Source organism: Spea bombifrons, chromosome 3 (assembly GCF_027358695.1).
Source record: "Spea bombifrons isolate aSpeBom1 chromosome 3, aSpeBom1.2.pri, whole genome shotgun sequence".
NCBI classification, from domain to species: domain Eukaryota; kingdom Metazoa; phylum Chordata; class Amphibia; order Anura; family Pelobatidae; genus Spea; species Spea bombifrons.
Window position 1 is genome coordinate 94,466,625 of NC_071089.1, and position 72,089 is coordinate 94,538,713.

Sequence of the window (72,089 nt, forward strand, 5' to 3'; positions counted from 1 at the left end):
CAAATGTGTGGGGTCTGTCACATAATTATACATTGCTATTTTTTACAGCACTATTACCCGCTATGTGCAACCAATGACACTATCAATGTATATACTATGAAAAGGAAATTGACATTGTGGGTGTTCATAGATTTAGCACCCTTACCATTGAATCGTGGGAGCTAGTATAAGTAATTACATCTGTTACAATGATTTGGAATGGCACCAACATATCACCTGTTAACATTTACCTAATATTTGACTATCACCAGCAGGAAACCCATAAAACAAATACCATCCCACTCATTGCTTCCCTCTGCACAAAAATACACGATACCAAATAAATATAGCTACCCTCATGCTCCTATGTGGGAACGTTTTAGTATGCTAAGCAAATAAGCCTCAGCAGATTTATGATTTTATTTTTACCTCAAAATGTTTAATAACCTAAAAAACCAATACAGAAACCCTTTTAAGAGAGCAATCCATCACTGCCTACTATTGTGTCACCTGACAATTGAGTATTTCCAAGCACAATTTATGAATTGGGCAAAATGTTAAGTGATTAAGGATTTTTTTTCTGGGAAATATTTATATAGTATCAATGAAGTGTTTAGTTTCTACATTGTTGCATTCAGTAGAGTAGGTGGAACATCACCTTTAGTAAAGAATATCCTTCTTTGTCATTCACAGTTGCTGATAATCAGACTTAAACAGGTGGTGAATGCGCGGAGAGCTTCAGGGACAATGTAGCTACTAATAAAAAGACAGCTGTCTAGTTTACTCATTTGTTCCTAAACTATTATGACAGCAATGCAATTAAATGATATCCCAATCACCTAATCCTCACACCATCTGTACCATCACCACTCCGACAAAATATTACTACACCAGCAAGTCATGAAAATTCCTGAATGCTTACTATATGCCCAATGAATCTGGGGTGAGATAAACATGATTGACAGATGTACCAGGCAATCTCATTTCAGGAAAATGTACTATCCCGATATTAAATATATCAGTAATAGAACAAGATTTGAGTGACCTTAATTCATTTTCTAGCCATATCCAGTTTCAGATGAAATCAGACAAATATAGACTTAATTTTCTGGATATTATGATTTCAAAACAAGGCCAAATTTTAACTACAGATTTGTTTGCCAAACCAACGGCTAGAAACAACCTCCTCCGTTTTGATTCGGCTCACCCTTCCAGATTTCATAGGTCTTTACCTAAGAGCCAGTTTACTAGGTTGAAAAGAATAATACCAGATGGTGAAATACAAGGTTGGCTGAAATGAAAAATAAAGTTAGTGGCAGAGGCTATCCAAAAAGGTTATTAAATGAGAGTCTGAGAGAAATAGAAAAGCTTAAAAGACCCGATCTTTTAAATAAAGTAACAAAAAAGATAGACTGGTGTTTGTTACAACATATAGAACACATAGTAAAGACATTGAGAGGATCTTTCATAAACACTGGTGCATTTTGAGTGATGCCTATCATGAAATAGTAGAGTTTGATAGAATTCCCCTAATGGCTTATAAACATGGTAAAAACTTAAAGGATCAGTTTGTTCGTGCCGAGCTATTCCCTTTAAAAGACAATATCTCACATTGAGATCTGACATCTGAAATTCTATTGTATTGATCATGTTCCAAAATAAAAAGAGGTGATGATAGAGAAAAGATATTGGAAAAGAGAGAAACATGGTGGATCCTTGAGTTGGATACCCTCTTACCTAAGGGTTTAAATAAAGATTTTGATTTATTTTCTCTAATTTATGAATATAGATAATTAACTAATATATATTAAATGTATTTACCATTATAGTTCGTCTATTATAAGACCCATTGATATAGACCTTGGCCATAAAGTATTGGGACCATGTTTTTTGATCCATCTTATTCAGGATGCTAGAGTTGTCTTTATTAAAATATTAATGATCTAATATATCTTTATTTGTAACAGGTTATATATAACATGACAACAACATCTGGTCGAATTTGAACACCTGGATTAGCAGGTGTTCCTGTTTAAAAATATTGGTACATTTGTGAGTTAATAGCCATTTCAGAATATTCATACTAAGTTATCATTTACAGCGGCAGCTGCATCCACAGTATCAATTACTGTTATTAGTAATTTTTTTTAAAAACTTTATTGGTACTGTTTGGTGCGGAGTACTATTGTTTTTAACCATGTTTTTTTAATTTATATATATATTTTGCACATGTACATTTTTGCTGATTGCATTATGAGAATTTGATCTTCACATAAAATCATGGATAGAATATGGATACTTTATATTATAAATTGCTACTGTCACTTTACATTTTTCACTTTAGGGAATGTGCACATTTATTCAACTTATACTTGTATATTTATATGACACTTTATTTCACCGTTTATGGCTTGGGAAAGACCTCTAGTGGTCGAAAAGTTGCCACTGTTTTTGTGTAGACATTAAAACGCCTCACAACTAGAAGTGCTGATAATAGCAATAAGAGGCTTCAGTAATAGCAATAAGAGGGAAATCTGGTCAGATCTCTCCTAGAGGACTTGTGTACAGTTCTGGAGACCCCCATCTCCAGAAGGATATTGATATTCTGGAGATGGTTAAAAGGAGGGCAACTAAAAACTAAAATGATATGCAAAATACAATATATTTATTTTTTATAGGGATTTCACAAAGTACAGGAGAGAAGAATCTAAAACGATAGGGTCAGAGGCTTAGATGTTATGTAAGAAAGTTTCACCTTACTGAGAGGAACAGTGTCCCAGTAGTAGCAGTTGAGTCTAATACAGTAAGGGAATTTAAGCATGTATTAAAGCTTAAGTTTTTACATTAGAAAAATGGGCAGACTAGATTGTTTGAATGGTTCTTATCTGCTTTAAAAATTCTATGTCTGTGTTTAATACTACACATAATTTTTATGTTTTACAGCCCCATTACACACTCTACACTAAGTAATACTCTGTTTTTCTTTTTCTAAAATACTTAAGGTTGGTAGGGTGAGTAGGTTTTTTTTTGCTTTAACATTTTGTCACACGGTTTTGACGTATTTTTACCTAAGGTTTTTTTTTCTGTATCTTCGTAGACCCCTGAGATCTCTCTTGCAAATTGAGTTTACCCTTGTCTCTTCCAGCAATGGCTGGCTTCTGCTGACACATTAGATCAAGGTGTCATCATACAAGGTGTGGTCCGCCTTTAAGATAAGACTATGCAACAAAGGGTCACTCTACCCCTTGGAATGCTCATGGGATGCTTAGACTTAATGGTTTTTGGCCTCTATGTGAAGCATTTTCAAATGATTTACTTTCAGTTTCATATATAGCGGTGTACACTTGATAAGTGAGGATCTTGAGTGAAAAGGTCCTTAGAAAAGATTAACATTATGATGAGAGAGTTTCTGTCCTATTTTTACAGGTTTTCCATGAATTACCATTCCAGCAAATGTGTTTGGACATGATTGTGCACATTGACGATGATGTCTGTCAAATGTGTTTTTGGGTTTCTTTATTGCCAGTCTACTTCTCATGATGATACTGACTGCAATGTGTGCAAGCTGTTTTTCTTTTAATATCAAACATGCTTTGACAATATTCTTCACTTTCAAAGTCTGCTAGATAAACCAACTACACCTTAATATCTTACAGAGATTTTAAATAAATAAATTACATTTAATGAATTCCAAATATTTTTCTTCCTTGGAAAATGTATTAACAAACATTAGGAGAGAAACAAGCACAGAGAGACAGGTGTGTCTCTAACGTCAATTGTCTAGAATCAAGAAAACTAGAACAAGTGGTTGCACTCTCACATTACACAGACGCTGATTTAGTAGAAAAACACAAAATAGCTTATAGTATGCATAAAAAGCCCTAGGTCATAACAAAACATTTGGTCTAAGTTATACATTACGCAAATATTAATAATAAAATATTGAAATATATATATATATATATATATATATATATATATATATAATGAAATATATGAAACATTTATTCAATCAGTAGGCACAAGTCCCATAATTAATTATTGTGACTATTCTTGACAATCATGGTTGGACATCACATGTTTCCTGTAATAAGAAAAATGAATATAGAAGTATTTTGTTAAAGTTGATAGCTTTTACAAGCACTGGACAAGTTACATAAGCTTTTGGGACTTCAGATGTCTGGGATATTTCAATCCCACAATGTCTGTAGCGGTAATAATCTTAGTGACTCTCCCTTCCTATATTGATCCAACTTATTTTTATGTTGATCTTTTCTTCTGCTGCCTCCCAGCTGTTCCTGACCCTCCCAATGCCAGGTTGATCTCCTGGCGGTATGGACAGTTGCTGGCAACATTCTCTGGCTCAGGAAGAAGTTGTGATGGCTCTTTCCTTCTGTACTATTGCATTTTCATTTTCAAAAGGATTATACATACATATATATATATATATATATATATATATATATATATATATATATATACACATATATATACATATATATACACATATATATATATATACACACACATATATATATATATATATATATACACACATGTAGCCAAAAAAATATGTGCATACTGGCTTGTTGAAGATTTCATTCCAGAATCAAGGGGCTTTCCCACAGAGTATTGTCACAACGTTAGAACTACAGAATTGACTAAAATGTAATTGTAGACAGTAGAATTAAGCCTGGAACTAACTTAAATCATGAACAACCCCAGATCATTATTTGTCCCCCACCGAACCTTATAGTTACAGTCAGCCAGATGTTCCCCAACCATCTGTCAACTACAGAGTCATCCAACAAAGACCGATTTGTCTCTCCATAAAACACGTTTCCACTTCGCGAGAGTTCAGTGGAGGTGAGCTTTCTTACAGTTCAGTTGATTTTTATTATGGTCGTCTTCGGTTTGTGGCTGCTCAGCCACGGAGACCCATTTCTTGGTCTTAACAGTTATTGTGACATTGTTGCTTCCAGATGCAAACTGAACTCAGTAGAGACAGTTTCAGTACTTGGTTTTGTTCTGTGAACTTGTGTGGTACACTGCTCAACTAAAGTCATACTTTCTAAGCAGCAATTACAGGAAACCTGAGCAGCTCAAGAAGAACAGACATTTCGTGAAAGAAAGATGACATCCTAAGATAAGTCTGTCATTCTACTGCCAATGTTGTCAATGGATAGCTGTGTGCTTGATTTCATACACTTGACAGCAAGATCCATTAATTAGAAGAGGTGTCCACAAACTCTTTTCCATTGGTTCTGGATGGTGGATGGCTCTCCCAATAAACATTCTAATTTTGTGTGTATTTAGTGGATTTTAGGTAGTAGCTTGTTTAAATGTTATACAAAGACAGAGGTAAAGCAATCAGTTTAGTTATTAGCATTTCAGTTTGACACACACAAGAGCTACACAGACATTAATCTTATGGAGGGAAGTAGGAAAGCATGACACTTCTGACAGGTCTTTGGTGGCTAAATGTGGGTAATGAGGAATCAAGGATGACATATGAGTAGTAGACTAATGTTAGATTAGAATAGTCATCTTGGCTTTCATCCGGCTTTCAGTAGAAACGTCTAGGACCCAGATCCAAGGTTGGAATGGCTTCATTTGCACCATTATAGGCAAGGACCTATTTAGTCCTATTTAGTAGTAAGGGATTCTCGACCCACGCTGGTGGTCCTTGGCGGGGGGCCTGTGTTTTCTGGGTGGTTAAATACTTAAAAAAAGCTTGTTTTATGTAATGTGGAATGTGTAAATTGATGTTTTTCATAAGCCGTATCACGTTACAACATTTAATAAAATGGAGTCTTTAAAATCTAGCACCTGTCTGTTTATTTTATACATCTCTTTCACGTATTATCAGTGCAGAGGTCATGTATGTTACACAGAGTGTAGAATCTTTCACACTGAGCAACAGATCAAGTTATGCATTTTAAATACAAAACACAATTCATTTCTGCCTTATTAACTATCTTTTATAGCTCATTAATTTTTAGATTAAAAGTGGCATATGGAACATTCCCTCTGCAGAAAAGGATATCTAGCGGGAAATATTTGTCTTGGCATATTGCCCTTATTTTAAGTCTTGTTGATATACACTGCAAACAGAGTTGCTAGGAACAACATCATATAAATCATATATCAACAGCGTGATCTACACTCTAATTATGATTTTTTTTAGATATGTGTGTCACATACTACTAAGTTGTTATTGTAAGTATTATTAATTATATTTCAAATGCTGCATGGAGTTTAATACATGAGTCATCTTATGCACTATAAAGTTAGCATTGTGACCATTCTCATTTACCTTTTGCCCAGTATTCTATATGAGTAAAGGGAAAGCAGAAACAAAGCGGTAAAGGAAAAATGAACAAGAAAACAACTTCAAGTCACACCCAATACTTTTTTCTGTGGTCAGATAAGTAACTGTTTGGCCTGAATGTCTTTGTGCAATCTAATTTAGCGGTACAACATAAAATTGTGGGGTTCTCCTGCAAATTAAGAATTTTTTAACACAGGATATAAGGAGGAATAGCCCAGGGCCCAAGCTCACCTTCTTGGCCCATGTCAGCTGTTTCTTGAACCTCTCAACAGCAACCGTAGTCTGGAGTAGGGCTGCCACCAATCCCGGTTTGACTGGAACAATTCCAGAATAAGAGGTACGTTTCTTTATGTCCTGGAAACAGCCGGGGCCGGTGGCAGCAGTTTCCAAACAGTGGTGGGGTTCAGCAGGGCCATATAATGTTATATTACCCTGCAGTAGAAGTGGGACAGCATTGAAGACTAACTGAGGCTTCACACAGGGTAAGGGAGATTTGTTTGTGTTAGTGTCTGGGTGTGTGTGTATTAGTGTCAGTGCCTTGGTGTGCGTCAGTTCTTAGTTGTTTGTATATGTTAGTATGAGTGTCTGTATGTTAGAGTGAGTAAGTTTGTATGTCTCACTTGTCTCTCCTCTCAATTTCTCTATTCTGTCTTTTGTTCCTCCATTCTGTATTCTCTTCACCCTACCCCTCTTCCCTTATCTTCTTTCCATTTCCTCTTTTCTTTCGTGTCTAATTTCCATTTCCTCTGGTGTGTGTTCGTGGCAATTTTATGTAACCATGTGTGATATTCAAAAGAAGAAGTTTATTTGTAAATATATACACATACTCATTGTACACATTAATTTGTGTGATTTAAAGATAGAAAAAGCAAGGTGCCAATAAAGAAAATGATGTGATAACACTTTGTGCATGTTTGCTAATAAATAAGTACATACAATGCACATGACTGAGGTAGCGCCAATGTGACGCCCTCTTTTACCCCCCCCCACAATAAATACACAAACACAAAGTAAATAATATAATGCTTTATTATAGTCAACTATGGAAAAATAAGGCCACGGTGCAGTCCGCTTTACGCCTTCCACACCGTGACACAGATATAAATAACTTTATTCATAGTAAAATGAACTTTATTTGTAAACACCATATAACAATATAGCAATGCACGTGCCGCACCACCCGACTTACTTATGACACGTGCAAGCCTTAAAACTAACAATTGTAAACCAAATATAAAGGCTACAAATCGTAACCCTAAATTGTAAACAACCGAACCGGCTGGCACAGGCGTAAAACCGTAAAAATGTAGAGACCACCGGCGTCCCCTGCACGGCAGCCATTGTCACGGCTAGGATTCACCAAGGCACAAGCCCAAGGAGTGTCCTGCACTTAGGCCGAGGGCCTGTGCACCACGGGTCAAACCACACCTAAGGTGGTTAACCCTTGCGCTATGCCAGCTTGATAACCAACCGCCAAGAAACAGAAAAAAGAGGGGTGGGAGGGAGGGAAAGCTTTCCTGGTCAATCGAAAAAGTGACCTAAACGGGGTGGGCTCCCATATATATAGTGACCCCCACCTCTAAGCACAGTAAGGTGATGCACACCTATCAATCGTCAGCTCAGGGCCGTCAATCAACATTGACTGCCGGCCCCCCTAGCTGACTCAGCAAACTCACTAAAAACAGGAAAACGGGAGGGGGAGAGGGCTGCCTGTCGTCCCCTCAGTCATGCGCCCTTATTGCTCCATGCTCTCGCCTGGGGCTTTCTCGTCATCTAAAACAGATCTTACTCATGCCAGCTTGTGCACCAATAAGCCTTTAGGGGCCCCTAATGATGTCTGCCCCTAGAGATATCAACTAGGATGCCAGCAAACACAAAAAGCCATAAAGCACGATATGGTCATGTCTTTTACCAACACTAGAAAAAAACAAGATTACCAATGGTTTGAAAGGATTGTTTTTTTTTCTTTTCTCTAGGAAACACAGTGTTAGCTGATGATACAAACAAAAAAACCATATCACAGGTGGCAGGGGTTAGTATTTTCTTACATATAATAAATTATAAGAAAAAAAACTACAGTATTACAGAGTATGGTGAAATACAATTTAGTATAATGATAATGTGAAAACTGTGAAAATTAAAGAAAACTGCAACAGGAAATAAATAAACAGGGACTACTAAAAATAGAACCTGGTTTCCTAGGCACATACCTGTATATGTCTTTATAAGGATTACAGCGTCACGTGTAATGATTACGCATGATTATGCAAACAAAGACACCACAAACAGAAATCCAGGTAATGCAGTGTGTTTTATGTATATAACAGGACCAGCCAATAAGGGTAATATAGTCTAAGCAAGTAACCAGACGTATGGCTAAATAAAATACAGGTAAAAAGTATTTTGGCAGGGAGCCCGCTTGGAAGGATACGAAAGGCACACAGCCCGCTTGGAAGGGTACGAAAGGCACACAGCCCGCTTGAAAGGGTACGAAAGGCACACAGCCCGCTTGAAAGGGTACGAAAGGCACACAGCCCGCTTGGAAGGGTACGAAAGGCACACAGCCCGCTTGGTAGGGTACGAAAGGCACACAGCCCGCTTGGAAGGGTACGAAAGGCACACAGCCCGCTTGGAAGGGATACGAAAGGCACACAGCCCGCTTGGAAGGGATACGAAAGGCACACAGCCCGCTTGGTAGGGTACGAAAGGCACACAGCCCGCTTGGAAGGGTACGAAAGGCACACAGCCCGCTTGAAAGGGTACGAAAGGCACACAGCCCGCTTGAAAGGGTACGAAAGGCACACAGCCCGCTTGGAAGGGATACGAAAGGCACACAGCCCGCTTGGTAGGGTACGAAAGGCACACAGCCCGCTTGGAAGGGTACGAAAGGCACACAGCCCGCTTGGAAGGGATACGAAAGGCACACAGCCCGCTTGGAAGGGATACGAAAGACACACAGCCCGCTTGGAAGGGTACGAAAGGCACACAGCCCGCTTGGAAGGACACAAAGCATGGAGTCCACTTGGAAGGACACAAAGCAAGGAACCAGGAACAGTACAGGTGCAGAGCCACAGCAGGAAGGTCCATAGACTTCAATACAAAGGCCCTGACTGAAGGGCATGGCAGGGCAGGTTCATAAAGGCAGGGCAATCCAGATAACAAGGCCCAGCTGGATGTATTGCTAGGGCTCAACCCAGGTAACAAGGCACACCTGATCCTAGTAATTGAGTTCTGAGTGCTACAGAGGGCGGAGGGTGGCCACTAGTGGTAGCAGAGTTCTATACAACAGGTATGAAAAAGCGATGGTTCAGGCAGTGAAAAAGTGGTTCCTGACAGCACCTATAAATCTCTATTACCAAGATCCATGTTACAGAAGGTGGCTAATTCCTCATCAGATAAATGTAGCACTTTTTACTGCATTTTATTTATGGAATGTAGCCCTGTCTTTAACTCATGAAAGTCACATGATTCTAGAAATATGGACTTATCTTTTTCTGTAAATTAACAAAATTTTACCACAATATAATTTTTCTGTGCAACCTTGATCAAAACGCAGTATAATAATCTGGTCTTAATCTTTAAGCAAGGAAGAAAATGTAGCAACAACTAACACATGAAAAATGAAAGGCATGAGTTTTGCAATTAGTCTAGATCAGATATTTATCAGTTATTTTGTGAAATTGCCAGTTAGTGTTAACATCAAACATTATATATTTTGGGAGCCAGACTGAGGTCTGTGATGTTGCTAAAATGATAAAGGAAACAAAACCATACGCTTTCCAAATAACATTCTTTAAAATTAATTTAAATAGCTTTACAACTGTCATAGAATTTGATGGAAGACTCAGACCTTAATATGTCCTTGGGCTTGTCTTACATCAGGAAAAATAGGCAGACTAGATGGGCCACATTGGTTCTTATCTGCGGTCAAATTCTATGTTTCTATGTTTTAAATCCTCCAAGTGCTAATTTAAAAAACTTTTTCTTTTCAGATATGCACACAAAATAAAAAATATATGAATATGATAATTTTATCATCCCTAATCAGTGTTTATTACGTGAATATTTTGAAGCTTTTTTTTAGTGAATCATCTGTTTCAAGTTCAATAATTAATTCACAGGAAGTAAATTCACCAATGAAAAGAGCATTTCTTTATCACTTGTTAATACATGATGATGGAGTAAATGTATGCTTCATGCAGGAGACTCATTTTGGAACATTACTATTTGACGTCCATGAAGAAACAAGACACAACATTAAAAGGGTTTAGACATTTCTTGGTTAGATTGAGTAAATGTGGTCAAGGCCTAATTTATCACCAAGGTTTCAATGCTCTCCTACTTTATGGCTTTGGTTTTCAAAAAAGATTCAAATACTGGCTGGTTACTCGTATGAGTATGAAATTCATCAAATGAGAAATCTAAACCCCTTTAATTTAATTTGAGTGAAACCATCTATAATCAACTATAAAATGACTAGCCCAATTATAAAGCCTGTCATAAAGATCCTCAATACGTTCAGAAACTTGTTAACTTTGTCTAACTATATTACTACCACCACCCCTTTAGATGTGCTTCAATTAAACACAAGTGTCATTAATTTAAATGTTGTTGCCCAGCACTCTAAACTTGATGATTTTATTTTGATTGTTCATTTTGTTTCTCTTTCTTTGATTGTTTGGTTATGTATGGTACTTACAGATCAATATGATGCACTTTATTCATTGTACAATCATGTTATCTAATTGATTTGCAGAATTACATTCAGATTTACTGTATGTTATCCAATTCTTGAGGATCTGTATATTTGTTTATGATTGCTTTTATGTTTTTGCTATTTATAAAATAAAATGTTTAAAAAGAAAAAAAAACATTAGCCATTTTATTAGATAAAAAAAACAGACATTAGGAAGCTTCATTATAATGCCTACAACTCGCAAGTAGTTGACAAATATGGTCTCTGATGCAAAGTACAATCAAAGATGAGAAATATCTTGTACTTGGTACAGTACAATATTTGTTAAAAAGCCACATTCAGTTCCCACTGACACGAATGACATGTTATAATTGGTTATATTATTTTTCAAATAACCTTTATTAAGCAATTGTATTGTTCCCTTTATGAGTATTTCTCAAGGTCTTTAGATTTAAAATTGATGAAGCTTTAAATTCTAGAAAAGATTATACCAAATAAAAAAGTGTTTAGTCATCCCGAAAAACAGGAAGTTTTAAGATTTCCTTTTTCACGTACATTCGCATATTTTACTTCTGTTCACATTGGTTTGCTATTTTTCTCTGGCAGCTTGGAAGCAAGACAGCATTTTAACAAAACCAAAAGGTACGCAGATATATTATTTTAGCAAGAACCACCTGTGGCCACTGCATTGTTAGGAAGTGATCTTTAATATCTGGTATAAATTGCAAAAAGCCTAATGAATTTTAGAGTAAATGGGAACAACATAAAATTGATGCTTTTCTGTTTTTTTTATTATTATTATTATTTATTACAGTTTTGTTTTTTTAAACCAGGTTTTTAATTTTGGTTCAAATAATTAAGAACTATCTTTGAAAATTACCACAAGAGGGTGCATAAGCCAAGTAAGTGATTTTACTTATATTATAATATATATTACTATGCGCATTTTATTCAGTTTGTTGTCTTCCTGCTTCTAGATTCTGTCACTACCAAAGTGGTTATCCACAAAATGTGTCTGTTTAGCTATGTATCTTTATCCCCGAAAATGATAGACACAAACGCTTTGTTTTTGTTTCATACTAGTAAGGGTACAGTTTTAACTGTACACACTAACATTCATTGCCAGACATTTACACATACACACTCTAACACATACACACCCACAAAATTACAAAACACGCTCTTAATTACATATACATACACACTGAAATAATCTCACTCTATCCCACCTCAACAGCCTTTTTTATAGCTGCTCACACACAATGCCAGGAGACACTCTATTACTACGCGGGTCACATAATATCTCTTTTATACCCTGCTGCCTTTTCCCATCCGCCAGTGAGCTTGTCTAACTCTGAGTGGCCCTGTTTTAAAGAATAGTGGACTGGCCGAAACTATATATATATATATATATATATATAAATGCATATCAATGGTTTTATGTCAAGAGAGACCCTCCCACATCCTATTCACATGTATCCCCTACCCTATATTATTAAATATTATTGCAATTTATTGAGTTATATAGTGCTATAATTTTCCGTGGCCTTGTATAATATTATGGCACACTGCATGGGAGGGCAGTAGACAGTGAAAGAGAAATCCAATATGGAGCTGTTTACTTCATAGGCAGTCTCAACCAACTGACCCCCACCAATAATGGCATCTGGGTATGGTGTACCTCGTACTCTTGACAGCACACCAAAGAGCTAAGGATTCCTTGATTTAAAATAAGCGTTACATTTCACATTTGAATAAGTAACGCTTCAGTTGCTTTCAAAATAAATGCACACATAAAGAGTTGGAAAAAAGGGTTTTGTAAATTATTTTTGTAGTCTTGACCCACAAGGCTTCCAGCAAGGACTTTAAGTTGATGACAAAACAACATAAAGTGTGAGAAAAAAAAGACAGTAATAACCATTTGATTATATTTTAACAGATGGCGGAATCTTCCATAAACAACCAATCATCCTTAGGCAGTGACAACCTCCAATGCAAACAAGATGACAGTTACAAGTATCATGTGTACTCTGCGGTCTACCTTGTTGTGTTTTTCTTTGGGCTGCTTTTTAATGGAATAGCATTGTACATCTTTTGTAAGATCAACAAAAATAGAGGAGCATCTACAATTTGCTTGATGAACCTTGCATGTGCTGATCTGTTCTTCGTAATATTTCTGCCATTGAGAATATCTTACTTTCAGAAGGATGCCACCTGGATCTTTGGGGATGTCATGTGTCGGATAACCACATACTCTTTTTATGTCAGTATGTACTCCAGCATCATCTTCCTCGCTGTTCTAAGTTTCTTCCGATACTTCTCATTCAAGGCTCATACAGTTGTTAGAACACAGACAGTTGTTAACATTTGTATAGCTGTTTGGGTCTTTGCAGGTGTGAGCACGTCACCTTTTTTATTATCAGGTACCCACATCCGTGAAAATGTGACAAGGTGCTTTGAACCTTCAAGTGTGTCATCGTGGACTAGAATTATGTATATGAACTATTATGCTTTGATTGCTGGCTTCACAGTTCCTTTCTTGATCATTGTTGTATGTAATGGACTGCTTATTAGACACATATTAAAAATACCAATGGAGAAAAAACATATTCACAAACAAGTTGCTAAGATTACATTGGTTTTATTAGTTTGTAGTGTTTGTTTTTTGCCCTACCACATTCAGAGAACAGTGCATTTACATTACATGGTTCATCACCCAGATATCTGCAGCCTACATTACACTCTGCAGCGCACAGTTGTGGCAACACTCTGTTTAGCTGTATTCAATATTTGCCTTGATCCTTTGCTGTATGTATTCATAGGACATGGTTTCAAATCGTGGCTTTTGCTGTTATGTCGATCAAATGGTACTTTGCATGTTAAGCCATCATCATCTGAATCTGATGTGGTGAGGGAGGTTTTAGTAGATGGAATACAAATGGAAGAAAGTATAAAGGTGCAGCAGTGAAGGATTTGCTGGATTTCATTTGTAAAGTGCAAACATTAGTAAAATTTTAAAAACGCAAGTACATTTGCAGGACCTTCTTTTTTAAGTGTAAATATTTCAATTTTATGAGACCTGTTATACCCTATAATCTTCAATCAGTGACCTTTTCTAACGTGTCAATGAGCTCTTTTGATTTGTTTTATGTTTACAGCCAAGGACAAAAAATTCTTAGCAAGACTAGGTTTCATTACGTCACAATTAAGAGTGTTAGTGAAGTATAACTGTTATTCAGTTACAATGAAACTAGCGTTTTTGTGCAATTATTGTATTGTGTAACGAAGGGTACGTGTAAGGTATAGGGAATAGCTACTACAAGTCATTTTCTCTAGCCATTATCTTTTATTCTTCCCTCTCTACTAAATAAATAATGGCGGTGTTAAGGTTTCCCAGTCTATAACCACAACATTTTCCTGCCTAATTAACCAAAAAAGTAATGGAAAAATAAACATTGATATGTTTTCTTAAGATGATGTTGTACTGTTTAACAATGAAACATTTCTTAAATCATTTTTATTTTATTTTTTTTTATAATATTTATATTATTATTTTTTATGTTTTATTTTGTTATTAATATTACCAAGTCAACCAAGTGTTATGGTATCACATAGGATGTTAGTCTTTATAAAACAGAAGGTTGACAGAATGGGAGGAGGAGCTGGCTAGTTAAATGTCAGCGCCATATACAAACACACATTCTGACATCCAGTGGCGTCGCTACAGGGGGGCAAGGGGGGGCAATTGCCCCCCCTAGGTTATTCCTTGCCCCCCCGTTGCCCCCCCGCCGAATTTGTAACCCCTTGACTGCTAAGGACGGCATGGTGCCGTCGCTAGCAGTCCCAGTCAGGTGCTAACGACGGCACCATGCCGTCACTAGCACTATCTTACCTTGATGGAGGTCTGTGGACCTCCATCACCACCTACCCCGGCGATCTGCCCCTCAAACTGAAGGGCATCACCGGGGCCACCCGATCTGCCCGGTGACGTCTCGCGCAATGACGCGATGACGTCACCGCGCAACTTTATTAACAACTGACAATTGTCAGTTAAAGAGGTATGGGGGCATGCTGCTTAGATGCCTGTATCTCAGGCATCTAAGCAGCTACAGACCCCCAACATATACCATCGGAAAGGTAATCGCCTCGCCTTTCCAATGGTATATAGATTATAAAAAATATTAAGTTAAAAAAATAAAAACGTAAAAAAAATGATTTGGGTGTCTCTAAAGGCAGATAAAAAAGATCAAAATTGCCTTGAGACCCCCAAATTGAATTATTTAAACATAAAGTAGTTTAACTTTAAAAAAAAAAAAAAAAGTTTAAGTATTCTAGCTAAATGATCACTGTGGTAGCCAATGTTACCACAGCGATCATATAGCTATAAAAAGTCACATTCCCTTTTTAAAAATGGCCGATACTAATTTTTAATCCCATGATCCCTTTGATCATGGGGTTAAATTTAGCCAACGGTAGAGGGAGGCAATTTTTGAAATCCTGATGAACTGCAGATGAACTGCAAATATTATTAAAATCAGCCATTTAGCCTGTGCGGTACATTATTAAATATCATCCCTGGAGCGCCTTGCATTTTTACTGCAAAACTTATTTTTGCCGTAAAAGTGATTTTTTTTTTCTCCCTTTACCATCATTTCTTTGGGATTGTAAGGGGAAAGAATGGTGTGTGCTTCTGTGAGTGAATGTATGGAAAGTATGGTGTGTGCTTCTGCGAGTGAATGGAGATATGAAAGGCGTGTGAATGGTCAGTAATTGGGGTTGAAGCCTTGACGTGGCATTACTGCTCACGTAGTTAAATTATGGCACAAAAAGTACACATTTGCAAAAACGACATCCCTTGGCGCATCAAATGAGGGGCTGCATGTGTTTCTAGTACAAACCTGGAGTGCGCAAGACACAAATGAACATGTTGCTATGGTTAGAAAAAACATATTTTCTAGCCAAAAGCGACATATTCCATCATTATTTGTGCACTCAACTTTTGTCCTAGAAATACATGTAGCCCCTCATTTGAAGCTCCAAGGGGCGTAGTTTCTTAAAATGGATGAATTGTCTGAATGAGGGAGAGCATGAGTTAATATGTGGATGAATTGTCTGAATGAGGGAGAGCATGAGTTAATATGTGGATGAATTGTCTGAATGAGGGAGAGCATGAGTTAATATGTGGATGATTTGTCTGAATGAGGGAGAGCATGAGTTAATGTGATTGTGCGTAGCATAGATGTATAATTGTGGAAGGGCAAAGATGGCACTAGCAGGATGTTTGAGCCTTGGGGACCAAGATGGCACAGGCAGGGTGTATATGGGACAAAGATGGCAAATCGTATGTGTGTTATCTGGGTGTGCAACCTGTGATCTATCCCTGTAATTTAGGGGGTTTTAAATATACCCTTAATGCCGTGTTTTTATGTGAATTGATCTATACCTGCAAAGCTGGGTTTGTGTGTTCTTCTGTAGATCCATCTCTGCTATGCTATGTTTCCATACATTATTTATGTATACCTGCAAATACAGGGTTTGTATGTCTTGTTCAGTTGATTAATACCTGCAATGCTGTTTCCATGTATTTATTTGATCTATACCTGCAATGCTACATTTCATATATTATTATTGTATACCTGCAAATACAGGATTTGTATGTCTGATTCTGTTTATTTGATATATACCTTCAGTGCTGAGATCACAAGTGAATTTCAATTGATCTATACATACAAAGCTGGGTTTGTGTGTTAATGTGTTGATCTATACCTGCTATCGGCAGCAGGGTCTAATATTTATATATATATCGGCAGCAGGGACTAATATTAATATATTTGGGCAGCAGGGGCGTATATATATATATATCAGCAGCAGGATCTAATATTAGGCCCTGAAATCATTTAGTGCAAAAGTTAAGGTATTGTGTTGTTTAAAGGATTTCAAGGATTAGTCGTACTAAATTGTGGCTTCAGGCTTCCCATGTTGAATGATTATGGGAAGTATGTATGAATGAAGTATTGTATTGTCCAGTAACAAAAGTATCATTCCATAGCACATTACTTTTGGATATATATATATATATATATATATATATATATATATATATATATATATATATATATATATATGTGTGTGTGTGTGTGTTTTCAGTGGTATGATTTAATGGTGGAAATTATTAATGCCCCCCCAGTTTGACTGCGGTATCCTGTGTGCCCCCCCTATATATTGTTTCTAGAGTCGCCACTGCTGACATCATACACTAGCAGACATACCTTCAAACACCATATTCTAACACTCACACACCTTGCGAGAAGAGTAACTGTAGAGGTAGCTGGCATTCTACTACTAAGCCTCTAGCACCATACACACACTCACTCTAACAGTAAAAACCAATCCCCACGCCCAACTAGCAGGAAGTCTGCCCTGCCTTAGCATTAATAAATGTAATGTTATTCTTTCCTCTGAAGGGTTAATCACATACAACAATAGAACCTTTTAAAAAATGAAAATAATCTCTTAGTACTTTCTAATATCTCATATGACATTTAAGTGTTTACCGCAAAAAGTCTCTATTAGACAAAAGGCTTTGGGCATTCATCAGTACTAAGAATGATGTTTCGAATTTATTTACAAAAAACTAAATTCATCATACAAACATGCATAGCACCTTTTAAGAATAGCAAGGTGAAGTGGTCACTCACAGTAAAGCTTGGATCGTCAAGATTCTCCAAGATGCTCTGAGTTAACTCTTGGATTAGCGCCAATAAGCAAAACTCAGGAAACGGCTACAGGTTGCCAAACTGGCAATTGTCGCACTGTACTGAAATTTGCATTAAAATCTGAGGAATCTTGGGATGGTTGGTAGGAGCCCTTGGGTGCTCATGGTATTAAAGTAAGTACCAAACATTTATAATGCTATTAACTTACTGTAGAAATATGAAGTGATATCTCATATGACATATGTCCTGATGAAAGTCAGCAATGACTAAAATGTCGACTTGATTTTTGTTTGAATAAAGAAAAGTTGAAGACCTGGAGTGCTGACCATCCTTTGAGAGTGTTTTGTATGGAAACTGCTGGTTACTAGCACCAGGCTTGGAACATTTGGAATGGTGTGCAATGGACTTTGTGAGTAAATGTTTTAGCAGGCCGCCTTCTTTGCAGATCGGTTCGACGGCGGCCATTTTTTTTGGGAGGAGGCTTTCCTACCATGAACCACAGCTAGCCTCACTTGTGAGGCTTCCGTGGATGCTGCAAAGCTGCTGATCACGGTGAAAATGCAGCGGTAGCGGCAAAGCAGGGATACATGTACAGGCTTTGTCACAAATGCATTGCAGGGATTAATATATGAACAGTGACTGAATCACATAACACAAAAACAAAAGTTTCAGATTTTAGAAAAACTGTTCTAAAATGAAAATATATGTCATTGAGTTACTATCAGACTGGGGCCATTTAAATGGAGTCCAGGAGAAATGGGATTATTTAAAAGTTGAATTATTGAAGGCAACAGAAAATTGCGTTAGGCTGGTCAGTGAGAGCAAAAAATTAAATAAACCTCTGTGGAATTGGCCAAGTTCGCATTTAGTAAATACAAAAAAGTTAGATTAGGCAGAATGAGGCAAAGCAGAAGAGAGAATTTCCCTGTCAGCAAAAAAGGGAGATTTGTTTTATATATAAATGAGAAAAGGAAAGTAAAACAAGGAGTAGTTAGATTAAAAACGAAAGAAGGAATTTATGTAGAAGAGGATACAGGTCTAGCTGACTACTTCAATTAATATTTCTGTTCCGTTTTTACAGAGGAAAATGAAAGAAAATGACCTCAGTTGGGAAAAAAGACTACTGAGTCATTCGAGTTTATCGAGGAAAAGATTCTACTTCAACTGTAAAGACAAATAAGCCAATAGGGCCTGGTGGGATACAAACATAAGTTATTAACACAGCTAGGTGGTGTTCTAGCAAAACTTATTTAACCAATCATTTTTAGCGGGAGCAGTCCCAAAAGATCGGAAAATAGCGATGTTGCAACTACAGACCTGTAAGTCTTACATCAGTAGCAGGGAAATTGAGCATATCATATGTGTTTCAAGATATTCAATAACATGGGTTTACCTCAAGAACATCGTGCCCATCTAAAACTTTTGAGCTTTTTGATTGGGTGACTAAAATAATTTATCAAGGTGGTGCAGTAGACATTGCATATCTAGATTTCAGTAAGGCTTATAAATAAAATAAAACTTATAAATAAATTGTAGTCTTGATTGTGGGTTCCAATATTGTTAAATTAATTAGATGGTGACAGACAACAGAGGGTTGTAGTCAATGGAGTATATTTGGAGGAAGGTCATGGTGACATCACTACCCAATAATTTTTTCTTTTTTTAATTTAATTTAATTTATTAGATTTTTCACTCATTTTTTTGGAAGCAGCCTCTCCTCCTCCTGATCTGTCTGTGCCGATCATGCTGTCACCATAGTCCTGCATTACTGATTGCAATACATGGGATCAGCAGTGGGATCTCAGAGAAATGAGTAGTGTTGCTGGCTTCTGCCGACAGGGGAGAGTCTAGGCTGTCAACTGACAGATTAATCTCCTGTGTAGTGGCAGACATACAAAGTCAAGTAAAGGTACATCCTAATGGGCTTCTTGGCTCAGGTTTCAAGGACATACCGGCACATCTTAACGGGACTGAAAGGGCTAAAGTGGCGATACATTTCTTTTGACTCTTCACAAAATGATTAAGCAAGCATTACTTAAAATAAATGTAAGGTTTACAGAATAGTTTACTTAATTTTGAAGAAAGAAAACCTTACCTGCCAGCACTCACTTGAACCAGCTGCTTTGTCCCTGGTCTTCACTTCAAAAGCTGGTCTCTGATCCAGGGCTGAATTTACATAGGGGGGTTAAGGTACTGAACTTATAGGGACATGTCACACTAATGTTTTTTTCTAGGATTAAAAATCAACAATACTTCATAGTTGTAGGCTGTTGTATGAGTTGGGGTAGGGGGTCCAGGGAGGAATTGTTGGAAAAAGGGTTTTGAAGGGCACTTTATTTTTCCTGCTGGTAGCCACATATTGAAACACAAGTGCGGCTGCCCAGTGCCAAGTGTCATGCAACCGCACATTGTTTTTTTTAAAAGAATCCCATAATCAAGCACTAGTCCAACCATATAGGAACCTGTGTCTAAAAAGGTCAACAGCACATAAGTGAGCTGGCTTTTTCTTCTAAATGCTTAAGGAACAATTGTTAAAATCTTGCTTTTAATATAAGCATCCAAAAAATTGAATATACCGTATAAGGGAAAGCTAATATGATGAAATCTGTTTTAATACATTATTTAATAACAATAATTTCCTACAAAGTTTGTCTTTATGCACTTGCCTTGAAAGCAATGTTTTCATGGAAAAGGGCTGTGACTCAATAGTAGTCTGTCCCACTTTTAATCATCATCAGTCTTCCCATCTTTTCCAATGTTCTATTTAATATACACCCATACTGTTAATTTATTAAACATGTTTTGAAGTCCCATATTTATTCTAGATATAAGTTAATTATATGTACTCATTACAAAGATTTAGTTTGATAACTAAAATGAGCTGCAAAAAAGGGCTTTATTAGTTTGTAAACATTTTTAATATTAGTTAATGTTTAATTGTAGGACATGTTTGGAAGAAAAAATATTGACCCTACATGTAGGAAAATTATATATATTATATTCAGTCCTATTTTTTTGTGTGTTTACCCGTGCAAGCATTTAATTTAGTGTGGCTTTCTTTCGAAACTATATACCTATATATATATATATATATATATATATATATATATATATAATACTCATATACACAGAAAGAGAAAACCAACTTTATGTGCCAAGGATTTAATGTACTTTTGACTTTTGCAGACAAACTTGCCACTACACAGCTATTAGGGGACAAAGCTGGCACTGTGAAGCTGTTTGGGGACAGAGATGGCAGGGGCAAGCTGTTTGGGGACAAAGTTGGCACTAGGAAGCTATTTGTGGTCAAAATATCGCTGTTAAGCTGAGATAAGTTATTTGAGGATGAAGCTGGCACTGAGAAGCTGTTTGTGGACAAAAATAGTACTAGGAAGCTGTGGACAAAGATGGTACTGAATAGCCGTTTGGGCACAAACTTGGTAATGGGGAGCTGTTTTGGGACAAAGATGACAGATACAAGCAGTTTAGGGACAAAGATGACACTGTTAAGCTGCTTGGAGACAAAGATGGCAGAGACGAGCCATGCGTATTGTACAGAGAGGAGGAGGTGGAGACTGAAGAGGAAGGCGTGGGACCAAAAGAGGAAGGAGTTGGGATTCTAGAGAAAGCGGTGGATCATTTCTACAAAGCTCTATTATGTAAGCTTGGAGGTAGCAATGCTGATAGTAGTGCAGGATACAATAGTATGTCATACTTCCTGATGAGATGTTCAATCAGGATATACTATTAAGTCTTACATCCTGAAGGAGTTAAACTAATATTACACGTTAAATAAGAACATGATACAGCTCGGCACATGCATTTTCAAGTTTTCTTGGGCAACCTGTTGGTCCATTTGTTTTAGAGGCAACATCACCTGTGCAAACATTGAACTGTTAATAGTATTAATAATAATAATACTGTTTTCCATGTTTGTTTTGGCCAGTGTAATAGCTTTGAATTTATTTGATTTAAAATAAAGGGATCATGTAATCTCAGAAAAGCTGGCTTTAGCCTAAATCTATAAAACTGCTTAAAAATAAAGGAAAATGTGAAAAGGCACTAAGTAAAATAAGCATTCTTAATTGAATGCAGCTCAGTCAAGTTGATACACCCCTATCCACTTAAAAACATGCATATAGAAAGATATATGTTATATGGGCCACATATACATATAAAAATGTATATTTTTTACATAAAAATGGGGAACCTGTTTGATTTTTCAATAGCAATACCGTGTTCTGGTATTGTCATGTACCTACCTCGTTGCCACCGCACCTCAATAGCACGCACTAGGAGGGGAGGCACAGTCACGTCGCGTGGTGCTGACACGTTTTGCCACATGAGGCTTCTTCAAGTGCATGCCTCCTTAACTGATCTTTTATAGTATTAAGCATCTCCAATGATGATACTCACACCAGTATTCCTCACTAACCTTGAGATCCTGGAGAGGCTTAATCTGGAAACTCTGGCCAGGGTCCCGTGACAGTACTCCACACCAGTTCACTCACATTTGGCTGGGGGACACGGAGTCCTGGCGGGTTGCAGCGTGTCCTTGCAGCAGTCAGCCGGACCTTCCTAATACAGTGCATTGCTCTGGGCTTCCTTGCAGGGAGTAGAGAAACATGGCGCCAGTAGACCTTGGCACCAAACGAGAGGGCAGAGCCAAGCCCTAAAGCTCCAAAACAACCTCATTATGTGGCCTCTCATTATGGGAGTATTTAAGGAGCAGTGCTAGTGTCATCACACTGAATGGCACACCCACAAGCCCTATAAAGCCCCAGGTGTCCCTGTTACCTATGCTCAGATTTTCTGGTGCTACCTACCTGATACAGTATGTACCTACTGCTGTGCCTTTTGCCCACTGTCTGTCTTGATTGTTACCTGGATTGTTACCTGTTTATGCTATTGAACCTCTGCCTTCCTTAAACCTTGGAGCGCATAACTGGTTACTCTTTTGACCGCAACCTGCCTATTGACCCTTGGACTGTAACTGGACTTTTCTTGTTATTACATGAAGGGGTTCACCATTATCCTGCTCCATAACTCCCGCCCTAGCCTTCTATCCCAGACACACCTAACAGGGTTAAACCTGGACAGTCTCCAGGCATGCACATAAGGTGTTTTTTTCTCACTTATACACATTGTCTCATTTTTTAAACTTGACCTTGTGTATTTAAGAGGCCTTTTCCATTCCAGGTTTTAATTTGATAAATGGCCACATTCCTTGCTCATTACAAATAAAATCCTTAAAGAAAGAAAATGGCAAAAATGCTGACATTGTAAGGATAACATTTGATGAGAAGTAACCTCACCTTGCATTCAGTAATAGTTAACGGCTGGCACCAAACTCCATGAGGTGCTTTGAACAAAACAGTCATGCTTTCAAGATTAGGTTTAATCTTCTGTTGATAATTTCTTTAAAGTCGAAATATGTTTAAAGTCTTTTCAAAAAGGTTTCTTTTTTTCTAGCAGCTGTAGGCCCACTGTGACATACTCAATTACATTTAATCAGGTACAACTCAACCATGAACATTGGGAGGGGGCTAAGAAGATCCAACACTTTCAGCAGGCCTTCTGGCAGGGGAGGGAACATTATTAAAATAATGTGTGAGTGAGTTCTCTATCATTAAGTCCTCTTTTGCCTCTCACAGCTTTCCTAAAAAGGGTAGCCTAGGGACATTTGCCAAATATGCATAAACATCACGTCTAGAGAAAACAGAAAATATGTCACACAGAATGACAAAATTCTGGACAATAGAAACTTTTTTTTTGCCAACATTGAGACTGATCCCATCAAGTTTTGCATTGATGTTCGTGTAAGGGGTTTATTTACCACAGATATGTTGCCGATAAAAAAGTTAAATTAGATGGCTGCCAATATTCACATTTAGTAACAGGAAGAGGATGACTTGAATTATCACTTTACACTTTTAATGATAAACATGTGAAACGTAACACTACTATGACAATTATAGTTACAAGGTTTCATTTATCCCTTTGGCAAAACTATGTTACAAATGTTGAATATAGTTAGACGTGTAAAGCACGAGGTCTGTTCTCCAATTCTACTGCTCCCTCGCACTGTGCTCAGCTTCAGTGCTGAGCTGCGAGATATGGCGTCATATCCCTGCGCTTAGCATCAATTGCCAGTAGCATCATGAGGGAGGGGGGGAAAACCTCGTGCTTCCTGTATTTTGGGCTGGTTTCCATTTCCTTTACTGAAGCCACTCAAATATTATATCCTTGTCCCCTAAGGATAGCCCTTTCTATAACATTTTTATTTTTATGGATCAACATTTAGTGTGAACAAGACCGAAAAAAAATGCTTTACTTTCCTGATAATAGTGATGTAAGATGCCACAAAACACTAAACATTAACTTAAGAGTCTTAACTTTCCAATACTCCATCTAATATATACATACACTATTTTCATTTTTTTGAGGGAATTACAGGACAAATCTTAGATAAAGGTATAAGCATTTTATTTATTGAATGATGGGTTTGTAACTGTTGTAGCGAACAAAGTTTATTGACAACCCACAAAACGTCTGAAAGCAGACAACAAAGTATTCAAATAATATACACTATATGGACAAAAGTATTGGGACACATCACTCAGACCCATTTCCACAGGTGTATAAAATCAATGGGCAGGGAACAAAATGTGATGCCCTTAAAATGAATGGGTCAAAAATGAACCGAACAATTTGTCCAAATCAGTTTTGGCCCATTAGCTCGTCTACATGCCATTATGAAATTTCAACATTATATTTTTTTTTAATTTGGTTGGGAAAAAAATATTGGTTTCAGTATTATAAATTGTGAAGCAATAGTTGTCACCACTTCCATAGGTGTCACCACTAATGCCAATAAGTTGTACCCTCCCTTTATTATTTTATTTTTTCATTTCATCCCTACCACTCAATTCTCTAAACTTTACTTTGGAATTTATATCATTAAAGTGTTATATTTGTACATATTTTTGTTATGTTTCTTTTCTAAACAAATAGAAACAAAAGTCTATTTCATTATCAGTCACTTTATTGGCTGCATTTCCAAAACATGCCACTTTAAAAAAAAATATTGTAATGTTGATACATGTGAGGACAAATCTTGAAAAAAATTATGAGCATAATAACACACATATAGATTTATATATATTTAATTAACGCAACTGGACTGGACTGGGGACCACTAAGCAGCCCTGGACGTCAGCGGGTAGTCCTGGCTGCGTTCTTCAAGAGGCTGCGCCGGGTAGCCAAAGCCTAAAATTTCCCAGGTAAGTTAATAACTTTTGCTATTTTTTTTTCTAAGCATAACCCCAATTTAAATTCATCTTTAAAAATAGGCACATCGTTATTCTTACCAAACACACTCACAATTTGCATTATGATAGCTTTTATTTTTCAAGGCTTTAATTCACAGTATCCCACTGCATTAATAAAAACCAACTGCGATATGCTGTGTAAATCATTTTCAAACGTATTTGTTCAAAAGTGGGGCCCAATAACTTCATATGTAAAAAAAAGTTACTTTAGAAACATTTCATTTGTACATAAAATCATTCAGCGGAAAGCAGCAATTATTTACATAAACTAAAAAAAAACTAAACTCCAGGAACAAATAACTACTTTAAATTTAAATGCCAGTAAAGCACCCATTCACTTATCATGTGATTTAGATATTTTGCCGGCACGTTTATCTACATCAGGTCATTGAATTGCATGATGTGGTTTCTGTATTATTGGACACTTAGTTGGGCTTTCCGTTCTTGGCTGTTATGACATTTATTGACTTTGTAACTTTTGTGGATACAATGTACTTTTCATAGGTTTTCCTTGAGCCAGTTAAGATACCTTTCTTCTATGTGATGTGCTATTTGAAAGTCAAGCGGCCAGTTGTTTAATAAGAGTATTCCATGGAAAGTATTATCGTAATGATGATGCACTACCTGCACGCCCATCTTTTTAAGTCTGGACACATACATGAAACCATCATCTCTTAACACATCGTACATACATGTAATGACGTATGTTAATGGCAAACCCTTCAACTGTTCATCTTTGGCCAACAGAGGAGATACTCTTTCGTCCAAAATTCCTGGATATTTTTTAACAAATTCTGAGTGTCCAAACTGTGGTGAGTAAATATGGTTTTTCTTCAGGTCTTCAGGCAATAAACTGCTCCAGTTTACAAACTTAAACAAATCAGCAGCTTCTAGTGGTATGTGTCTGTTCGACAACATGGCTTCACATAATCTTCTGTCTGTAGTAATGTATTCACACCAGAAACGGACCATGAGATTTGAGGATAACAATGGCATTTTCCCATTTTCTTGATACGATGGGGTATGTAGGTCAAGATCCTGGAGCACCGGATAAATTAATGCTTGGACCTTAAGTTTAATGTTGACTTCAGGGTCTTTCAACAGCTGAAATAAATAAATAAATAAACTGTTTTTTAACAGGTGTGTTTGTGAGGGTAAATAGGCAAACATTGTAAAACATTAGGAAAGTAAATGTTTATTTTATTGACAAAATAACACGTATGTTTCTTTTCTAAACAAATAGAAACAGAAGTCTATTTCATTATCAGTCACATTATTGGCTGCATTTCCAAAACATGCCACTTTAAAAAATATTGTAACGTACGTGTGAGGACAAATCTTGAAAAAAATTATGAGCATAATAACACACATATAGATTTCATTTATATATATTTAATTAACAAAACTGGACTGGACTGGGGACAACTAGGCAGCCCCGTCGGCGGGTAGTCCTGGCCGCGTTCTTCAAGGGGCTGCTCCTGGGAAGCCAAAGCCTAAAATTTCGCAGGTATGGTAATAACTTTTGCTATTTTTTTTTCTGAGCATAACCCCAATTTAAATTCATCTTTAAAAATAGGCACATCGTTATTCTTACTAAACACATTCACGATTTGCATTATGACCTACATTTTATTTACCTTTTATTGGGATGTATGTAACATATAAAACATTTTATACCGAATTCCACAAAGGGACAATGTTATATGTTTACCAGTTCTGTTTAGTGATGAGTAGTGTTTACTGCAACATTTATTTTCCCTTTTTTTTTTTTCTTTACTATAAAGCTACTTTTTCACTAAGACTAGTGAGTGCCTCAGAATTTTTAAATGCCAATATGATCTGTAATATAATATGGGCTACTTGATCTTGTTGACCTTCTGGTTACTGAATATATCTGAGGTTTACATGTTAGTAGTGCTTTATAGATGTAACAGATACCTGGATTTTTTCGTCCTAGTTTCCATTACCCTAGTCTGTTATTATCTGATGCATCATTTATGGAAGGTGATATGTCTTTTTAATTATTTCAGGTTTACAGAACCATAACCCAAGAGGGTTTTGATTACTTTTTTTTTTGGTGGAAACAGTATATTGCACTTAATTTCTGTGATCCCGTTTAATTGTATTTGAATAATCGGTCTTACAAAAGCTTTATAAACTACATTAACATTACAACGTTAACCTACTTGTTGGGCTACGGCAGCAGCCAAGTTTCCTCCTGCACTGTCACCTGCTACAGCCACACGGTCAGGATCCACTGAGTATTTGTTAAGAATGGTTTTATCTAGGAAGAACTTTACTACAGTATACACATCATCAAACTGAGTTGGAAACTGGAACCTAGGTGCTAAACGGTACCTTAAGCGTGCAGGGGAGACAAAAAAATTAAAACAGGGTTAATGCAAAAAAGTGACTTTACATTCCAAGCTGTATGTTTTAAACTGCACCCTTTTACATTGTATAACAATTTCTAGTTTCCAGCTATAAACCCCAAACTTGGGGGTTAAATCGAATATTAACAGAGAACAATGTGTAGCTTCCTGTAACTAGCTATAAATTCTCAGAAGTGCATCACAAGAATAGCATATTTAATTAAAATAAATGACTACAGATTCTTACTCTATTGACACAACCACAGCACCGAGCTTTTGTGCAGTACGTCTTGACAGCAAATCGTAAGGCTTCATAGCTAGGAGGGAAAAAAGGTAAATGTCACTTAATAATGAGAAATCACAAATTTTAGTAACAAGAAAAGGAAGAAACGAGTAGTTTAGTTACTTGTTCTACTACAGGTGGTTTTAGCCTTTTGAATCACCACCAAAATGCATTACTTCATAATATTAATTGATCTTTTATCAATCTGACACAGTATAGTGTAGTGTAGCTGTTTCTAAGTGGGAGCTCAGGCTAGGCTCATTGAGCCACATTAGAGTCAGATTGTATTTTGTCAATGAATGTTGATGGTACGATGGAAAGGGGAAAATGTCATGCCTATGACTACAGATTCTTCCCCTTTTGCTGGGTGGTAAAGGCTGTGTCGGATTTGGGACAAAATATTGAATATTGGCAACCTTTAAAAACTCAACCCACAAATGACATTTTTCCTGGAAAACAAGGAATATTAACCACCTAGCCAATCAGTAGGAAAAAACTATAAGGTTACTGGGAAAAGTCCAAATGATTCAACAGTCATACCAACAACAATTAACCTTTGAAAGTAGTTTAGGGATTCTTATAAACAACATTTTTCGCAAAAAGAGGGAAGATTAATCTCCAGTTACTATGATTCTCAGCCACCATTGCAAATGCAAGCTGAGAATCATTTACATACAGAAACTGGACCAGTTTATGGAAAAATCATGGCTGATTATGACAGTTTATATCTCAGTCTAAGTACTTCTCAAAGAACACCTTAGACAAATCCCATTTTACTACTGCCAGAGAACACTTATTAAAGAGCTTACATCAGTACCATATTTATCTCAGGAGCTGCCCTAGCACCACTGCAGCCCCCTCAGTGCCACAGCTCTTAATGCCAAGTGGTAGGATATCATGTCATATCCCAGCGCTCCACCTGAGCTGACTCAGCACCATCTGTCATCCAGTGTTAATGGGGTTTGTTAGGAAGATCGGTAATTTTCCTTTTAACTGGCCCATTTAATAGTGGTGCTACAGGGAACCTCATCTTCCAAAATGGATGACTGGCTACCGGTTGTTATGCAGCTGCCGCCTCCATGGACTGGTCTAGGCCAGAATACGCCATTGGCTTATGCCCAAACAGAACATGTACAACATCCACATTGGCACAAAAAGCAACTTTTGTTGCCAAAACCAAACTTTATTAAAAAATCACCATTGCAATTATTACTTACCTGCACTCCCTAGGCACCACCCGCCACCATGTATGTAGATAACTCCACTCTTTAGAGCTTCAGTTGATTTTTTAGGAATATATAGCCGCACTGGAACATTATTGAACAATGTGTCTGTGACAGTCACATTTTCATCTGATGTTGGTTCTGTGTTTTCTGCGTACGTCAAAAACATCATAACATCCATATAATGTTTGATTCCCAGCAGCTCAGCAAAATTACTCTGTTAAAACATTAAAAACACAATATAACAGTTAAAACTAAGTGCTATGCTTTCATGTACAACACATATGATTCAATTAAACCTGGACATTTGTGGAAGTCTCTCATTTATTCCATTCACGTCTGTATACATTAGTAAAGTCTTTGAGACCCTTTGAAATCAATCCACAGACAAGACTCCAGAATAATTTTTCTAGAAACTTTTTCTCAACATTTTCTCTAACAAACCCAGACATACACACTAATATACCCAAACACACACTTTCACTAAGATACACACACACTAATATACCCAAAGACATGTGTTCACAAACTAAAATACCCACAAAAAACACACAATAACATGCAGACACATACTAGCATACACACACACTTTCACTAACACACACATACTTACATACTAAAATACCCATACATCCATTCTAACACACCCAAAGACTAATGTTCAGATACTAACATACCCTAGACACACACAGCAACATACCCACACAGACACTAACATACAAACCCAGACCTAGACATTAACACACACACTCTCATATGCCCAGCCATGCTGTCATACCCAGACAGACACACACTAACATACCCAAGCAGACACATGCTAATATACCCAGACACATATACACACCAAGGCACACAAACATGCATACCCAAGCAGACAGACTCTAACATACATAAACCAACCTAGATACCCAGACAGACAGACACATACACGCAGGTCATGTACCACTTGAAGTTTCAGCTTGTGCTTGAATCACTGCATGCCGCCGCAATATCCCTGCAGAGTCACTCATCGTGATGTTGCATGAACCTGCCTCCTTCCGCCTCAGTCTATATTGAGAGGAGCAATTTCCATGTTGCTACCCTCCACCCCGCCCCTGGTGCTACTACTATCGTTCCTGGTGCTACCACTATAGCAATTATGGGAAATCCCACAACAAAGATGGGCAGACACTGTCAGATGATAGCAGCAGATCTATTTTTGGTCCAGAAGAAGTGAAGGAAAAGCAACACACCTTCAAATAATAATTTATCTGTTAGATGTGAATGGATGAATGAGTGATTGAATGAATATATAAGTGTTTAGGGGCAGAAATGACAAGTAGGATGTTGAGGGGTAGAGGTGAGACAGCTCTGCAAGAGGGCAGAGGTGGCACAAGTAGGCTGTTATGGGGCATAAGTGGCATAGGCAGGCTGTTTAAGGGACACGAGGGGCACAGGTAGTCTGTTCAGAGGCAGACGGGGCACAGGCAGGCTGTTTCAGGAACAGAGATGGCATGGGAAGGCTGTTCAGGGGGCAGAGCAGGCACAGACAGGCTGTTAAGGAGCACATACATACTGTTTAAGGACAAACATAGCACAGACAAGCTGCTTGGGGCACAGACAAGCTGCTTGGGACAAAGATGGCACAGACATGTTTGGGGGAACAGATGGCACAGATAAACTGCTTAGGTGCAAACATGGCACAGACCAGCTATTTAGGAACAAAGGTGGAACTGTGGGACATGTAGCTTGTCAAGTTGGGGTGCCCCAGTGTGGCTCCTTGTTACTTCCCTAGTGTGGCAAGTGGGCAAAATATATGAGGCTAGTGTGCATTTCAAGTGCTGTTTTTCATTCCAACCATCACAAATACTATTATGAAAAAAACAACAAAAAACTACTAGTACCACTACTAGGAGATGGGCACACAGCAATGTGCAAGTTGTATCAGAAACATAGTGAGCCGGGGTACCAGTCTTGTGTGTCATTGTTGAAGGACAAAAAGTCCCAGGCTGTTGAAGGCCCTCAAACCATTTCACCGCATATGGAGCGCCACTAACGCACTGATGGCACATTGGTGGATGTCAGAATATTTAGAGGACACTACCACTGTAGCTAGTGTAGACATACGGGGTGACAGAAGGGGTGGAACTGAGTCAGAAAGGCAGCAGGGTTATTGATCCTTCCTACTCCATGCTGAGGTTATGGATGATCACCACACATCAGCTCACATTTTGGCAGCTCTTAAGAAGATGCTGGTGCACTGGATTGGACCACAATCTGGCAAAGCAGTAAAAATCTGAATGGTGGTGACTGACGGGACAGAAAACATAGTGGAAACATAGTGGAAAGAGATGGGGACATTGTAAATTTGTGTTGTGCAGCACATATACTACACCTGGTGGTAAGCGCAGCTATTCCAACTGACGGGCAGTGTAGGCTGTTGAAACGGATTGAAAAGTGCCATAAGATTTCTGGGCTCTTTTACCACAGCATGAAGGCAAGTCAACAGATGAGGGAGGAGCAGGAGAAACAGGTGCAGTCATTCCAGCCACATGTCCAGTTCTCAGTCCCTTGCAGCCATGCAGAGCAGCAGAACTATATCCACCACCCAGTTTTGCCCTTACTCTGGCAAACAAATATTTGAATTTCAGTAATATTAGGATAATTCTGTCCTGCACAAAGGAGCTGCATGTGCCTGCCTGCTAGGGTCCAGTGCCCTGCTGTGGCCTCTTCTCCTCTCTCACTGTCGTTACTTTTGATGGATTTTTTATTTATTTATTTATATAATATTGGAAAAGGGGCTGTGCATCTGCCAAGTGGCTGTCTGCCAAGGCCCAGTCCCCAACTGCTGCCGAAGGGTAGTTAACCCCTTAATGACAAAGCCCGTACATATACGGGCTCAAAATGCATTGTTTTCAATGGGTTTAGGGACCGCCCATTGTCCTTAAGGGGTTAAAAGCCTCAGAAAAACAATCACCAAGGGCACCAGAACGGAAATAACAAATCAAACACAATACCTGCAACTAACCCACAGCATGGCTGAAGGACACTGGGTTAAAGGTCCAACATTGAGGGCCAACATTGCAACTATTATCAGTTTCTGAAAATACAATGTAATATGACAACAATCTCAAGGTCAGAATATCCACTTTTTAAATAATGTACCACTGTATTCTCACAAATAACGATTTGAAAAAAAAATATTTCCAGAATTCGTGGAATCACAGTCTCACAATAGGACATTTATTATCGTTTTAACAATGAAATAAACCCTTTTACACTGTGATATTCCTCACATTCAGCTTCTTTATTATCTGGAAGCAGGTTGGCTCAGGAGTCACTCCCACACAGCGCTGATAACAGCTGTATGTGGGTAGATTTTTCTCTTCACTACATAATTTCTACTTTCTCTCCAAGGAATATATCAACCTCAAAACATGTCTTGTTTATATCATTTCATTTCTAGAGTCTTACTTCAGCCCTACCCGAAAATATACATTTATGTGTGCTAATTGCAGATTTTAAGTCAAGCCAGTGAATTCCTTATCACATACAATGAATTTTAAAGGTGCTGTTCCACCTACTCTTCTGAATTTAACACTTTTGTAACCAAATGTTGCATTAAAAACATTGTTCCTAGTGCTGTTTACTGTCCAACTCCTCACCAGAAGTAATTTTAAGCCATGCAAAATGTTGCCCCTTTCATATTTTTTGCAAGCAGCACGTGGCAGATACTGATGTGTTGTCATACAAACCGAAAACGCTTCTTAAAGGGACAGTTAAGTATACATACTCTGTGAGCACTTTAATATGCATTCTTACAAAACAAAGACAAAATTAAAATACAGCACTTACCTGACCTAGAAGTTGCGGCCCTGCTGGTCCGCCATTTCTAGCCACTGGTTGGCTGCTTGAAGCAGTCAATAGGGGACAGGAAACTTCTCCTATTTATATCAATGGCAACCCTTGCAAACAAATGCACTGAACAGACGTCTGCCTGCTGTGTTTCCAGAGACATTCCTAAAGCTGGTGAGTGAAACGGTGCAAGTGCTAATGGTATTGTATTTACGAACGTGTCACCACAAAAATTAAAAGGTTCCATGCAGCTATCATCTGAATTAAAGTGTATATGATGGCTGGATTGTCCCTTTAAAATATTCTTCTGTTTTTTATGTGATTAATCCATTAGAGAGGGTAGGCTGACTCACAATTGGCTGGGAAATTGTGGGTACAATCACCTCACACACTACATAACTAAAATAACTAGTCCTGCCCAGATAACAAACATTTTGCAGAAGACATTAAAGCCTCTTTGGAGTAAAGAAAACCGAGATACAGCAGGCAATAAAACCCCTGTTCAGCTCTGGGACAGATGGGTTCCCAGATTATCTGTCTTCACAAACACTTGCTCCCCAAATTAAGTTATTGATTCCCCACCACTAGGCTGGTAATTGAAACCTGGGATGCAGCCTATAAAAGGGTTTCAAGGCTAGACTGTTTTCAAGTTTCAACTTTATTTGGTCTTTTCTTTTTTCTTTTTTAATCCAGAGTTTAGGGGCATATTTTACTCTTTTCCCTTCCGTAGAGCCTCATGATTTTATTGTTGGAACATTAAAATGAAAAACTGAGAACATATATGGTGCTTATATACTGAAATGTAATTGTAAAAATTAATTTTGTAACTGCAAGAAGTTCCTTTTGTTCTTACATGCAATACAACTATAAATTCAAAAAAGAGTTTATTCTTATCCCATAAGAGGCTGGATAGAACCAATAAAGCTAAATAACTGTTCCATGTGGCTTTATGTACTGGTAGCATACTCCAAAAAATTATAAGTTTAAGAAATAAAAAAAAATAAAAAAAAATTAAACTTTAGTGCAATGGCAATAACTTCTGATATAGTAGCAGAAATTATAATATGCTTACATAAACATCCATATACCGTATTGGCTCGGATATAGGCCGCCCCCGTATATAGGCCGCACCCTAAAAGTTTGGTGCTTTTTTAAAGCACCCCCACTTTAAAGACTTAAAGTGGGGGGAAAAACTGCGGCTTATATTCGAGCCAATACGGTATTTGGCTTTATTGGATTTATTAATACCCTTTTAAAACAGTAATCTGGTGGAAACTTAAATTTTTGTTTGCATTATAAGCGTATGTCCGCATTTCTTCCTCCATGAAATATATACGTTACTGGTCTCTTGTTGCTAGGTAACCTTAGCAATGTCTTGCAAGCCATACCTTATGTATTTTATTTCAAACCTAAAAACTAAGTTTAGAGATGTCTATGATATGCTGTCATACGTGTCATACTGCACAAGCAAATTCTTCTAATGTCTGCCGTGCAGCCTCACAAACGAAGAATGCATATAAAAACTTTTAATATGCATTCTTTAAAAAGTTTTAAACATACAACCCTTTGGTGAAGCTGCATCTCTGGAGCTGCAGCAGAATACAGCTGATATTTTGCACTACTGATTGGTTACTTCAATGGGAACGCTTTTATACGGGGTCTCCTCACCAAGCCAGAGCTGACTGGTGGTTATTATTTCACACGGCAGGAGATGAGTTCAACATGGGGCAGGGAAAGGGGCAAATTCTGTATTTGTTACAAAGAACACATTGAAATTTAAAGGGGCAACCTCGATCTTGTTATGTAACAGTATATACTAATTGTTATATCCTGTTTGCCCTCTGACAGTGCTCTGGAATCTGATGGCGCTATATAAAACAATAAATAATAATAATAATAATAACTTGGCTATCATATGCAATAAATTTGGGTGTTATAAAAAGCTGAACTTCTCCTTTGGCAAACACTCTCTTGGGAATGAGTTAGCAAAATTAGAAAACAATATCCTGGACGCAGGACAAAGCCAAAATTCAAAAACGTGAGATTATCTTTTAAAAGCAGATTTATGAACTCAGCAGCAAAAGCAACACCAACATATATTACGTTGCAATTCTTTTTGTTTATACAGAATAGGATTTTACTTAAATGCATTTTAAGCAATACCAACACTTGCCCTTGCATGTTTGCCCTGTACATGTAAAATGTTTACAATGGGATGGGTGCTACAGGTTAAAGCAGATATGTGAATCAAGGTAATACATTTAATGCAGATGACAGATTTGGAAAAGAAAACAGGTTATTTAAGGAGAGACAATGTTTATTCAGCAATCTTTCAGAATTAAAGAAAAACAAATTACCAAAATTATAATAAAAACCTAAAACTATATACATTAAATATACATGTATTCTGTCCGAAGCACACAAGTCGACCTACTAAATCAAGGCATCCCATCACCCTAGCTGAAAAATGGTATGGAAGTACCACATCCATGCACAAAATGGGTGCTCTTACCAAAATGAAACATATTCTAGAATGCATGTGTATTAATTATCTAAAAAAACCAAATCTGAATTATTGGTTTTGCAAAACTACACCACACAACATAGTAAGACCATGCAAAGTCTACTTAAAAATTGCTCTATCTTACTATAGATAAAACAAACGCAAGGAGCAACTTGCGTAAGACAAAAAAAATAGTTAAAAGAAATATTAAAGTGTGATACAACACCAGATGGTTCATAATTCATTACTTCAAAAATAGAAGAAGGCTCCAGGCACGCAGGGGTTCCATCAGACAGATTTATTGTAGGAAACAGACAACAACGTTTCGACCTCACAATGAGGTCTTTATCAAGTTAACTTGATAAAGACCTCATTGTGAGGTCGAAACGTTGTTGTCTGTTTCCTACAATAAATCTGTCTGATGGAACCCCTGCGTGCCTGGAGCCTTCTTCTATTTTTGATTTACTGGGGAGCTGGCCCTTCCTGGCACAGCTAAGCACCTGAGTTCCTGTGGGGAGTGAGTGCAGATTCCTAATTCTGGTGACTTCATAATTCATTACTTGGCATATACATTTCTAGGACTTCTCTTTACCTAAATGCCCTACTGTAAAAAAATGACTGTATTTAGAAAAAAAAACACAAAATCAAAACCTTATTGCTACACGATAAAGATAAAACAATTATATCCACCCAGCAATAATATTATTTTAAAAATACAATAGATTCCATGGTTAACCAAGTGGACTTTATTCAGAGGGGACTATTCACTAAAGAGATAATTGCAGAAGATTTTGCAGGAGAGCTGTTGCTTTTACTTTATCACTATTCAGTAGTAATCTCCAGTGTGAATGGCCATGCATAACGTGCAAGTCAATGGTTAAAGAGACTGAAGAAATCTCAGTACAGGGCCAGTCATAGCTTCCTGTTACAGAAGCTCACTGGGGTGGAACCTTCATAATGTATAGTGAAGTCAAGGAACTGAAACACCCTGGTCAGCTCTCCCTTGTTATGGTCTGGCTGCTTTTCTGCGCCCTTATATCGGTTGTATTTATTACATGCGCCCCTATATCTGTTGTAGCTATTATACATGCGCCCCTATATCTGTTGTATCCACTACTAGAGTTGCTCAGCTGAAGGCTAATTAACAGCCTATGAGAATTATCACAGCTACTCTCCTCAGCTAATTTTCCAGCCCACAGCCAGACCTTCAGGCTATTTAAGCAGCTAAGGTTTACTTCATTCTTGACTTTGTGTTGTTTCTAGCTGCAGGTGTGTTCTCCTGTGTTCCTGATTAACTATGCATGACCCGGCTTTCCCTAAAGTCCCTCCTGGCTTCTTCTTGACATTGCTGATCTCTGTATTCCTGACCCCAGCTTGTCTGAGTACCTGTCTTGGTTCCTCACTCAGGCTTGTCTTTTGGTGTATGCTCCTGGGTCACTCACTTTGTTTGCTTAGTTATTATAACAAACGTGTTTTGCACTTTACATTTTATGTCCATCTGGTTCCTGGTCCCTTACATCCTTTTTAGTGATCAGACCCAGACAGCTCTGTCTTCACTATGCAATAATTCATTATAAAGGGCCATCCATAGCAAAATTCTCTGCAAGAGGGGCTGATATGGCCCTACACGCAGGCACGGACTAGCCAACTGGCACACCGGGCAAATGCTCTGTGGGCCATACTCACCAGACTTGCGTCTGACTGGATATGTCTGGCTTTACGCTACGTGAGCATAAAGATCCAGGTCTGCCTGATCATCGCCAGTCTGACCCTACATAGTTCAGACAGTGGGGTGATTCTGGCTTCTTGAAATATGTTTTCTATAGTACCATCCAAGCTATTCCTGGAGCAGAACCTCACTGTAGTTGGCCCTTCATAATGTAAAAAGGTCAGTGAGTGGAACTGCAGATCTCCTACAAACACACTTGCCAACACTCTCTTTAGTAAATAAACCCAAAAAAGTTGCAGCTACCAACATACATATTCTGCTGATCTGCATCAATTTCAATTTACTTTCCTACTTCCTTCTGACCTAATCCCTTGTTTCTCTAAAATCCCCTGCTATTTAACCTCCTTAAAACTACCAACCCTCTCTGCTCTACAGGTTGTTTAAATGAATGACCTTTATCAGAGGTTGTCCAGTTTCAGAATAAGTCAAGTAATAATTTCTACCACAAGTACTTTTCCTGATTCTTAGGATCCAAATTTACCATATTGTCTAATAATGTTACTGGTAACTACTTTGATCTATAAGGTTTCTTTCTCTAATGTACTCTAACTACAGTCCTATATCTCGTTTAAGTGCTTAGTTGAGCCATTTTTTGAAGATTATGGTTGACAAGTATTCTTATGTTTTGATCCTTTCTGGTACTCTAGATCAGTACTTTATACCTGCACCCTTGTCCCTTCTTTGACACAGAGAAAGTTAGTCTAGACTAAATTGGCACCAGTAGCATATTGCAGACTAGACTAGTAGGTATAGCATGGCAGCCACAAAAAATAAAATTGCTTTATTGGTCCATGGCCTGGTTGGGGAGATTATAGAATCACTCTGTAACCAAGCCAGCTAAATTATGGAGGTCTATGCTACTTTAATTAGAGTACGGTGAGCAAGTAATCAACACTTTTCCTAGTAACATTCTAGCTCTGTTTTTTCACTGTCATATCTGCAGGATTAAGAAACTGTGACATCATTAAGGATTAAAAAATTGTGATTTTTGTTTAGACAGTGACAATTGCACTGTATGTAAATGTTGGTGTTGGCTGTGATATTAACAAAAGCAGTTTTTACCACGACATACTACTACATTCCCGTATATGTTTTGTTACAGAATTCATTGCCTTGCATTTATCTGAGAGTAAAGATTGAACAGATTTCAAAGTCCAAATTTCAAAAGCAGCAAAGCAATTTCTGTTGATTAGTCTGAGTAATAGTCTGGCTTCGCATGTTTTTCTCTTTTGCAGAATTCCCACTGCTCTTCTCTATCCAACAGAGACCAACAGCAAATGCCAAGTATATACAAGAAGGAGAAACAAAAAAACATGCAATCTGTTAGCGTTTAGCTTTCGTAATGTATTAAATATCCTAAACATTTGTTAAACCTGCCCACTCTTTAAAATCAACCTTTGAACAGATTCAGGAGGGCAAACATAGTTTTAGATTTTACATTGAATAATAAACCTGCAGCAGTCACAGAGTGCTAAGAAAAACCTTTAATTTTTAATAGGAAGCTTAGTAGAAAAAAACAAACCATTAATTAAGACAAATCTATTTCAACTTGTTTTTTAAGAAAATACACAGGGCATGCTGTTTACATAAGGAGTGGTATAAGAACACTTGAACCTGCCAAGATTCTGGAAGGGCAAGCAATGCTATGTATGCCTAACAAACAATGTTTCAAAACAAAATCCTACTATCCCATTAACTCTTTCAGTGCACAGACACACACACAGACACAAAGGGTTAAATATCCACCACTTTTCAGCAGAAACAGATTTGAAACTGGGCAAAATTCCAAAGCATGGGAGAGAGCTATTTTTAACCCCTTAAATATTTGAAAATATATATATATATTTTCACTCTCAAACACTTCTAGTTGATTCATTTTCATACTGCAGCCTTTTATAAAATTTACCAAAACATAACAGATCCAGCAAGATCCATGTGAAATAACATCTAAATCCAGATTACACTTTATAATACCTCTGATCCAAGCCCAGAGGTCATTCAAGTAATATATCCCTAATACGCAGGGAAGGGACAAGGTATGTCTGCATGACAGATCAAGCAATAACTAAGAAAGGAGATGATAAAATATTAACTTACAACATGTCCAAGACTTCGAAAGGTCACATCCAGCAAAGTGGCTTTCCATTTCTCCTCTATGTTGTCTGGAAGTGGGGTATAGATGTAATATGCCAGCAGCACAGACACCAACCCCAAGCACAGCAGCCTTGATGCCATGTCTGCACAGCACCTACTTCACTAGTGTGATTAGGTGTTCTCAGTGACTGTTACAAGTCAGCCTCACTGATAGGGCAAAAGTAATCTGTTGGATCTAAGCCCATATGTATCATCTGATCGACTCTGCAGTATACACCGTTTCTAGCAGTCAGTTGGAAGGTTTATAGCCCTATATAAACAAATCAGAATGCCATTAAAATTGTGGTTATTGCATTTATGTTTGATGTTTTTTTAAAAATGATTTATTTCCTAAATTTTATTTTTAACAAGTGTTAATTTTAAATTAAACTATTTAGGAACCATAGAAGGTCCTGTATCAGTTACAAAGTATAAGCCTGCAGACTAGTGTAATAATGTAGAATAATAGTGGAATTTAAGATCACCATTAAGCTATTATTTTTGTTACTTTTTTGGCACATCAAAAGCTAAGAAAACAGCAAGGACCAATAAAACTTATATAATAATGATTATAATCTCAAAAAAAACCCCATGATACACACATTTGTAGTATTGTTTATTTTTTTCAAATTATATTACTTACATATGTCCCTCTCCTTTACTATCTAATATGGGCACCATACATTTATTTTAGGATGACCAAATAAGCCATTTTTTCCCATCATATACTTATGTGTTGCTGACCAGCATATGTAATGTGATAATTTGCAGTGTGATGGATTCTTAAAATAGACCCCCTTCCGCAGTGAATGTATGCATCCTGGAATAAATACAAAGTGGTCCTACTCGTTTATTTTTGAGTATACAAAACTCCTTTATGACAAAGCCCGTACATGTACAGGCTCACATTGCATTGTTTTTAATGGGTTTAAGGACAACCCATTGACCTTAAGGGGTTTTAATGAAAAGATGTAGCCATCTCTAACAAAAGTAACTGATTTAATTATTTGCAAACTGAGGGTGTTGGGAATTTTAATGTTCAATTCAATATATTGTGAACAAATATTAACTTTATATTGCCAGTTCAGAGCATTTTGTTTACCCATGGCGCGGTATAAGAGTGATTGAGCCAGCCAACAGCAAGCAATGGTATGTATGCATAATATAGTCTGTTTCCAAAAACTGTGTCCCATTAGTTCTTTCAGTGCTTTAGAAAGCTATAAGCGAATACAAACATGGACATAAAAGTCTAATAATTTACCACATTTAAACAGATACAGATCCTGCTAACATCAGGTTAAAGATTCCAAAGTATCGAAGAGTCCTGCAATTGATATTTGCATTTTTAACCCTAGAAATAAAAAAAACAGGCAGCTTGGTCACATTGTTCATGGTATTTGAAAAGGTATATCCATCTATAACATAAGCAAGCAATGTAATTACTTGCAAATTGAGGGTCTCAAAAATTATGTTCAATTATATATATATTGGATGGGTATACTGTTAGATTAAGTAAGTGTTCATTTAAGTATGTGCATGTTGTTTAGTTACGGATGGGAGAAACCACACCTTAAACACAACTTAATTTCAGTACATAAGGTGGAAACATGAATCTGCTTTCATTTACACTTGCTTACATTATTTTACACAGTAACACACACTAAAATTCACATGCACACACACTGATCTATGCACACACAGTTATGCAAACGCCGTTCACAGGATGGGAATATAAATCTGTTACTATACATATGTATATTTTTGATATGTTTGTTTTTTAAAATATTTGTCAGAATCTCTGTAGACATAACATGTTGCAAATTATGCAAAAAGAAAAAAAAACGGTGCTTCTGGTGACACCCTCGATCTTCCAGAAGTTTGCTCCAGGTTGTGTCCACGGAGATGTGGATCAAAATTGAAGAGAGAAGTTAAAAGATGAAGAACGGAAATGTTCAGCAGAGAAGGTAGGGAAACAATTAGAGAGCGCAAGTGAACGAGAATGAGAGAGAACAGTGGCGTCACTAGGGTTGATGTCACCCGGTGCGATGACACACGGTGTCACCCCCTCGACGTGCGTGGTGCCGTAATTCCTCCTCCGCCGTCCAGTGATGATCTGCCAGTGCCAGGTCTGCCTCCTCCGCTCCGGTTGCACTGCCGTGGCCACGCTATGGTAGGATGATCCCAGGCAGATTACACTCTCATAGAGTCCCCTGCCTGGTACGGCGTCACAACCTCGTACCCGGGTTGTGACGTCTCTGAGAGAGAGTGAGATTGTGAGAGAGTATGAGTGAAAGGGCCTGTGAATTTCGAACGATAACTCAGAACTGTTTACTTCATTTTTGTCCGCTTCATGGGGAGTCTGACCTCGTTTTCGTGGCTTCCTAGGTATTCATACGAATCCGAATGCACAAGTCTACTTACATTATTTTACATTCTACCATTAATTTAACAGCTAACACACATACTCGCTTACACACTCAAACATACACGCATACTCACATATACTGACACTTACAAATGTAGAGAAATTTAGATTTTAAGAGAAAATGTTATTCCTGCCTATGTTAAAACGTGTAAAATAAAATACCGTGGCATGACACTAATCATATATCACATTTCATTGAAAAAATGATTATGCATATTTTGATTTTATATTAAATTGATATGCAACATAGTTGACTAAAAAACCAAACTGCCTCCTTGTTGAAAAGAAGAATGTGTTTCATAAGTGCACTAAGGAAGATTATTTTGATTATGCAACTAGCTTTTCTTATAAAAGAGGAACAGCTGCTGTAATCAATACTGTTCATATCCAGTTAACCAGACTTAGAATACTGCATCTGTTCAGTTTCCTCCCACATACTCGGTGTTACTACTTTACAGCTCAGCTAGTTTGCTGATAAAATAATTACATTACTGTGTATATGATGTCTGTGGTCATAACCAAGGCCAAGGATGCCTGCAAAAATAGCTATTTTAATATATAAAACCATTATATAACTCATGGGCAATAACAATGTAGCAGGTCTTGTAATCCTTTAAACTTGAATAATAGTGAGCCATTATAATGTGTTGCAGGGCTTTTTCAACGGGTGGTAAATGATCACAAATTGACTAGGTTTTCTAACAATGACTATTTTTGGTCCTTGATCAAATGCAGCTTGATTACGTTCATCTTGGGAGGACCTCTTTGGAGCTTGGGTCTTTGCTAAGGCTTCCAACTAGTGATTAAAATATTTATATACACTAGTCCATTCAGTTCAAACTTTCCAAAATATGTCCAATAGTAATAATCCAGATGAAGGCAACCCCCTGATTTACCATGGAGTATGGCAACTCCACTGAAATAGTTGTTGCCTTCTGAGTACGGTCCCTCAAGCTGTCATTTAAACCAGCTGATTTAGGCAATTGACTGCTTTGCGTAAGAAAGTTACATTTCCTTTAGAATTCAAAAGATAGACAAATTAATACTTTGACAAGCTAATTTTAGAATCAAGATGTATGTAAGTAGATGCACATTGTTTTCAGAATAGTTCCATGCTGCTCTTACAACAGTCTACCTTTACAGTGAACTTTACCACTCTCACTGTAAAGAACGACCCACTTAGGGCAAGAACCACCTATAGCCCCATTGTTATAACTAATGGCCTCTAGTAATCAGCTCTGCCAGTGGACGTGAAAACATGGTGCTTTACGGACATTTTACATTACATTTTTTATAGAATACCAGCAGTTTCAGTGGCATTACTTGTATGGGGATGGTGAATGGAATCCCCCATTTCTTTATCACTAGTATCAGATTTGAAAATGTTGTGTTCTAGCACTGTTGTTTTAAAGTTATCTGTTCTACAAAAGAAAACTCAGAGAGAGTTTGGCGAGACAAGAGAATGACTAATGAAAGCTTATAGAGAAATGAATTAATTAGCATTGCCATAAATAATCAGCTCATTGTAGGGTATGAGCAGGGAAAGTCATCCAAAATATCACATGACTAACAATGACAGCCCCCAGGTCTGCAGCTAAACAATGTTTAAAGGAACAAAATGAGTTAAAGCCAGTTTTTTGTCAGTGCTTACCTACATTGTATATACAAGTTACTGCCTCTAGCCTAACTTAAGTATTTGTAGCATAGCAGGGGTTAATGGGAACGGAAATCCGGAGGATCATGCCATGAGTTAAAGGTCCGTGAGAGTGACTCTGTTGTTTGCCGGCAGGGTCCTCCTCTGGCATCAACCAATAAAGGGGCACATGCATACAGGGGTATTCAGTAAAATCCCCTTTTGAATGTTCATCTTTATGGCTGTCAACTACAGATCCTCAGAGTGCTCTGTCCTGGGTCATTCTCTCTCTAGCTGGTTCCATGTGTAGCCCGTCTTTTTGATGTCACACTCTAGGGTCACAAGGACATCATCACAATTTAAAGGGACCATTAAAGTGCATATAAGTGCATATGATGACTGGAGTGTTTATTTAATGGTACCTTTACATAAAGATTTTCTTTTACTTGTAACTGAGTGGCTACTATGACAACTACTGTATATTACACAATAGACTTGGGTGCTGGCAGAAAGTTCATGCTCGATTTTGTGTTCATTTTCAGGGGGAAAATGTTCTTCGTATTCCACGAAACTGGTCCGTCTTAGTATTTGCCGAAACTCGTTGAAGATTGGCTTTTCGGAAATCCCATCCGTCTGGTTGTCATGGAAACAAGAAATAAACGTGTAGAAGAAGTTGAATTAAAATGGGGAGATTCTCTTTCTCTTAGTGTAGTTAAAATGGCGGCCGTGGTGACGAAAGGGTAAAATTCAGCATAAAAATGCATTCGTCTTGCAAGTCTATTACACAATGCCTGGCTATTCACACTATTTCATGACCCTTAGTAAGATGGCTGTCAGTCTTCATTGCTCGAGCCTTTTTTTTTTAATTTCATAAAAATCTGTTTTCCATTTCAAGAACTACACATCATATTCATAGTGATCATGGAAATACGATCTAAGTATACAGCAACAGTCACATCACACAAAGCTTGTGAATGAAACGTTAGAAAATATACAGAATGTGTAAAATGTACATTGAGAACATTGATATTTTTTAACCATAATTTAGAAACATGTCTAGCATCTTGAATTCTCAGTATATCAATGAAAAGCAAGTTCTTCTATAAACAGCCATGTTTATGGCATAGGAAATCTCCTGAGAGCATTGCTTGGCTTTACTGCTTACATTACTTTGATGTTCAGACTGTAATCCTTCATGGAATTCATAGAATTTGGGTTGTATTCAGGATTTTTTTTTTTATTTCAATATATAAGACTCCTTGTGATTTGTACTGACCCCAAGATAAAAGGCCATAGAAAAGTTCAGATAACGTCCCCCCCACCAAAGCATATACTAGTTGTACAAAGAATCAGTAGAACTCCCAATCATGTGAGAAGAACATTGTAAAAAACATTGGTCCTTGTGACTGCTGATAAAAGCTTTTGTGAGAAGGGTAAGAGATTATAAACTGATGACCCCGCAAGGAGGGGTTTTGCATGAGAGATGTACTAAACATACAAATAGGGCTACATAATGGTAATAAGGATTGGAGTTGCAGGGGGTAAGCAGGGCCGGCCGAAGACTTAACGCCGCCTGGGGCGAAGTTTAAAATGCCGTCCCCCCCGCCGCCGCCGACGCTGACGCGGGGGGGGGGCGGCGGCATTTTAAACTTCGCTGACGCCATTATCCCCCCCCCCCGGTACTTACCTTTAAAGAGTCCTGCCGGCGAGTCTCCCTGCTCTGCCACGGTGCCAGTTTGTAATGCTGAGCGCCGGAAATTGACGCCACCTCACCGAGACTGAACAGGGAGACTCGCCGCAGAGGAGAGAGAGAGGGGCGCCGAGCGGGTAAGCGAAAACTACTCGGCGCCCCTCTCTCTCTCCTCCGCTTCAAAACAAACAACCAAAAAAAAACGCTTGGGGTGGCAAAGTGCCGCCCCTTCTAAAAATGCTTGGGGTGGCAAAGTGCCGCCCCTTCTCCATTGTAGGGCCGGCCCTGGGGGTAAGGAATAAAGATAGTTTGTTACCCTCCCAAATTGCAAACTTCAGGAAGGCTTTAGCAAGTTAAACAGACGTTTTTGCTCATGACTCTATTAGTGTTCAAAACAAACATGTTAACAATAACCACTTTACATAAGAGTATATTGGCTAGGAACAAAACCCTATATTTGGTTAAGTATCCAGGTTATTTTGATTAGGATTTTTTTCATATTTGTATAATGACATGGTAAAAGTTAGTGAAGGCTTCAAAGAGCAATCGTGACTTTATGAACATTTTGACTGTTGTGCTCTAACAGCATGGAGATGAACTTGTCGCAACCTTATGTACTGTACTTGATCTCTGTTATTATTTAGCTGCGGCATACCTTTACAAGGGGAGACAATTTGAATTAATTTGCTAGGCTCTGAATTCTGCAGATGCAATACAGGGCTAGTTTTGCAATAATGTTTTAACATTGTGCAGGTGTACCATTTAATTGGTAAAGCAAATTGTTTGCATGCAAATGTTAGTAAAAAAGACTTTAATGTTTATGATAGCTGAGTGTCACTATGTATAAAAATGCATAATGCTATTAACAGTGAGAAAAAATAAAAAAATAGGCTCATATACACTATAAAAGTCTTTGCAAACATGTGCACCATCTTATCCAAGAATAATAGCATGCTGGGGCATTACATCAGATCACAGCACTCTGCTGGAAGAAGACCTGCAAAGGAGGATCTCCTCATCATGGGAGGTCCTGGGTTCAGGTGGGTGCATTACCCTGAATCAAGTAAAGCGTAGCAATCCCTATAAATATACTACAAGTTAAGTTAGTAATATTGTATTTCCTGAGCAGATGGTTCTTAAACTAAATGTCTTAAGTTTGGAAGGGCATTATATGGAAAACAGTTTGAATCACACCAGACATCTCATAAAGGAGGAAGCAACATTTCAAATGCAACATTTCCCATAAAAATTAAGTGTTTCTTAAAAAATGTATCTTTTTTAAATAAAAAGCGTTGCTAAGATTCTGTGGACTACAATCCCATTAATTTAAGCAAAAAAGGATGATAAAAATTGGCCTGCCTTCACAATGGCATAAAAAAATGTTTCCCGAGTCCCTGCACTTTAAGGCAGGACAGGACTTGCAGTGAAAAATCAGACCTGAATCTTTAAGGGCAGCGACCGGTAACACAGACGTGGAGCCGCCTGCCATGTTGTGGCTACAAACCCTCTCACGCTGAAGGATTGGGATCGGTCGCCTGAGCTGATGGAGACGAGTTGGAGCTGCTAGACACCGTCTCACTTGGCATTTGCCCAGTGGGCCTGCATAAATACCTAATAAATAATGATGTGACATTATGAAACCATAGTGCATACAGTGTGCATAGCTCAATGTTAGTATGGAAACAAAACACCGTTAAGCGTATGAACCAGCACATTCACATTCGTGGCCCTGTTACCAAGAACGCAAGCGGTCTTACTCATTAAGTTCTAACATGGCACTCATTAATTTTAGTTTATTGAGTAGCTTCTAGACTACAGTGAGACAGATACTCGGCCAATGTTAATCCCCTCAGCCTCTAATGTCTGAAATACGTATGACATATCATAGATCTTAAATATAGCTGGAGCAGCTGTTTTACCTGTTTGTTTAGCTCAGTGCTAATAGGAATGAGAATTAATTTACCATCTGTAACATTCCAAAGTCTATGTTTTATTAAAACCAGTTGTCACATAATAATTTTCCATAGAGTAACACGTATTTCAAACCTTTACCCCTTACTGCATTTTCTTGCTTCTTAATCAATAAATGAAAGCAAGTTATTTGGCGTGTTTCTTGAAGGTAACTCTCTGTTAGAAGCTCCACAATCCTGCTGCATAATATGCACTGAATTGGGTTGAGGCAAAAAGCAGTTAAAGTGATAACAGATCTAAATTCAACTAAAAAGAAACACTATAAAGATTCCTCTGATCGCTCTTCTCCTCTCATGTCCCTTATTACCAACTATTTGCCTGCTATTCCTAGCTGAATTCTCCATTAACTTCTACTAACCAGGCCCGGTCAACTTTGACTCAAACCTCTTGTTCATCCATCACATTCAGTCCCTCACCAGGTCCTACTGCTTGCACCTAAATCACATTTCTTGCACCCATCCTTTCCTTACCCAAAAAGCCACAAAAGCCCTGGTTTATTAAATTATTATCTCCTATCTAGATTATTACAACACTCTTCTGGTTGGTATCTTTATGTCCCTACTCTCTCCGCAATATATCCAGAATGCTGCTGCTAGGCTTATCTTCCCTACACAAATCTCAAGAATAAAATGTAAAATCCTTCTACTAACATACAAAGCCCTCCATAATACTGCTCTCCCATACATTTCTGCCCTCATAACAATATACTCCTCTAGTCGATCCTTGCGTTCTTCCTGTGGGCTTTCCTCCTCGCTTATGACCTCTTCCTTTTTCAGTTTGAACTCTAGAACTCACTTCCACCACACCTCCAGCTTTCATCTTACCTCTCAACATTCAATGAAAACCTCAAAACCCACTTCTTCAAAAAGGGTACAATTATTGCAACTAGAACTTATCTGTCATTAATACAACCCTTATATTCATGTATTGCATTATCTCTCCCTCTTTCTCCATACCTTATGTTTCTCTACACCCCTCTAGATTGTAAGCTTCCAAGAAAGGCCCTCTTTCTAAACCTTATTGGTTTGTTTTAGTTGTCAATATTAGTTTTGTCATAGCCTCTGAATGTATGCACTGTAAAAAGAGATAACATATATAAATGAGACTTGTATGTTTTGGACAAAATTGTTATTTCATTTTTTCGTCTAAAAAAAACCCAACACATTTTGTTTCCAGCAATCTTTCTCCCCTAGAAAAATCATATAGTGTTGTGTGTGTACTATATGATATTAGCCTAATTGTGTATATCATCATGTACAGTGTGTGTATTTTGACGTATGGTGTTATCATCCCTGTGCATCAGCGTATGGTGTTAGTGTGTGTTACTGTAAGGTGTTAAGTGTTTGTGAGCATATGATGTTAGCGTGTGTGTGTTACTGTATGGTGTTAGCATGTGTCTGTGTTAGTATTTGTTATTAGTATCTGTCTGGGTGTTATCAACAGTGTGGGAGCATGTGATGTTCTAGTGTCCAGGGTGAACCTAGGGTTAGTGGCATCTGAGGGAGGGAGAGAAGGAGCTGGAGAAAGAATGTGTATGTGTGTGTATGTAAGTGCATGGTGTTAGAGCGAGTTTGTATATTAATTATGAGAGACCTAAAGAAATACAGCACCTTAATACGATGCCAGCATTATTCAAGTCATTCTTTGGTGTGTTCACATTTTCGTTTGACTTTTCACCTTCATAATGTTTGTTCTGTGATTTGTTTTCTAGGAGATGTACCAGCAATGATACAAAAGTATGCCTTACAATAACCGGATTAAAAACTATTATTGTACTTTTCTACAAATTTATCTTTGTACATTACAAGAGGGCTTTCTGCAATGACGACTTCACAGAGCAAACTGCATGGAAAGTTAAAAAATGACAGCAAAAGAAGAGGTTTCAAAGTAGCCTGTACAATGCTGGCATTAAGTTATTTAATGTTTTTTGTTTTAATTTCACCATAAGCAAACTAGAATTTACAACAAAAATATAACAAAACATATGTGGCTTAAACTGGAAATCTGAAAGTATGAATTGCAGTACTGTGCAGGTGTGAAAAATGTTTTAAAGTAAAAATGCTTTTTAAAATAGACATGTTAATAGTTTATTTAAATGATGTAACAAAATAAAAAGTGAATGCATAGAAGAAAAATCAAATCAAGGTTAGTTGTGACCACCCATTGCTTTGAAAACAGCATAAATTCTTCTAGGTATAGGTGCACACAGGTTTTTTTAAGGGACTTGGCAGGTAGGCTGCTCCAACCATCTTGGAGAAGTAACCTTGGTTCCTTCTTTCTCTTCATGAAATCCCAGACAGACTCAATGATGTTGAGATCAGGGCTCTCTGAGGGACGTACCATCACTTCTAGGACTCCTTGTTCTTAATGACTTTGGCTGTATGTTTGAGGTCATTGTTATGCTTTAAAATACATCAGATGCAGCTGCCCTTCATTGGTTGATGTAAAGTCACTCATACAGAGTTCTGCGTATCATTACCTCGTTAACCCTGTATTAACCCTTTCTAAAAAAAAAAAAACCCAGCAAAACACGAAGAATGTACACGAAAATTTGCCCGAACCGAACACAGGAACGGGCAAATATTCGTGGAATACAAAGATTTGTTTCCCTACGAAGATGAACACGAAGAGGTGGCCAGCACCCAAGGCTAGTTGCCATGTTTTTATGTATAGTTGAGTCCATAAAGACCACTTTTGAAAAAACGTCTTCAGACAGTAGATGGGTGTATCAGGTTCCCACTGTTTAATGCCAATGCTGAGCTGATGACACTGCTGGACATTTTCCAATTGTTAATGGAAATAAGTGTTATGTGTCTTTCAAATGCTGTAATACGTTTCCCTTGGCCGAGTGAGTCCATGGTTCTCCACATTATCTGTTTTTTTTTGTGCTTCTTCAAAAGAGCTTGGACAGAATATCTAGAAGCTCCTGTCCACCTTGAGATTGGGAGAGACAATGCTGATGCGGTATAACTACTTTGTGTCTCCTTGCTGTGTCTTGCCATAGTATATGACTGTTGACATTAAACTGTCTTCAGCAACCTCCACTTGTTAGTGAGTTTGGCGGTTCCTCACTTAGTTTTATTCCTCCTACACAGTTGTGTCTGTTTCAGTGAATTATTGTGTTTCATTATCCCCACAGGTAGGATATTCAGCCCTTTCCTTTCCTCCTCGTTCGAAACCAAAGGAGGGCCATACCTTCTACTACTTACTGAAGTCTTCAAGGAAGTCTGGTGGTCAGAAGGCACAGCCCACCCGCCTCCAAAAGATCTGAGTTTCCAGGGACCCGACTGTGACATTTTTCAGTGCAAAAACAATGTCAGTGTATCCTTATTAAAAATAAAATATGCACAAAAACAACTTAAAAATATTGCTAGTTTTTTTTCTCTGCAAAGAAAAAAGCCAACTGTCACAGTTCATGTATTGGTATTATTACTTATTGTTTTATATAGCACCATCATATTCTTTAGCGCTGTACAATGGGTAAACACGACATAACAAGTAGTATATAACATAACGATTTGACTAACAGAAACAACAGGCGAGGAGGGATTATTTTCTTCCTTTAACGTTGCATGCATTGTTACATAATCATCATGGTATATCATATAGACGTCATAATTTTCTTCCATTTTCATCTACCTCTACTCATTCTTCCTTCTTTTTCCCATCGCTCTCTAGTGTTAAAGCTGTCCTATAGTTACAAGGTGGGCCTTTAATCCTTCTCTTTTATTATGATATACCATAAGGACACAGTTTTGTAGGTAATGAAACAACATTTTGTGATGTGATTGAAGACAATAATTTATTTACCTCAGTTGTTGCACCGCCATTAATTCCTTCAGAAATACATGACCCTAAACCAACATATTTCTGTATGGGGGCATACCAGGCAGCTGTAAACTCCAATGCACGCTTGGAGGCGTGTAATCTCTTCATAGACAATAATATATGTTTAAGATATAAACATTAATATATGTTAATCACAGCACTAAAATTCCCTAGGCAGGACTTTTTATCTATCATTCCACAAATAGAATAAAATAGGATTTATGTAATTGGATTAGAGAAATAATCGGATTACAATGCTCAAGAAAAATATGAAATGATTTGTCCTTACACCCAGTTAAGTACATAAAACCCATGACCAACCTCAATAGGGAATGCCAGAAACAAATACATTTTATGGCATTCAAGTTAACCAAGCCCTTTCTAATGTTGGAAATTATTTGCTTGCAAAACAATTTATTTAAAGCATTCAAGGAGCCTATTAAACACGTTTGGGATTATGAAGTATATATATATATATATATATATATATATATATATATATATATATATATATATATATATATATTAAAGAAAGGTTTATTGAATATGACACTGAGGATAAACTGTTTATCTGTCCATTTAGCGATACATAAAAGTAGCCTTGTTTATCTTTATTGACAATTCAAATTATGATTTTGCGGCGGGCTAAGCAATATATGGCCATCTAGTGTGGTGGAATCCCTAATACTTATGCCTTAGATGGGGGCGGGGGTTTAATGTTTGCTGTGTATACACTAAACTCTTGCTTTGTTGTATGTAATTATTGGTCATTATTAGTATAGCAGTACCCCGGAATCTAAAAGTGTATGCCTTTATTTGATTTTTAGTTTGCGAGGAGTAGGCTGAAGCTGGGCCTAAAGTAGTTGCGTGTTGCCTGCGATTGGACTCCAGTCTCCAGATATACACTCCTTGCTATATTGTCCTTAAGGGATAATATATCACTCTTGCATCAAGAGTTACCCGGGATGAAGATGGGACCACTGCAGAGTGAAAATGATTGGTTCTGATGCCCTAGACATTGCAGTCTAGTTCTCAAGGTTTGTTGAAGTGATTATAATAACATCACTTCTACCGAGGAACCAGTGAACGAAGAATGAGAGCCATACCATCAGAGTCATCTGTGTCACTGCTCCTCTTTGCTTAACTGAGAGATATTTGACCCACCCAGCGTCATTACCTGTTAGTACATGGAAACCACAGAGAGGAGGGCTGGGAGGAAACATGCCCAGGCAGTTGGCCGTCATCATTTGCTTCCAATTTTGCTTTAAGGGAAAATTTTGTGTGACAGGTAGAAGGCTCTCAATCAGTCCTTTGGCTGTCTCTCAGTTTTTATATCGGGGTGCCAAAACTAAAATGTAAAATAAAAATAGCTGACAGTAAGCCAGGAAAAATTAACATTCAAGGGTGGGATTGACAAATGTCAGAGAAATAAAACAGCCAGTAAGTTTTGCTCATTATAGCTCTGCATTAATGGAACACAATTGTGTGGCCTTTATTTTAAAAATGATGAGATACACTCTGCTTGCTGTCATATTGCATTAGCATTCTAGGCTGCAGGGGTAACAACTGACGGATGGCAGAGAAAAACTAAATTAAACTTTTGACCTAATTGCAAACAATAGCCACTTGCTTTACCATATTTGTTAAGGCTGGATAATTAGGAAAGGGGGAATATGACTGCCGATCTAGGCCGCAATGTGGGCATGCGGTTCCCCTATTGGACGAGTGGGTGCAACAATGTCGCGGTAGAAGTTTTAAAAGGTAAAGTGAGGGCCACTCCTACCTTTTCCCTGTCTGGATCTCAAAGATGGGCACATCCATGAAGTAACCTGCAAAAGAGAGTGACAACGTGTCAAGATGTCAGAAGCTGGACAGCTAGAGTCCTTAATGAGGGGTAGCATATCAAGACATGGAAGTGTCTCCCTGATGGATATCGTGTTGAGGGCACAGTCCACGTCCAGGCCCACCACGCTGGTTGTAGACCTACCGACTGAAGGAGCAGTGAGGCAAAGTAGCTGGAGGGCCAGGATATCAAGGCCTCTATCCAGGCTGAGCCCCAGTCGGTCCTGCCTGATGCAAAGTTGCAGTTGATACATTCATTTAATTAATCAGTCAACTTCTAGCTCGCGTCAAGTACTAGCTTTGCTGAAACGCCTGTTTTTTGTTGTTTTCAGTATAATATTTGGGCTATGGCAAGGAATGTTCTGGGGGTCCACAATGTAATTGCAGATGCCTTGTCTCATTTTCAGCTCAACCGATTCAGGGAGGTGGCACGGGAGGCAGCCCTTTTAGAGATATATAACTTGCTTCCCCCCCCCTGTTTTTGTAGAGCATCGCTCTTCAGGACTATGAGGCCTTCTTTGGGTGTCGCTTACAGAACAATCAGTGCAAGCTTATGATAGGATTTGGAGGTACTGGTTACAGGTTACAGGGAGGGAGTCTGGGTCAGAGCGATGAGGCTAGGAAATGGTCACTATGGGCATATTAAGCAGAATTACAATGGTGAGGTAAAATTGGGACCGCAGCTGAGCATAACCTTTTTGCATTATCTTACGTGTTTAAGGGGCTAGGGTCGTGCAACGCTACATCATGTTTGCTATTCTGTATCAGGGAGGAACCTTGACGCACACGACTGGAAAACCCTAATGAGTATTTGCTCCAGGAGCCCAGGGTAATGCAAGGGAACAAAGGCAGAAGAAAGAAAAAGAGAAAGAAAAAGAAGCAGAGCTGTGAAAAAAAGAGACACAGAAGGTAGGGAGACATTGAGAGAGAATGTGAGAGGGAGAGAATGTGAGTGTAAAAAAATGCAATTCAAACCAAAGTTTGTAGCTTTCAGCTTTGTTTTCATTTGTTTTGCTAATGATTAAACTAGAAAGAATGTAATAAATGTTAAATAATGCACTTGGAACAAAAAAATTCAAAGGCAATTGCATATTGTTCTGTCAGTGACAAAGGAAAAGAGGGACTGCTGACTTAAATGTAAGAAGACGATGCAACAAAGTGTTGGGAAAATGGGTGCAAGGTTGTACAGCTGGAGACATCAGTAGCCACTGTCATAACTACAGGCAGCTGTGACGGGGCCTGTGCCTCTAGGGGGGCCAGTATGACTTCTGTGACTCCTTGTTCGTGTCTCCTCGTACCGATTCAAAATAGTTTAGAAACAGTCCTTTTGACCTGGACCACACCGCTCCAGGTTGGATGGGCCCTTTCTAAACTATTTTGAACCGGCACGGGGAGACAGGAGACCGAGGCTTCTCTCACACTGTGCAAGCAGCCAGACAGCCAGTTGCAGGAGTGGTGGGAGGTAAGTGGGGGGTATGCATGTATGTATGATTGTTAGAATGTACGTGTAATTGTGTGTGCGTGTGTGTGAGCATGCATATATAATTGTGTGTGGGAATGTATTTGTTAGTGAGTATGAGTAAGTGTGTGTCATTTGTGTAAGCGTGTCTGCATATATATGTGCCAGAGTGTATGTTGGAAGGGGTGGCAAAGGGCAAAAAAGGCACAGACAAGTTGTTTGGGGACAATGATGGCACATACCAGCTGTTGGGGAGGCCCGGGCTATTTTCGCATCAGGGCCCTGTGGTTTCTAGTTACACCCCTGTTAATAGCAAAAAAAGCGAGGGGATTATGCTCTTTATATATCTCACTTAGGTCTTAAAGTTCTGGAGACCCCAATCTCCAGAAGGATATTGTGATTCTGTAAACACCATTATATGGGTTAATAAAGTGAATAAGACTGATAAAAGCACACTATTTAATATTTTTTTTTTCAGGAATACCTTACATCCAGCAACCTAAATGTAATCATAGGCATTATAGAAGCAAGGAAGGGAGGGGAAAAAATACTTTCTAACTAGCAGAAGAGATACCTCATAAGTTTCAAAATTCCATTTTCCAAGAACCCCCACGACCACAGGCTTTGCAGTTTATCCCTATGAATCACAGAGACTATACACCTGTATGCCCCGTACACCACTAAGCATTCCTTATACTTTACCTAAATTATCCACAAGTGTAAGTGATTTTCACCTACAACGTACACACCTTTTACTGCAACTATTATCTGTATTTGCTTGTGCATGACTTCTAACATTGCCAAGATCCATGTTTAGGTCGTGATCCACACCTTGTATTAGTTTCATTTGCCATCTATTGCCAGAAATTTGTCATGCACCATTTAATCAGTTAACCATTTCAGTTCTGCTAGATTCTCATGAATTTAGTTATTTGTGTTTTGTATACTAAGTCTCTTTAATGCCTGGTTTGCAATTCCATTCCCTGACTAATCTCCAAAAAGCGATGAATTAGAAGCAGGCTACAAATGTGAATCCGAGTGTTGGCATTTAAAAGGTTACATTTGTACTGATAAGCTGTGTGGGATCAAGAATGTTCTTTTTATAGTTTGGAATGTACAAGTACAATTGTCTCAATTTAAGTTTTTCTAATACTTCTGCGCTGTAATGGGGTTGCTGGAGTATAAGCATTTACGCTATGTACGACCATGCCTAGCCAGCATAGTGTGCTGTGATCAGTTTGGTGATTCAATTTCGCACTTCAAATTATGTAGCAAGGAAGAGTTTATTGAAACACAGGTGGCACTGTTTTAAACCACTAGGAGTCCTGAACATATCTCAACGAAGAATCTTGGTGAGTTAAAAAATTGCCACCTGTGTTGCAACAAAGACCTCCTTTTTACATAAATTGGAGTGTTTATCTGGAGAGTATAGTATACAATGGAAGTGGTGGAGCCCATGCTACAGCAAATAACTTACAGTGCAGCAAAGTAGTTTTCCTTCTGAGGTGAGACACTGGCATATGGCATCATACTTCTGCACTCAGCAGAGTGGGGCTGACCAAGTGCATCGCCGAACATAAACACAATGCTGTATATAATACTCAGCAGCCCCAAGTAAATATTCTTTAGAAGTACTCTCACTTTAGATCCTAATATTTGATTTTTAAATATAATTGCATTATATTTTTATATAATTAAGTATATCAATATTTCTGATTAAAATAATCATAATTATAATTATTATTCATACTAATATTATTAGGTGAAAGCAAAAAAACAACAATTTAACACAAAAGTGAAAAAACATCACAAACATAAAAGCACTCATACCGCTAGCTATATCACATTTGCTGCAATGAGCTTCTGCTGTGGAAATGACCTGCAGTGGTTTAGGCATGGACTTAGTCATGTTGGTCTGTGATTATAGAATATGCTTGCTAAATCTGCACATTTACAGAATCAATTAGCAATCATTTCTTTTGATATGTGACCTGGCAAATAAATTTATAACTTGTGACTATGATTATAATGTTTATTATCTGCAAAAGTCTGAATTTTAGATGAGCCATTGATGTGAGCACATTCTATCACCGCAGACTCCAAAAAGTTAAATGGCTGGACTGACCAAGCAATTCCTGGTGTTCTCATAACTTTTAATTGCACTGGTATAACAATCAGATAACAATCAGATATTTTTAAGTTTCTTTGAGCAACTGGAAACAGTCTGTAATCAATAGAGTTTAACTAGATACATTAATGTTTTACAGCATAAAAAACATAAAATAATAACACAAGCACACAAAGTATAGGAATGCTGGATAAATATCATTTTTGGGATTTTATCTTATGAAATACAAAAAAATATAGAATTACTGCAATTTGTATACACACCAGTAAGAGGCAGTGCAACGCTATTTTTTTCATTTTGGCTTCATTAGAAGATAGTTTGACTGTATGAGTACATATTTTAGTGCTAATGTGCTCGAAACTGGTATGTAATCTGACCTGACTTAACTCTGATACCATTTTTTACCATTACTACTATAATTTTAAACCATTTAAACATTGAATTTGACTGACTAGTGTACCCATTTTTCCTGATGTAAACACTCAAACCTTAATCTGTCCTTGGTCTCATGTTAGATTCAGGACAGTCATATGGCTATATCATGCATGTTTAAATTCCCTTACTATATTGGTAAAACTAAAACATCTGGTGAAAGGGTGTTCCATTTATTAAGATTATGACCTTTTGTTCTTACATTGTTTCTCCTTTGAAATAAACTTCAATTTTGTACATTGTTAAATGTCTTTTTTTCCAATTATTTAAACATTTCTATCCCTTCTCGTTCTTCTCTATTCCATTTGTATTTTTGGAATCTATTTCACACTTCACCTATGTGTCTCTCTGACACTACCGCTCTAGTTTTTGAACTTCTGTAAAGAGGGTAGTATAGTGATCTCCAAGAAAACATGTAAAGATTAACTGAGTAGAAATCGATTGCAAGCGTTCAAGACAAAGTAGGTCTCATCTTCAGGTATGTCACAAAGCATATTTTTTTGTTACAAAATGAAAGCCGATGTATCCCTGAAACATATTTTTCACATATACAGCTAGAGGTTCTTTACATCGTTCCTAACCTAACCAGACACATTCCACTTGCTGACTGCCATACGTACATGAAAAACATCTTTCAACCTCATGCTTACATACATTTGTAAGACACTAACAGCAGACTTGTGAAAATGGACCAAAAATTATTCCAATTTTTTTTTGTCTTGGTGCTTTGTTTTTATTTCATTGGGGTTCCTCCTACTCATCGAGCATTATTGGATTAATGAAATTGCAAATTTTGTTAAAATTAAGATTCATTGAAATGCACAAGTCTAATGAACAATGAAAAGCAAATACGGTAGTCTAGCGTTCTTCCCTTATGTAACCTATTCGCTCACCACTTCACATTTACATATTTAAAGAAATAGGACTACATTTCATACCACCAATCACACTGTTCAAATAAAAGATCCAACTATCTAATTTGTTAAAAGAAAAATGTGGTGTTTGGTAATGTTAATGGATGCAGTGTTTGTGCTAAGGTGTATTATGTGTAATTTACTGTGTAATGTTCTCCTCCTATATCCACTGTCAAATACCACGTTGTGGTGTGATTATGTGATAAGTTGCTTATGTGCATTTTTTATGGGAACAGACGTTCATTTGCTTTTAGTCAGGCCCATTGAGGACTGTTCTTTTTTTTTTTTTTTTTTTACTAGATTTAGCTAGATCAATTGAATTGAGCCACTTCTGTAATGTTCTATTTCATATAAACAGAGCCTACACTATTCCTCCTAGATATAAGTGATTTTCTAACTTATGTACTCCTATAAAACTCTACGACAATGTCCCATTCGTAATAAATGCCTTTATAAAGTGATAACATACTCTTTTCAATCTGCAGTTATTCATTTAATATACATAATAAGAAACAAGAATGGACACTGCAAAATTAATATCTCACACACAATACAAAAAAACTGAAAAAATGACATCCATGTTTATTAATGAAATTACAAAAATCTGTGTTCATTTTAATCCTGATTCTGTCTTCAACAATGCAGATGACATTACATTTTTGTGCTTCTGATTAGTTTTAGTATTGTTACTTTTCTTCTCATTCCTGCCGTGCTTCTTGCAATGTGCTGGCCTGCCACTAGAGGGGGTGCTGATAGCCTTCCCAGCTATTTGATATATTAGAATTTCATTGGACATTGACATAGAGTGACCTGGTGAAGTGCGCATGTAGACACTAAATATTATTGTCAAAACTGGCTCATATATATACGGTATATAATTTCTTGAGTTTAGAAACTTGACACCTCCTAAAGATGTCCAACTAAATAAATAGACAGCAAAAACACATGTACTTCCTAGATACATTACAGGTAGGAAAGGGACAATTAATAATCTTTAAAAAGTCCTGCTTCTTTATCAAATAGCATAAAGCATCTATGGATCCCATTATTTTCATTAGCAAAATGTGTAAGCAATTCTTGAAAGCTCATAATTACACTGTACTGTAGATAAAATATACAATAGTTTGAGTAAAAATTGAAAGTATGATTACATTTGACAGGTTACCGTGTCAAAGAATAATGCACACCAGATGGAAATGCCACTAGTAATTCTTAGATTCTGGTACAGGGGTCATAGATCTGAAGTAATAGATAACAGATGTTATCTCATGTATATAAAATATAGAAGGGGATAAAAAGCCAATGTTTTGGACTGTTATTCCATTCATTGTTTTAAAGCTTATTTGGAAGTGTTAGTTAGTGGCTGTCAAACTAATCTGGTATTTTTCAGCTTTCAGTCTTATTAAAATGACTTTACAAATTCGGCCATCTCTCAAACTCCAAATTCTTGTTGAATCTCCATTTGTTGGTGTTATTTATAGTTATTTTTTAAAAATATATCCTGTAAAAAAAAATATATACTAAACTGTGCTGAATGTAATACTGGACCAATGAGGAAGAAATCATAGCTACTATCTGACCTTTTTACCCATTTCGCATAACTGGTTTATTTGGTGCACTAACCTTTTTCACCTCCAGACCTTCCTTGTCGTCCTCTGGTGGTCCTGGACATAAGTCTGCTTGTTCCCTTCTCACTTTTTTCCTGTTTCTTTTGTAATCATAGCTGCAAAAGTTGATTGCATTTGAAAAGCACTCAGATTTGGTTCCTGTAGATATGATGTTGTGGCATGGAGAGATAGTTCCTGTGGCAGCTAACATTACCTAAGGGTACTTGCACTTTGATAAGTTGCCAATTATCTCCCTGCAGACTATTTAGAATATCCACTAGAAGACACATATAAGTACAAACAGGCTGGGGTCCAAAGGGGCATTTAGATATTTTATCACTAACGATGCCCACAAAGGGTATATTCTTTAGTTTAACTTATTTTAAGTTGGCTTTAGTGAATTTACCAACTTGTAAGCACTTGCAGTTAAGCGAATAGAGGCAGCAAACCTTGGTACTGCCTCCCTAACACACAATGCTTCCTAGGAGGAAACCAGGCACAACTTTAAGCCTTCCTTTGCCTCTTTCTGGCCATTCTAAGTAAATTCTTACTCCTACATTTTCTTGATTAGGATACCAGGGAAACTATACTTTCAAATGCTGGATTTCAAACACCAGATGGAGGAGGAACACAACTTTTGGTGTTCTGGCCTCTCTTGTGTTGTTTTTTGTGATATCCATGCTCAGGTACTAATAATTACCAATTAAATGGGGCTATTGACCCAAGTTCAATTACTTGTTTTCTTGGTTCATATTAAGTCTAGTAGTTTAGATGATCTGGCATCATATGTATTGGATAGTGAAGAAGTCAATAAACCGGTCTTTTGGCAGTATCAAATTATTTTTCTAACTTAGCTGGACTCCATAACATTTAAGAAACTATAATATGGGCATGTCCCAAATTTCCACCAAAGTATTCTAAAGTGTTCCCTTTTAGTAGAATTTTTAATGCAGTGCTTGTGCGAAAAAGTAATTTCATTTTATTAAGTGGCAAAAGATAACGCATAAAGCAAGGGATTTATATTTCATTTAATTAAAAATCTGTGCAATGTTTACAGTGGGCATTGATTTTTCTACAGTGATTCTCCTGTAATTTATGGCAATAATAGGGATAGGTGGGTCATTCACAAATGACTTGTTATTCATAAATCCCCATTGTGTGTAATTACATTAATAATTGGCAGACAGTCCAGAATATGTCTTGTGCTGGGTATATATAGCTGTGAAAGGCAGTGTGGTTTTTGGCTTACCACTGACCCAGGTGTGCTGCACCAGGGTTGTCCTGCTCACCTTTTCAAGGTGGTGACATGGGAGGTATGCAACATATTGTCAAGCTTTTGGGGTATTTTAAGGTTTAGTCCATGATTAAACATAAGAGTAACTTAACCAATGATAACACAAAAAATAGAATTCAAAATAAATTGTCCACTACTCACTCTTCTCTCATATCTATATATATGTATCTTAGCATGCGAGCCATAGATGAGACACACCAGACCTTCTTGAGTGAGGAAGCTGTATAAGCAATGTTGCTCTGTGAAGAACTTTGTTGTAAAATCCATTTCTTGGAAGTTTTTCCGGCTTCATTGACAAAATGTATTCATTTTTTAATTTTATTTATTATTAATATAAAATAAACCATATTTTAACACTTGTATAAGAAATGTGATAAACCAACTATACACAGATTATACCTCACATGCAAAGAAATATATTTGCACTTCCAGTTTTTATTGTTAAGCCTAAAATAACATGAAGGGCCCCAAAGCACAAGCTTTTTTCTCTAGAAACCAGGTGGAAATACTTAGCTTCCTTATAGTCTGGCTTCTGAAAAGTGAGTAGTTATTAAAATCCCATGATCTTAAAAATGTTTGTATAGTACCTAGCACCTTAAAATAAACAAGGTGTCTTGAGTGTGGAAGAGTTCCTATATTTCCAATAAAAGGAAACCACTTCTAAGACAGCTTCATTTTAAACTTAAGAATATGGATAAAATATGGTAAAAAATATAAAGAAGAGAGAAGAAGATGCTGGAGAAGTGAAGATGCAAGACGGAAACAGTCAGTGGAGACGGCAAGGAGACATTCAGAGAGCTTAAGAGAGAGTGTATGAAAGCTTCTTTTGCTTTGTTTTCATTTGTTTCCTTAGGGGGGCTTGCCTTGTTTTCGGAGATCCGTACGTTTTATATCCAACAAAGATAGGAGAACTAGAGGTGGCTAACATTTCTTATCACTTGGACCTCACTGTATTAACAACAAAGGACAACTTCATTAACATACTCAAATATATATATATATATATATATATATATATATATGTATACCAAGATTGTGGTTTTATGTAACATTGTGCCACATCCTGGTTTTCTTGTCTCCATTAACCCCATGTGTCAGTTTATATTAAGGGCCCATACTTCCTAGGAATTGTCAGTTTACATTTATCCCCTGCACCACTCTCAATTTCTATCATTCAATGCATTTAGGAGTCCCCACTCAGTAGTTTATCATTCCATCTGAAGAAGAGACATCCGAGGTCCCATAAGTTTATGTAACTTTACATCTGTTTGTGTGTTGGCCCAATAAAAGGAACAAACTTATATCCATTTTTTATTGAAAAAAATACCCAATAACAATTTTTATTCAGTGCAGAATTAACAATAAAGTCACCAAATAAACAAAATAAATTTGGTAGAATTTAACATCTTTATCAAGGTCAACAAAGGAACGACAAAATATAATCTTTTGTTATTAGTGGGCTTTTTTTTTTTACTTTGATTAAAGCTTGTTTTAGAGGACGAAATTAAAAAGGCTATTTTATTTAAGATGAGCACATAGGTCTGTGGCATTAGTGTCCAGAGAGATCTGCAGTGAAACCTATAGATCTCTTCAACTTTACAGCAAACCCGAGTGATGTCTGTGATGACATCATTGAGGGGTCCCTAAGCCCATGCATTTAGGCATTTAATTGTAAAAAGTATGAGTGTTCACTGAACCCATTCTGCAAGTGTGATTCCAGCTGACATTGAGAAGTATTGGCAGGCAGTTTGATCTCCTCTGTACCATCAGACACATAGCCCTGCTTATGCAAAATCGACATGTCATACCATGCTGTACTTACGGTCCTCAAGGACCATTGTTTTTGGAATGGCATGGGTACATTCTTACATTCTAATACTAAAAGAAGGTTATGCAAGGAGACTTGTAGAGAAAGTAAAAATTGTTTTTGTTATACAAATACATGAAGAATCCAATTAGAATTCAGGGAACATTTTGAAATAACACACTGAAGTGTCTCCAAAATAAATATAAGAGATGGTCTGACATTCATTGGTTGCCAATCAGTCAGCAGAAAATAAACAGTCCATTGTTATAGTTCATAGATGTCTTTATGCAACGCCTTCTGTTTCTACCTTCATTTAAATTAAATCTATACCCCTAACAAAAGCTTTTTTGTTAAAATTGTAAAATCTGCATGAGATGCTCTTATATTTTAAATACAATGTTGAGAAAAAAAGAAAATACAGTTTAATAATGCACAGATTCCTTGTTGCTGCATCAGGATTAATCTATTTATCCAAGGTTAAAAAAAACACAGATGGATCATTAACCCTGGAAATGCACTAAAAATAGCTCAGTCTAATCCAAGAGACAGTGTTTATGTTTTAAATGTGTTTTTTGAAAGTCATGCAGTCACATGACTCCATCCAAAGGCAGGGCCGGACTGGGACTGAAAAGCAGCCCTGGAAAAATTTGGAGACCAGCCCCATTTAGTTTATCTCACGGTGAAGCTCTTATACCCACACGCACCCGTTATAAACACCCGAGTCACACTATGTGCCATTCTTTTTATCTCATTATTTGTATTAAAATGCCAGAAAGCAAAAGTGTTAAAAGGCCCTAATAAATTAAATACATTACACATAATGGGATCAAAACATTTACTACTGCGAACATTTTAGATGAAAAAGTTCAGTGGAACAAAACAGTGATCACATTATTCTTCACGATATTCTGGTAAGAAACTTTTGTTTCTTTATTAATTCATGTAGACTATTTTTTTTCATATTTAATATAAGCTATGATTGAGATATGTTTTGTTTTTTTTCCTTTTATTTGCCAACCTACCCCCGAGTTATGCACCTCTGCCACCAGGCTTGCCACTCTGCCCCCTGATATGCCTTCTAACCCCTATATGCCACTCTGCCTCCAGAAATGCCTTATACCCCCTATATGCCACTCTGTCCCATGATATGCATTTTAACCCCCTGTATGCCACTCTGCCATATAGGGGTCAAAAGGCATATCATGGGACAGAGCGGCATATAGGGGGTATAAGGCATTCCTGGAGGCAGAGTGGCATAAAGGGGGTTAAAAGGCATATCATGGGGCACTCTGCCTCTAGAAAAGCCTTATGCCCTCCTATATGCCACTCTGCCTCCCCGATATGCTTTATACCCTCCTATATGCCACTCTGCCCCGTGATATGCCTTTTAACCCCCCTTTTTGCCACTATACCTCCAGATATGCCTTTTGACCTCCTCTATGTCACTCTGCCTCCAGAAATGCCTTATACCCCTATATGCCACTCTGTCTCATGATATGCCTTCTAACCTCCTATATGCCACTCTGCCATATAGGGGGTTAAAAGGCATATCATGGGACAGAGTGGCATATAGGGGGGTATAAGGCATTTCTGGAGGCAGAGTGGCATAAAGGGGGTTAAAAGGCATATCATGGGGCACTCTGCCTCCAGAAAAGCCTTATGCCCCCCTATATGCCACTCTGTCCCATGATATGCCTTTTAACCCCCATATGCCACTCTGCCTCCCTGATATGCCTCAACCCTCCTATATGCCCCTCTGCCCCGTGATATGCCTTTAACCCCCTTTTTGCCACTATACCTCCAGAAATGCCTTTTGACCTCCTATATGTCACTCTGCATCCAGAAATGCCTTATACCCCTATATGCCACTCTGTCCCATGATATGCCTTTTAACCCCCTATATGGCAGAGTGGCATATAGGGGGTTAGAAGGCATATCATGGGACAGAGTGGCATATATGGGTATAAGGCATTTCTGGAGGCAGAGTGGCATAAAGGGGGTTAAAAGGCATACCATGGGGCACTCTGCCTCCAAAAAAGCCTTATGTTCCCCTATATGCCACTCTGTCCCATCATATGCCTTTTAATCCCCTATATGTCACTCTGCATCCAGAAATGCCTTATACCCATATATGCCACTCTGGCATATAGGGGGTTAAAAGGCATGTCATGGGACAGAGTGGCATATAGGGGGGTAAAAGGCATTTCTGGAGGCAGAGTGGCATATAGGGGGACACACTTACATACACACACACACTTACATACACACTTACATACACACTTACATACACACACCGATTTTTTTTGTTTTTAACACATTCAAAAAAATATTATACATTTTGTACAAAAAAATACGTTACTTTACTCACCTTCTACTTCTCTTGACTTCCGGTGCTGCAGCAGTCTGATTGCGAGGGGTGGAGCTTCCACCCCTCACGCTGCTCCCATCGCTATGCAGCCATCAGACTGCTTGGAATGTAATCTAAACGGCCGGTGCGTGCTGATGCCCCCGGCCGGAGCTACTTTAACACTTTTTTTTAATTTATATGGTAAGCAGGATCGGCTCGCCATATAAAGTAAAAAAAAAAAGTATTAAAGCAGAGCCGGCCGGCGGCATCAGCACGCACCGGCCGTTTAGATTACATTCCCAGCAATCTGATGGCCGCATAGTGATGGGAGCAGCGTGAGGGGTGAAAGGTCAGTGCGAGGGGGCGGAGCTTTCACCCCTCACGCTGCTCCCATCACTAAGCGGCCATCGCACACGGCTGCTGGGTGCCGATGCGGCCGGCCGGCGTTACTGTAATACATTTTTAAAATTTAATATGGCAAGCCGGACCAGCTTGCCATATTAAATTAAGAAAAAAGTATTATAGTAGCGCCGGCCGGCCGGCCGCATCGACACCCAGCAGCCGCTCAGGTCCCAGCCCGCCCCTGGTCCCAGCCCACGGACCTGCCGGCCCACCGGGAAATTTCCCGGTATCCCGGTGGGCCAGTCCGGCCCTGTCCAAAGGTTAGGATACAAGGGGCAGCAAAATGAGGTTTTGCCTAAAGTGACAAAATTCCTTGTACCACCCCTGAGCGAGCGGAGGCTGAGCAATGATGCTTGCTTACCTTGCTATGTGTCACTTAGATACCTCCTTTTTTATTATTATTTACTGCCCGGGACATCAACGCAGGGGTGCACATGTGACGTGACCCCGCCTGTCACCCTGCAAGTATACTAATTAGTGTAGTGTAGAGTTAGGCTGTGCCACTGTCAATGTCTGGCTCAGTATATAGTAGTGAGAGTTATGCATTACCACCATCTTAGTCTGGCTTGCTATATAATAAGTGATACACCATACTACTCTCAGTGTCTGGATCACTATATAATGAGGGGAGTTATACTGTACTACCCTCAGTGTCTGGATTACTATATAAGGTCTGTGTCTGAATCATTGTATAATGGTAGGAGTCATGCACTACTACCATCTGTGTCTGGATCACTGTATAAAGGTAGGAGTTATACCTTACCCCCTTTAGTGTCTGGATCACTATATAATGATGGAATTTGTGGTATACCACTGTCAGGCTCAGTATATACTAACGGGAGGAATGCTGTACCACCCTCCGTTTCAAAATGTCAATACATCTCTGAGTTTGGAGATTTGTTTTACTTATAATTAGTTCTTAATTATCTGTTGTTCTTTTTGTTGTTTATCTACTTTCCTCTAAAAAAACCTCTGTAAAAACATCGTTTTCTGTTCTTGCACAAAAGGAGCTTGCTACGGTTTGCCACTCTCACTCGGCAGCTTCTTTAAAATCAGAGCTTCAGATCTCACTGACATATTCAGTGTAATGCTGTTTGGGGTAGCAAAGATGTCACTGTTCACCTATTAGGGCCCAAAAATGCCACTAATAAGCTGTTTGGGCATAAAGATGGCACTGACAAGCTGTTTGGGAACAAAGATGGCACTAACAAACTGTTTGGGAACAAAGATGGCACTGGTAAGTTTTAAGGACAAACATGGCACTGGTTTGCTTGAGTGCAAAGATGACACTGGTAAGTTGTTTGGGGGGTAAAGATGGCAAAGAGAAGCTGTTTGGGAGCACAGCTGGCATTGTGAGAAGTGTGATATGTTACTTGGTGAAGTCAGGGGGCCCAATGAGGTGGAGTGGTTGCCATATAAAATAGGTGTGGTAAGAAGGGTTATGGTTGTTAAGGGGAGGAGTTATTGATATAGCCACCAAAAAATTCTTGTACTCAGGCATCAGTGACCCCAGGCTCTGCCCTGAGTTCCTGCCAAGTTCAATACAAAATGCATTACATTTTTCTTATAAACCTAGATTAAAAATGTGAGGCTTTCAGAAAATTTGGTGCTACTGATTTTTGCATAACAATCTTTTACATCTAAAAATAATTAAGGTTGCCTACCCTATAGCTTCTTCAGGGCCTCTTACTCAGCCATAGGACACATTACATACTAGAATTATTGAGCAGAATGTTTTCTTTTTTTTCTTAAATTAAAGGAATGGCTTGACCATGGAACAAAAATGTGCACATTTTCCCATGGGCACCAAAGCATTTTTTATGAATGGGTTCTTAGTTTTCATATTTCCAAATACTTAACTTTTTTATTTTTGCTTAACTCTATCTCACTGTGATAGTCGGACAGAAGGGGAAAACAATCAAGCATAATATTCAACAGCTGCTTAAACCACCAGCAGACAACCCATTGGAGACATTTGCTTATGCAAGGGGAACATTGGCCAAACTTCTGTAACTAATCTGCAGTAAATATTTCTATTAGAAAAGTTAAAAAAATCAGTCTATGCTGCTGATTTTCAATGATTTCCATCTTTTCCTGAAACTTCTATTTTCATTACTTTGAGACAACAAAAAGGAAGATGGTTAATAAAATGCAGATTTAAATATTTTATTAATTTTAATAAATTTCAATTAGTAAATGTAGGATTCTGTAGTCTTAAACATCCTCAGTCAGCAAGGAGATGTACAAAAATGAATAGTCGCATTTTACAACTGTGCTGACATCATGGCCACTTCTGTACTAGAACATAGTGGTGCTTATTTGATGTTTATTTATCAAAGTGTGAATTTGAAATAGAGGAGTGGTGAGGGTTACATTTAATTTTCCATTTTAATTATGTATTATGAAGGGCCAAGACCGGCAAACTTGTACTGCAGGATTATTTTGACTGGCTCTATATAATTAATTCTTAAATAAATGAGATTTCTTAAAAATGACCTTGTTGACTGAGCTTTTCATCCTAGAGGGACAATGGGGTCTATTCACTAAAAAATTAATTAGTTATGGGTTAACTTGTAAGAGGTTGCATGCCCTCACATTCTAACATAAAAAACTTGTACGTTTTTGGCAAGGGCATTAACTTTAAATTTGGCGAGTTCAATGAGAATTTGCATGGCTTTGTATAAAACCCACAAGATGAACCCCCACAAGTTAAAAAAAGGCAGGGGTCTCCTTATGAACCAGGGGGTGTGACGATTCCCCAGCTCTATAAGCTGTGAGATTGGGTGAAATTAAACATGGGGTATATTTCCCATATATACTCCCTGTAAGAAATCATTTTTATACTTTTATTTTGTTCTGCACATTTTAGGCCTGAATGCAACTTGAGTGCTAGGAACATATGTTATCAATTAGGTGACGTAGCTTAGAGGGTCTTCTGTGGAATGCCAGTGTATCCTATGACTGCTCCAATAGGATTCCTCCAAATGTAAAGGGGTATAAATAGGCATGGTTACAAGGGCAAGGTCTCTTTGTATGCTCTTTCACCTGTATCTCACCAAGAGTACTGGGTCTACAGTACCAAATACCACCATTTGTTCCAGCAACCAGTCTGTATGTATTGATACTTTGTTATCGAACAAACCTGCTTAATAAGGCATAGAAGCTGTGGTCTTGATTGCTGTTTGGTCACTGGAGAAGTTTAGATATTCAATGCAAAGAATATTCTAATACCCCTAACTCCAATCCTCTGAGTAGGGGGGCATAGGGGGTTTTAACATAATAACACGCTAAATAATTACTCTTTTGGGGCATCCTTACAATACCTTGGAGGTGTGGCTACGGTTATCTAGGTTTCCCCCAGTTATTTGAAGCGTACTATATAACCAAAAATATGTGGACAGACCTTGAAAAATCGCCCCTGACCTTTATCCTTCCTCCACCAACCTTCATCATAGACACTATGCATTCTGATAGGTAGCTTTCTCCTGGCATCCACCAAATCCAGATTCGACCATCAAGCTTTCAAATAGTGAAATGTGATTCATTGCTCCAGGAAACACATTTCTACTGCTTCGGAGACCAGTGGCGGTGTGCTTTATACCACTTAAGCAGAAGCTTGCCATTGCACATAGGTGTCTTTGGCATGCGTGCAGCTGCCATGGATACCCATTTCATAAAGTTCCTGATGCATAGTGCTTGTGCTGATTTTGCTGATGTACAGTAGACTAGGACAGATCTAGCAGAGCAGAAATTTCACAAACTGACTTGTGGCAAAGATGACATCCTGTGACACTTTTAAAGTCACTGAGTATCTTCAGTATGTCTCATTATACTACCAATGTTTATGGATATGTCAAATAGTATACCAGGGAGACATGGGTGTGCTAGGCGGGGCTGGTTAATGCCTAAATGGCAAGCTACTCAGGATAACTATTAATTGATTCTGGTGTGGTGGCTGCTTTGCTACACACAAAGCTCTGACCCAGAATAGCGTTTATGTATGATTTAGTGTCAGGTTCCCCAAGTACATGCAGTGTGCTGTGGGAGAAAGGTAGGAAGTTATCTTCCACGGGTACCAGATTAATATGCATTAAATCTCTCCAGGGGGATAACATTAGAAAATTACTTTTCCCTTCAATTATCTTACAAAAACGAAGATATGTTTCAGAAAACATATATATATTATATTGTGTCGTGGTTCTGGAATGTCTTCTGCTTGGTCCCAAATGTCTTGCAAAATACAGGAATTTTACAGCCATAAAGCAGATGGAGTATTCAAAGATTAAAAAGAATGTGTTACAACCAGATAAAGATCATGACAACTATCAGTCTTAATCTGTTATTCTTTGAGTAGCAGCCAATCTATCTGAAAAAAAATAATCTGCAATGGTTTTAAAAGATAAGGATTATTTCCCTCAGGGAATTCTACAGTTGTGTAAAAAGCACAATGAATACTTAATACATTTGACTTAAACAGTAAACGTGCTTTAGTCTAGACATGTTAAGTGGTTCACCATTTAGTGGATAATATGGCTATACTATTTAAATTCCATTAAATGTTTACTGAACAGAAAATACATCCATAAAATAATAGAGTATAACTAGTTGAGGAATTTTATAATGAAAATAAGTGAATAAGCAGCGGCGTAACTAGAAGCCTCAGGGCCCCGGTGCGAGAATCTCACTATCTACCCTCTCCCTACCCCCCTCCCTTCTTACTATATACCCCCTCCCTACCCCCCTTTGTAGGTCACTTACCATGCAGTCCTGTGGTGGGAGCACGAGGCACAGAGACACCGGCACCAAGACAGACGCCTCTCGCTCCCACCACTGCAGTCGGGGCATCGCTGAGGCAGGTGGCGGCAGGGAGCAGAGGAGACAGAAGGATGCCGAGCGGTTGCTGAAAACGACCGCTCGCCACCCCTTGGGCCCCCCTGACTGGCAGAACTCCAGGACCCGGTCGCAGTCACGACCCCTGTAACCCTGGATGTTCCGCCACTGTGAATAAGTCATCTAAGCCAGGGGTGTCCAAGTTTTTTCTGCAGTGGGCCACTTCATCAGAAATGTATGTGTGCGTGGGCCGCGCTCATTTTTCACTTAGAGAAAATATGGTCTTTTAGCGTTATAATCTATATTAATACAGGGTTAATTTGGCGATAATGAAAAAAACTGTGAAAAAACTTTTATATGTCATTCTATCAATACTATATTACTAAAACAGTAAAACAAAGTCAGTCCATTTAAAACAAGTTTAGCCAAATAAAACTGCACAAGGCTGGAGCACACTGTGGGAACAAGCTGGATTTAAGCTGGCTGACGCACACTGGAGGTAGGGCCGGGTTAACAGCATCACAGGCCTGGTGCTGAGGATTTTGGTGCCCATTTTATGGTACTAAATAAAGTAGACAGAATCTCAACTCCTCAGCATTGATGTGTATTGGATAAAGATTACATCATTCCTCGGCAGATAATATAGGATAGAATCTTATGTGATGGGACTGGGATTAATCAGTACACAAAAAAAGTCATCATAAGGGACAACTGAAGCCACAATTTAGTCCCACTAATCATTTTTAATAAAATATACCGAACACAGAAACTTTACTTTTCCTCTCACTGATTTCTGGGCCAAGAAAGTTTTGTCCTCTGAAGTGACTACAAATTCAGGAGGCCGTTTTATCTCTGGATAAGTAAAAATTACATAGTTCTATGTATTCCTACAGTAAGTAAAGTGCCAGGAAACAGACAACCAAATACACACGAGGACAGACTCTTCCACACCGATACCCAAACACACACACACCAGGACCGTCTCTGCCACACTGACATCCAAACACACACACCAGTACAGGCTCTGCCACACAGACACCCAAACACACACACCAGGACAGGCTCTGCCACACCAGCACCCAAACACACACATCAGAACAGGCTCTGCAACACTGACCCCCAAACACACACATCAGAACAGGCTCTGCAACACCGACACACCAAACACTTACAGGACAGGCTCAGCCTCTGCTAGTAATTAGCCATTGTGCAGGAATTTAGAAACAGTGTTGTAAAAAATGTCTGTGTGGCAGAGCCTGTCTTGGTGGTAAAAAATATTAGGACTTCTCTCCATCATTGTATAATAATAATAATAAGAATAAGTAAGAATAATTCTATTACTAAAGATTTTATTGTATTTATCTTAAATAATGAAGCTAACGTACATTAACATATTTTTCACTTATGCTCTGAAAAACATGGATGCATTTGCATGTTGATCAGTGAGATATCATTGAATTAGAAAAATACAGCATAAAACTCAAAAATTATTATGACCCAACAAGATAATATTGGGTTACCTTGTTACAATTTCCACTAACTGGTTACCCTCAGGGATATTTTTCAATCCCTGCCTGTATATGTAAGTGGGTAAAGTGGTTCAAATTTCACATGCCATGTTATGCTTTGATTTTGTTACATATTTTCTTTGCAAAGAAAATATATGGATAGAATCGGTCAATGCCACTTAATTATATGTGGCAGCTTTCCCCTGTTACAGTTATGGTTCTGGGAAATTACTTTGAGGAGCCAAGTAGAAAAGTATGTTATCACAGGAGCTAAATTTCCAGTTTGATTTTTACCTTCAATACACTAGTTAATTAAGCTTCTGATTTTAAAATAAAACTCTAATAAACTTATTGATACAAAAAGTGGAGAAATTATTCCTTGTGAATATCCATAACTTATTAGTCATCTGTAAGATGCTGAATGCCTTTAACACTGTGTGGTTTTCATGGTTTTCAAGTGTATATTATCAGTTAAAGTACGAGAGCCGTGTCCCTTTTAAAATAATGTATTTTTCTTAACTTTGCAAACAAATGGAGAGATTCATCAGAATGTTCAATACAGCCATCAAGTACTTATCTTTGGCCTAGGAAAAGGGTTCATTGCAAAAACAAAATAAGGGAAAAAAAGACAGACAAAAAAAAATCCCTTACCCTGTCCAAAGGTTTCTGGTTGTCTGGGACCATGTATATATCTTCCTGTGCAACCTCATGGGTTTAAAGGATCTATTGGATACTCCATTACTTAAATGAGCCCCTCATGAGACTTTCAATTGGATTTGTTACTGGATATCTTTCCTTGTTGCTGTTCCTTGTTAAAGGCTAATATCTAAACTCTAATGTCC

At 38.0% G+C, this 72,089-nt stretch overlaps 2 protein-coding genes and 1 long non-coding RNA gene across 3 annotated transcripts; 2 read left to right on the plus strand and 1 right to left on the minus strand.

Moving 5' to 3' along the window:
• The first annotated feature begins 12,945 nt into the window (after nt 1-12,945).
• LOC128484083 (cysteinyl leukotriene receptor 1-like) lies at nt 12,946-14,515 on the plus strand. The gene has a single exon (XM_053460399.1). The coding sequence runs from the start codon at nt 12,946-12,948 to the stop codon at nt 13,972-13,974; it is 1,029 nt and encodes a 342-aa protein (XP_053316374.1). The 3' UTR covers nt 13,975-14,515.
• A 9,676-nt stretch (nt 14,516-24,191) lies between these two features.
• On the minus strand, nt 24,192-39,287 carry AADAC (arylacetamide deacetylase). The gene is made up of 5 exons (XM_053460637.1): nt 39,095-39,287; nt 28,926-29,148; nt 27,673-27,742; nt 27,240-27,411; nt 24,192-26,157 (listed from the first exon to the last, which is right to left on the minus strand). The coding sequence occupies exons 1-5, from the start codon at nt 39,230-39,232 to the stop codon at nt 25,552-25,554; spliced, it is 1,209 nt and encodes a 402-aa protein (XP_053316612.1). The 5' UTR covers nt 39,233-39,287; the 3' UTR covers nt 24,192-25,551.
• On the plus strand, nt 38,166-50,206 carry LOC128484305 (uncharacterized). Its single transcript, XR_008351138.1, has 2 exons — nt 38,166-38,281; nt 49,993-50,206. It is a non-coding gene; the product is annotated as an uncharacterized LOC128484305 (long non-coding RNA).
• Nucleotides 50,207-72,089: the final 21,883 nt, after the last annotated feature.

What these genes read in the sequence shown, in the direction of transcription:
- AADAC (XM_053460637.1), bottom strand. Translation starts at nt 39,232, where the DNA reads ATGGCATCAAGGCTGCTGTGCTTGGGGTTGGTGTCTGTGCTGCTGGCA. An exon ending in TTCGAAGTCTTGGACATGTT is followed by an intron (nt 29,149 to 39,094) that starts GTAAGTTAATAT and finishes ATGTTTTAACAG; the next exon opens with AGTAATTTTGCTGAGCTGCT. An exon ending in GCTGTGGTTGTGTCAATAGA is followed by an intron (nt 27,412 to 27,672) that starts GTAAGAATCTGT and finishes TGCACGCTTAAG; the next exon opens with GTACCGTTTAGCACCTAGGT.
- LOC128484083 (XM_053460399.1), top strand. Translation starts at nt 12,946, where the DNA reads ATGGCGGAATCTTCCATAAACAACCAATCATCCTTAGGCAGTGACAAC.